Here is a 60,948-nt window from a genome sequence, read left to right on the forward strand (position 1 = left end):
ACTGCCACCGAGCCAACCGAAAGGAAGAGGTGTCCCGCAGTAGATAACCCGGAGATTACTCATGAACAAGTTAATGCTATCACCACTCGAGGTCGCAAGAAAAAGTTGATAACAAGATTGTCTATGAACCAGAAAAGATTCTCGTGGAGCCTAAGGTAACTTATGTCCCCACCATCCCACCCATTCTAACATTCCGGATATATCTAGTGTTGTACCCACCAATCGGGTAATCGCTGAGAGAGAAGTCGGAACTACTGTAAAAGTAAGTAAGAAGAAGCCATCACGAGTGACTCCACCTGTCACTCCACTATTTGTTACCAAGCCAACCGAAGCCGAAAGAAGAGAACCGATATTGAAGAATCCGCCAGCACCGTTTCCTTCGAAACTAGTGAATACCAGAAAGGATGACCAGTACAAGGAGATTTGCGATGTATTTCAGAATTTACAGATTAATATCCCATTTCTGACTGCCATCAAGCAAGTTCCCTCATATGCCAAGTTCCTGAAAGATCTAGTAAAGAAGAAGACCAACATTCCGAAAGAAGCTTTTATCGCTCAAAGATGTTCATCGCATCTCTGTAATCTATCGGTTGTGGAAACCGAAAGATCCCGAAGTCCAACCGCTACATGCGAATCGGAGATTCTTTGGAGGAACAAGCTTTATTAGATTTGGGTGCTAGTGTGAATCTTCTACCATATTTCGCCTCTACGAAGTTGGGCTTGAAGGATCTAAAACCGATCGATGTTACTTTTTACAAATTGGTGATAGATCAATGAAGATACCTAGAGGACTCATTGAAGACGCCATAGTCAAGATCGAAGACTTCTATTATCCGGTTGATTTCATAAGTACTAGACACGTAACCTACATCCGGTAGGCGGATACCAATCATTCTAGGCGCACCATTCTTGGCCACTGCAAATGCACTCATCAACTATCGAAACGGTAATATGACGTTATCCTTTGGTAATATGAGAGTCGAAACCAATATTTTCCATACTTTACAGCAACCACAGGAGGTGTGTGGTGTGAACGAGGTTTGTATGATTGAAGCGTTAGCACAGGATTATCAGACTCATTCATATCCTGCTGACGAAATGTTGAAAGCTCTGATAGACTCAGACTATAAGGAACTTAGTGTTGAGGCAATGCCTAATGGACCATATAAAGAGTTTAAGAAGGAGCCGCCTAAGCTAGAATTGAAGCCTTTGCCGTCTACACTCAAGTATGTTTTTGGGAGATTTGGGAACCTACCCAAGAGTCATTGCATCGATTTGACCGAGGAGCGAGGAATCCGTGTTAGTAGAACTCTTAAAGGAACACAAGTCACCTATAGGTTGACAATTGATGATATCAAGGGGATCAGCCCTATGATAGTTCAACATAGGATTCATTTGGAAGAGGATTCCAATACTTCTAAGAAACCACGAGGAGGCTTAATCCGAAGATGAAGGAAGTAGTTCGAGAAGAGGACGCCAAACTCCTTGATGCCGGCATTATCTACCCTATTTCTGATAGTCAATGGGTTAGTCCAATTCAAGATGTGCCGAAGAAGTCCGGAACCATAGTAATCGAGAATGAGAACAATGAGTTGATTCCAACCAGATTCAGACCGGATGGAGAGTTTGCATCGACATGTGAAGTTGAATAATGCGATCGAGGAAAGATCATTTTCCATTGCCTTTCATCGATCAGATATGATTAGCTGGACAAGCTTCCTACAGCTTTCTTGATGGTTACTTAGGATACTTTCAGATCCATATTCACCCTGAGGACCAAGAAAAGACATTCACATGTCCTTTTGAGGATTGTCTGCATCATCTCTCCTTAGTCCTTAAACGTTGTTGCGATACCAACTTAGTTCTGAACTGGGAAAAGTGTCACTTCATGGTAAAGGAAGGGATACTGCTGGAAGGAATTCTAGTAGATCGAGCGAAAATGTCTACAGGAAGTAAGCATGTTGTCGAAAGATCAGTTTTGAGATGGAAACCTAAGTATTCCCCACCTGTTAGTTTATGGGATTTACTCCCTGTTGACCTTCAAAGGAAGATTATTTGTATGGCTCGTGTAGGGTTCGGTAAAAGTCCATTTGCACATAAGAGGAGAGTGCGTAAGCTAGGTTGCTGTAAGAATTGCCATTCTGAAACTTGTCCTGGGTTACAGCCATTAAGAGAAAATTGTTGGTACAAGGTATACTTTTGTCAATCACATGCTGAGAGAGATCAGAAGAATTCCTACAAAGTGGAACCGAGTGGGTGGGAGTACTAGTCTTGAGGATCTGACTATAAAGGACTCAAAAGTCTTGAGGATCTGACTTTAAAAGACTCACATTATGTCTTGAGGATCTGACTTTAAAAGACTCACATTACGTCTTGGGGATCTGACGTAAAAAGACCTAAAAATTTGTTTCTTGAACTAATTCTGATATTCGGCATCAATGGTAATATCCTACCTTTTTCTCATCCATTTCATTTACTTTTTATACATTGAGGTCAATGCATGCATAAGTAGGGGAGGGTGTACTTGAGAAATGAATTTCGAAAATTAGTTTTCAAAACAAAAAATATTTTTGTTTCTATATCAAGAAGCATGAGAAAAATGAATTTTAATGATGAGTCTGGGATATAGATTCTATACTGCTTAGTGTTGAGTTTGATAGATAGTCGATATTATTGATTTCATTACCGCTTAGACTATTTATTATGCTCGGACATAGTTCTTATTGATAGAATTCTTTATCAAGGCACCACCATAGTACTTGGTCAGTTTTGTGTACTTTTGCTAGAAGAGAGATTTAAACCCCTAGTAAACTAGAAGTAGAATTTTTAGACTTAGCCGTGAGACTTGAGCTTTATACCAATTCTTTGGAGAGTTCTTACGAAAAATCCGAGTCTTAATGACTCAACATCTTTCAGTTCTTTATGTCGTTGTAATATAGTCTCATTATTCATTAATTTGGTTAATCAAGTGACATCAACTGGGGAGATAGCCATTAGGTCTTGTAGTCTATTCAAATAGAGTATCATAATCGATAAGTCAAGTAGTGAACCCATTCAACCTTTATCCCACCTAGTAGGACCATCATGTTAAACCCTTTTTGAGCCTTACAATAAGCCATTTTCTTTCATAAAACCCTTTACCCGTCACCCAACTCCGCACAAGGAGTATAGCCAAAATCTTTATCAGCCATACCCATATGTTTCTGAGAATACGAGGGACACAAAGAGGAAGAAAGAGCACAAAAGGAAGATTACAAGGAAATACCAGAGAGATACAATGAAGTCCATCATTATGTTCAAAGTGAAAGAAGCTAGTGGAAAACAAGCATATCCAGTACTAATCAAGGATATACCACTGAGTCTTAAAAAAAAAAAAAAAAAAAAAAAAAAAAAAAAAAAAAGTTGAACAGAATGGATGGAAAAGCTAAGACAAAGGAAGAATTTTCTCTGCAATATATAATTTAAAGAAATCTTCCAAAGAAATAAGCAAAACCCTTAGTGTTTTTCAGAAACAACCTTAGAATCCTTTTTACCTTTTCTTCATAAACCAATACCCAAGCCAAAGTTACAACCCATGACTTATCACTACAGTATGGTACGAAGTCTAGAATAGGTGAGAGGATGCTAAAGTGAAGGACCCGACACTTCATATGTGATTGACATTCTTTCCATGAGACTACTTTTATTCAGTAAGTCCGTTTTCAAGGTAGTATGTAGGATGTTCAGATGCATTATTCTTTTCCCTACATACATGAGGTAAAATAGTAGACCATCTTCCTCGAGATTCTTTTCTCGAGTATGACCGGGTGAGGATTGAAAGTCGAGATTATCTACCTATGGTAAACTAGGGATTCCGTTTCTTGGATAGGGAGAGTATAAGAGATTGACTAAGTACACACATAAGCCTTGATTAAGAATTTTGTCAATTTTACTATCTCCCATCATAATCTATGAGTCTTTGCAAAGAATGTAGTTAGCAATAGAGACCGCCCGTTTGTTGGAGTAAGCACTAAGTGGGTAAGGAATTTCTCTCTCAAAAAATACTATCATTCTTGAACATGCTATTGATTGATTTTGTGGGTATATCACCTGAAAACCCTCACGAGACTATAACTCGTCCTTTTTGGGGAACATAAAGGTTTAAAGCCTTGTTGCATATGGTAAATGCAATCGCGATGCCTGCGAAAATGAGTTAGGATTTTATTTTTGTTATTAGGATGTGATTTTGATCACTTATCTTTTTTTTATCTTATTTGCTAAGAGACTAGCAAAAGGCTAGTTGGGAGTTATGATAAGTGCTCAAAAAGTGCTATTTAACCCTCGATTATGCCTCTTGTTTAGCCATCTTAGTGGACTAATAGTGTTTATAAGTTGTGTTTTAAGATTCTACAGGTGAAAAAGAGAGTTTTGTAGAATATTAGAGAAAATGGGGTAAAACGGCTAATTCGAGCATTAAGGATCACATGGGAGGCCCGTGGACAATCATGGAGAAGGCCAAGGAATTGGAGCTATTAAAGATACGACTTGGACCTATTTTAAAGTCTATTTGGAAACCCAAGGCCAAAGGATTCGTTGTTTGGACCAAAGCCCGCAAAAGAGGATAGAAGGATAGAAGCGAAAGAGAGAAAAATCGGCTTATCGTGCCTCGATGCATGTATCAAGCGTCCAGATGCATTGAGTACGTCTGGGACGCATAAATCAAGCGTCCAGACGCATTGATTAAGTCTGGGATGCATGAATAATGCGTCCGTGACGCATGAATCGATTAATCGTAGCCAATTCCTTCTCGGTTTTGAAGACGAAGTCGGACTCGGAAGAAGTCTATTTGTATTAGGAAACAAATGACGGTTTGGAATGCTTCTAGAGCTCATTGTAACCCCTATAAATAGAGGACCTAAGTGCCTCATGTAATTTTGCCAATTCACTTATATTCTTGTCTCCTTAACTTGAGGCAGAGAGATTAATAATAAAAGATCGGTTTTAACTAGTGAGAGTCTTAATAAATTAGTCTTTCTAGTCTTATGTTCTTCAACTCTTCTTCTTCTTGTTCTTCCTTCTTTATGGAAGGCTAATCTTCTCCTTCAAGGGAGAAGATGAAGCCAGTGCTTAAGGTTTAATGATTCTTCTGGTTCATGGTGTTCTTCAATCAGGTTAGTTCTTTATATTTGTAGTTATTAGTTCCATTACCCACACTAGGGGATGGAAGTATAGAATAGGGTTTATGTTTTGCAATATTAATATCATGCTAGTGTTCTTTACTTTTCTTCTAGTAGTATAGTTCTTTAGAGTTAGGGAAGTATTCTTTGTGTTGCCTTAGAAAGGGTAGCTCGTGGAGTGGTGCCTAGGGGGAAGTATTCTTTGTGTTTGCCTTAAGTGGTGATTCATTGAATGGCACCCTATTAGGGAGTACTCCTTGATGTTGCTCTTGGTAATACATTGAATGGCTGCCCGAGCTTATATAAAAAGGAAAGAAGATATTAATAGCATAAACATAGGAACAACCTTAAGTAGAGTTAATTGTTAACGATGTTTTCATCGAAGAGGCATCGGCTCTCGCCGATTGCCTAATTGTAGTCTACTTGTAAGAACAACCATGAAGCGTAAGGTCATAGATCAAAAGTATTGGTGGATTCTAATCTCTTGAATTCCCTTTCTTATAAATTCTCAACAGTTTAAGTTAGTTTAGCTTAGTTTAGCATTAAAATCTACAATCTCTACAATATTAGTTTTTAATCCCTCAAACCCCCTTTTCCAGTCCTGTCCTTCACATAACATACACTTAAAAGTGGAACGATACCCTACTCATCCTTTACTTATTGAGGGATAATTAGGTTTTGATACGCTTCTATTTGTTCAATGATCATTATCTATCTACATCACCCATCATCTCATCTACACACACAAAAAGAGGAAGTGTCACCAGGGACTTCAAGACACCTTGCTATGTTGTTACCAACCCCAGATAAGTGTTGTTTAAGTCGACTGACCCCACCACTTTGAAATTCAAGTTGACAATAATTGCATCTAAACTTTTGCTTGGTGCTATCCAATGGCGTACCATGTGACCAACCAATATCTGGTTTCCTAACCATTTAGATCTTAGACAAATATATAACCTAGAATCTATAGGTAGACAAATATAACTAATTAATCAAAATGTAAGACATGCATTTAAAAAAATATGCATGACATAAAAGTATAACATGGTCAGTCTACAAGGTCTTGTAGGAAACTAATTAAATTTCCATCAAAATGATCCCTTATGAGGTCTAGTACTACCTTAACTGTCGAGTCAGTACCCATACCACGACAGTTTATTGCCAACAACATTGGAATATATACTCCTCAACTCAACACATAATACCAATACCAACAATCGATGAAAGAAATTGTTTGGATCTGCCGTAACTTTGGGCATATACTACCACCTTAGGCAGGCACCGCCATCAAACTGATAACAAAAAGGATTGGAAATAGAAAAGGTAGAGAAAGATTCTATATTTATCACTACTGAACCCAACCCACCCTCAGTCAGCAGATATTTATCTAAACAATCGCCTAGACCTCTTCACTGTTTCACCGCCAATGTCATCTTTACTGCCAGATTAACCCTTATAACCTCAATCGAATCTCAATCAAAACCACTACAAAACACTTGTCCAAAAGGTAGGAGGATAACCAAGACGAACAATACCCATAAAGAACACTGATCAAATCTATTCCAGTAAAAGCAATCAACACTAATCACTAGGTAGCTAGCTAAGCACAACAAAAGGAAAGAAGAAGCTCTAATCCGCCAACGACCCCTTGGACACTTAAGTCAAATCCTACTTGAACAAAACGGTCAATAATTCTACTCAAGATGTGTTCCTTCTATTCAATTGGCATGGTGTGAATAATTGGTCGATGTACATGTAAGTGTTTACCATTCAACATATTTCTTCATTAGTCTATGTTTTATTTGTACATTATTATAGGTGTTATATTTTAATGCAAGTGATATTATTGTTGAGCATAGTTCATAATTTCATATATAATAATCAATTTACATACATCGTTAATTATTCGAGATACGCACAAATTATGTTCTATCGGTTTTGTTGATAATAGTCTACTCCAAATAAATCAAATATTTAAGTTGTCATTAATTTATTATATGTATGAAGTGAATCAATAAATCAACTAGATTTCTTTTTAACAGAAAAGTTAAAAATTAATTAAAAAGAAACTTAGAAACAAAAATCAACTAGAATTTAATTATAAAATTTAACCTACAAGATGTCAATTAAGATCAAAACAAAGTGGTGAATAAAACTCACTACTATGCCGCGAGATTCAAAGAAAGAGATATATCGATTTGCGCCTGGACTTCACTTTGGACTTTGGACTATTCCCCAAGTTTTATTCCACTGTGCGCTAAGGAGTAAGGACTTCAATCTCAATTCTCAAACACCAAAACAGAGTTGGTTCACTTAGTTTAGTTGGTTGTAATGTTCTATCGGAAAAAAAAAATAGTCGGTTGTAAATTGTATGATTAATGTGTAAGTTCTCATCACATGCATCTCATTACATTGTGCACATAATTTTGTTAGCCACACCCTTGTCACCTCACATCACATCACATCACATCATCACATCATTTCTTTAGCAAACAGAGAAAGTTAAAGCTCTCACCTCGTCACATCACTCACATGCGTCTCATTTTTATTCACAGTTTGTTCATATCGGATATATATTGGTTAAATCGCCGATATATATCGGAATTTATCGTTTATATCAAGATTTTAATAGATAATATCGGCCAAAAAATCAAAAGATATATGTCGAATAAGTCAGAAATATCGATTATATCGTCAAAATAAAGATATATTTCGGTTTTGCTGATATATATCAGGCTAAAAAGGTTTAAATATTCAGCTGCAAAATATCGAATATTTCAATTTCGGATTGCTTAAAAAACGAAATATTTCGGTGACATATCGATTTGTCGTCCGAAATTTTCAGCCTTGGTTTTAAGTAGAAAAAATGAACCCTGTACTTACATACATTTGCTAAAATAAGAAATATAAATTGTCTGTAAATGAACTAGGCTAGGTAATACTGGAGAAATGCAGTGGAAACTACTACTGGAATTTGGTGTTGAAATAGTATAAGATTATGACCAAGTTATATTGTTACATTTTCCTTTGTATTGTTAATTTTTTCTAGTGATTGAGAGGTGTTTCAAGTGATTGAGAAGTGTTGATTCTATTGAATGATATATTTTTAAGAGGAAGAAATGATTCTATTATTGTGGTTATCGAATTCCATTTTTAGTCAGATTTCTGCGGTAATGAAAAACATGAGAAGTAATTGAAATTATGAGAAGTATTTTCGTTGTTTGCTTGCATTCTATTATTGTTTGGTTAATCTCTTTCCAACAATTTGGGGATTCTGTAGAATCTATTAATAATTGCATAATAAACTTATATCTTGGTTATTCTGAACTTGTATCTATTTACTACAATTATATTGTTTGTCACTTTGATGTTCTATTTATAAACTGCATGTTATAAGTTTTTGTTAATTTTTTAGTTGACAGTAGCATATTGTTTTATAGGGAATTGGTTCTTGGAGTGTGTTCAAGGGCTGCTCCTATTAAGGATCAACCTTAAAGCTTGACCCTTTTTTGCAATATTAATAGCCAAATTTTTTAGTACAACTTGAATTAAGAAAACAATTGTGAAGGGGGTATAGAGTTATTGCTTCTGGATATTATTGAGGGGAGTTAGTCATAACATCCAATCCAATGGTTGAACCATTGTTCAATGAGTAACTTTGTTGAATAACCATAGCATACGAGGGGCTCCGCTCACGCCCCCACTGCTATGCAGTATACTAGTTAGTTAGGGAAGAAAAAGTAATTTCGTGTGTCAAAGTAATTGAGAACTCGGATTAGCTGTTATTTGAGCCATTAGTTGGAGTTGTAAAATGTGGCTCGGTTTTTGAGTCACAAAAAGTTATGGGCTGGCTTGGCTTTTGGGACGGCTCCAGGGAGGTTCAACTTCGGTCAGTGTCACTTAGAGAAAGTCCAATGGGGGGCTATATGAGCTGCTAAAGGCAAATATAGCACCCCAAACACAAAAATGTTATTCCAATGGGGCTGCTAAAAGGGTCTTAAATTTGGAAGGAGTCAAAAACCCAGCCAAAGTTAAGACCTTTGCTTGCAGCTGCCATAATAAGTTCTGGGAGATGGACGACATAGTTTCTACCAACTGTTGGTTATTTATGTACATACAACAGAAAATATGCCGTCCATATCCCATTTTAATTAAATGGACGGACGGCAAAAATTATGCCATCTGTACCTGCCATACGTAAAAACTGACAAATCTCATTCTTCTTTTCATATACAAACTCACTCCACTTCATTCCATTAACTTCATTCCATTCCAATCTATTTCATTCATACAATAAAGACAACAATCCACACATATGATTCAACTAAAATTCATTCATTCATTAAACAAATATGATTCAATTCATTCAACTAAACAAAATCTATAGAAGTAAATCAAAACACACATAAAAACAAATTCTAAACTAATTTCCGCTCGAACCCTCGCCAGCTTATTGCCTCTTCTTTGATTTATTAGCTCGCCGTCATTCTCGCAATGTCAGTTCTAGCACCTGCACTTCTAACTCCGCGACTCTATCATGTGTCTTTTTCTTCTCTTCTCGCTCGGCCACCAAATAATGATAGTATTCGTCGGTTGTAGTCATAAACGAATCACGCATCCCATGCATCATTAGCTGCAACTCGGCATATCGCACTCTAAGTGTAGCCTATAAAAAAATCAATAACTTAAAGAAAAATCATCAATATAAACCAAATATAATTCAAGTTTCAAAATATAAACCAAATACTAACCTCATCTAGAGTGTCAAAATCTGGGACAAGGTTCGGAAGATAACTTTGATCAATATGAGGTATAGGTATGGCGACATGCATTCCCTGAGATGTAACTATGTCATAGCTCCATGGGTTATCTGGATCGAAAGGAACTGGAACAAAAGACTCATAAGGACCTTGAGATGAAGAGTAAGGCTCAGCAGGGTGTGGAATACGCAAATCACTTCTAATAGCCTTATGTCCTACAAAGTTCATGTTAGCAGCTCTGTACATGTTAACAGACAATATAGGACCCCTTGAGATGCAATCCCAGTAACTATCGTAGTCATCATTCACATCTAAATATAGAGAAGCTTGTGGCCACAAGTCTTCATGCATTCTAAGATAAGACCTCTACTAACTGGCTCTTCTCAATGGGCACATATTCTCCGAAGGAGGGTGTGGGATAAAAGGTGTCCCAACGATTTGGTAGCAAACACCTATCACCCGGGTACCACACGATGATACCTCCAAACTCAAAGACGATTTAGCGCATTGTAAGATTATACGAATGATGTACATGGTATCTCCCTCCACATCATCAATATTTAATTCCATATATCGAGTATGAAACCATGGTGTCCACTGTATCGCCAATGCCGACCTAGTCTCGAGTTGGTTCTGATCTATATGAATGTTGTGGCGTCCTTGACCAGTTCGGCGATCTTTAAAGTCATTCATCCATGCTCTAATCCGTGGGATGATATCACGGTCCATGTTTGGTGTCAAAAGAAGAGCCATAGTAGGTACGTACTCATGCTACCAATACTATCATAAAAACAAATATCAAAATCAAACTTGTACGTAATTTAAAAATTATAATACTATCATAAAGTTATAATACTAAAAATTTAAAACTTACTTGTAAAATAGGGGTGAAGCCACCACATTGACTATCCGCAACATTAGCTGTGACTCGGCACGCTTGATCCAACGCGTAAATCAAAGATCCAAACATAGCACCACCCCAATCATACTGATGCATGTAATCTAACCAAATCGGCCAAACAGTACTCTATCCAACCTAATCTCAGTGAACTATCATCCGTGGAGAAGAAACACTGCGTGATTAAGTAAAAATAGAATGCTTTCAAATATCTCTTCCGATCTGTACCCGTCGGGCACCAACCTTCGTCACTCTCTTTCGTCTTCTCTATGAACTCATTCACAAAAAAGGAAGGTTTGATACCCCTTTTAGCCCAATGCTCCGGCCTTATATTCGGCCATTTTTTATATGCATAATCAAAAGTCGCAAACCGACCTTCTCCAAACGTAACGACCTTTCCCCTTTCTACGCTCATTCCCATGAGCATAGTAACATCCATTGGAGTGATGCCTATCTCGCCTTGTGGAAAGTGTGAGTTGTGTCCCACCACCACTCGATCAAAGTATATATCAAACCACGGTCGGCGTTTTGATAACTACATCGAAACAATGACCCAAACTGAGATTGTAAAATTTCATTTCTTATACCTTCAAAACAATCTCCTTTGGCAACCATTATCTTCCACCAATTGTTCACGGATGCCCAACAACACCGCAATTTCATCTCCCCCCCCCCCTCCCTAAACATTTATTTATTAAAATTAAAGAAAAAACAAATTATGATGTTAAAGAAATCAAACTTAACGATCAAATGCTTACCATATTTACACAATGAAATATGTGAGTTTCAAGATTTCTAACCAATGTAGCATGTGTTAGTAGATCGACTAGGTCTGGAAATTCAATTACTGGAGGGTTTTGCAAATTATAAACTTCATCGACGTTTTCATCCTAATCGATATTTAGCGCTGACGTTGACTCTTGTGTCAATCTACTAACTGATTTTCGACTGAAAAATTATTTATCCTTGTTACTCATTTTGCGTGGCACCTGCAATCCAATCAACAATATCCTCTTTATAACTTCAATTTAAACAAAATACATAATTTCAAACTAACATTCATCAATTCCAACATTCTAATTCAATCATAATTCAATTCAATTCAATTCAATTTAATTCAATCACAATTCTAATTCAATTCAATTCAATTCTAAAATCAACATTCAATTCAATTCTAAAATCGAATTTGCAATTCTAATTCAATTCAATTCAATTCTAAAATCAATTCAATCACAATTCAATTCAATTCAATTCTAAAATCAACATTCAATTCAATTCTAAAATCGACAATTCAATCACAATTCAATTCAATTCTAAAATCAACATTCAATTCAATTCTAAAATCAACATTCAATCACAATTCAATTCAATTCAATCACAATTCAATCACAATTAACATTTCTAAAATCGATTTTCAATAGGAGAGAGTGAACCTTACGAGTATTGAGCACAAAAAGGAGTAAATTGAGGAATGAAGGAGTGAATTGTTATTGTTTCTGGTTTTTGGGAGTGAGGAGATTAGAGGAGTGAGGGATTGAGGAACTGAGAAGAGATTCGTGCGTTATAATGTCTGGAGTGTACAGACGACAAAGTTTATGCCGTCTGTTGCAATTTAATGTACAGACAGCAGAAATTCTGACGTTTGTATCTCGAACTTAACAGCTACTAAAAGTCCCCATTGGACTTGTTTTTTGAATTTGGGCTGCCAAATTTGGCTGGGGCTGCTAAAGGGCCTATGTGGCACCTTTTAGCAGCCCATTATAGCTGCTCCCTAGAGCAAGTCCAATGGAGAGCTGCTAAATTAGGCTGCTAAAAGGTGCCACATAGGTCTTTTAGCTTGCCCAGCCAAATTTGGCACCCCAAAATAAAAAAACCAATCCAATCGCGTTTTCTATTTTGAAGTGCTAAATGATACTTCTATTATGATTGTGTTGGAACAATAGATGGAACGCATATCCCTGCATTGATTGGTTCAAATGAGAGAGTTCCTTTTATAAATAGGAAAGGAATTGTTACGCAAAAATATTTTGGTGGCATGTTCGTTTGACTTGCAGTTTCAATATGTTCTTGCCGGTTGGGAAGGTTTGGCTACAGATTCACATGTTTTAAATTCAACACTAACAAGGGAAGACAAATTGCAAGTACCTGAAGGTACATAATGCTTATTATTATGTTAAATCTTGTGGATTATTTTGTCATGCTTAATATTCCAAAACCCTTTATACTGTTTGAACATGTGTTTATGATCATAATGCTTAATTTTATTTAATTTGAAATGTAGGTAAATATTATTTGGCTGATGCGGGCTATGCCAATATAATGCACCAAATTGTATTGCTCCATTTTGTGGCACTCGCTATATATCTAAAAGAATTTGGAGTGTTGCATCCGACAAATTACAAAGAGCTATTCAATCTTCGTCATTCATCTTTGTGGAATACTATTGAATGTATCATTGGAATCTTGAAAAAGCGGTTTGCTATTTTGGCACTTCCACCTCCATATCCATTTGAAACACAAGAAAAGATAGTAATAGCATATTGCATTCTACACAATCACATACAAAGAAAGAAACTTAATGATGAATTTTTTTATAAGGATCAGAGAGAGCAAGAAGAATTTGATCGAAGGAGACTCCGGAATGAGGAGACAAGATATAGAAAACCTTAATAGAAATAGAATATGAGAAATTGCATCAGATTATAGAAAGTCTATTGCCATTGCAATGTGGAATGACTATTGTGACTATCACAATGCAGATTGATGTAATACTTTTGATTTTTCTTTGGATTTGTTTCATGTTAAGAATGAAATGACTGGTGATACTTGTTTCTAATTAAATATTTTGTGGATTTTTTTTTGTGAGAATATAGACATTGTATTTAAGTTATTATTTCCTTTTTGATTTATAATGTTCTATCATTTTTTCAAATATGTAACAGGTTATCAATGTAATAGATACAGTGTGAACCAAACAGTGGGCACGCTGAACTTGTGATAGAACGAGTGGCAGTCAAACAACTTCTTGGTTAACCTACTTTAAGTTGCACATCTACAAAATTAGATCAGCTAATCCAGATTGGCCACTACAATTTTTTCTACAGCCAAACAGAGCCAAAGAGAGTGATGTGGATGACATCATGAAAAGGAATCACGTGGGTATTTGCGTACTATTTTTTCCACCTAAAGTACAATTTTGTCCCTGATAACTTTTGATGATTTTGTTTATTTAGTTAGGGCAGCAAATTAATTTCGTGTGTCAAAGTAACTAACCAGCTCGGGTTAGCTGTCATTTGAGCCATCGGTTGGAGTTGTAAAATGTGGCTCGGTTTTTGAGTCACAAAAAGTTATGGGCTGGCTTGGCTTTTGGGACGGCTCCTGGAAGGTTCAACTTCGGTCCTATGCAGTTTAATAGGTGATTAATAGTTGATTAATAGGGCACTATAAGCTACTTGACCGATACGATTAGCAGAAAAAATCCCGATCTAAGCAGAATCAATTAATTGCCCGATTTATGCCGATTAATAGGGCGATTTAGTACAAATAGGTGTTAAAAAAACGGCGATTAATAGGTCTAAGGGTTTGTTGTTTTATGTTTTTCTCAAAACATGGTTTGTATATATAAAGTTATAGAACAAAAGACCTAGGATATATAAAACCCAACTTAAACCAACTTTTTCATGATATAATTTTAGCGGAGTCATTGATGTCTTTGTGTTTTTCATATTTTATATGTTTTTTAGTTGACTTATGTTGACCAGTAAACTATGTAATGAGGTTATGATTGCATTTTCGTGATTGTTGGATATGTTTTTCATTTTCATTTTCATTTCACTTCAATATGCATTTAGCTAATAATTAATTGTGGCATGCGTTATAGGCTACCTATGGGAATGGAAAATCTTATTTAGAATTATCACCCGTTTAGTTTCCGATTAATCCCCAATATATTCCGATTACTAGGCCTAATCGTTATGCACTCTGTAAAGGAGTGTTTTGGTGCTTCCTTTACATACACAGGGAGGGAGAACGGTTTAGATTAAGGTTGAGATCGAGTTCGTCGAGGAGCGAACTGCCTACGTATCTTCTCTAGATTCTGGGGGGAGAGAAGAATCAGGTCTGGTGTAGTTCATAGGAGGGGTATTTATAGATGTTGAGAGTGAATCCTCTCCCACCATGTGTAAAGTGCATCACAAACGTGGGGTGTAGATTAGGGAGGCGTGCGAGAACTGTTTTTATAGGTCTGCTGTGATGATGGGGATTAGTAGTCTGAGCAAGTAGCTTGCGGCGATGGGTCGATGCGGCTGGTGGCGATGATTTGTGCATGTGCATCTCTCGCTCATGATTGCTTCTAGAAGGTAAGCCGAAATCACGTTATAGCCTAATTCGGCGTCTTTGGCGCTGGCCGTGGTTGAGCATTCTCTTAGCTTGTAGACGCGATCTGGTTCCACAGGTCGGTGTGGTATTTCCATCATGCTGAGTACGCACCTGATATTCTTGAAGGAGGATATCACTCCCTTACACAGCCCTCTCTCAGTATGGCGTGCCGGTCATGGAAGCGACTTGCTGAGAGAAAATAGTAGCGCGTGTGGAGCATGTTAGATGTGAAAATATCCAACGAGTTGGGGAGAACGATTTGTGTTATCCTGCGAGCTGGTGGGCGTAGATGTTTGACACGTGTTCGGCACGTGAGAGGATCTGAGCGGTTGCAGAGAAAACGTGCCGCCCCATTTTTTCAGGATTTGAAAAGACATGACAGTTTGTTGGAAGTCGTGTGCGGCTAGGGCTAGGGTGTAATCATGACGTCTTGGAAATTGGAGGGGCGGTTGTTCAAAGATTACGCTGGCTCTTTGAAACGTCGTTTTGCTGCTTCGCCTTGTAGAAAAGACTTCACTACAGCAACAACTTTCAGGTTAGTTTTCTGCCATTGTTGAACTCCTGCTTCTTGCTTCGTGCTTAGTCTTTGTTCTAGAGTTGTTAGGGCGTTCAGTTAGTTACTAGTGGCTAGAACTGTTAGAGCTACAGGAGACATGTCAGACTCAGATGATATGCAATCTCAAGAGGTTCGCGAAGTTTCTCTTGGTTGGGATGATGAAGAGGAAGAGAAAAATGAGTCGATGTGTGGGGTGAGTGAGGGTGGTGATAAAGATGAGGCAGTTGAGGAGGTTGGACGTGGGGAAGATGAGGCTCGATCTGCGTCTGTGGTTGGTGAAGCTAGCACTTCAGGTCGCTGTGAGAGGTCGTCTTCTAGCGGGCTGCCACCGAGGGCTGTGGACAGACACGCTTTGAGGGTGTTCCCCTATTTAAGGGAAAAATATGGGATAGCCGTAAGCGGTCTGGAAATCCATGAGCCTGACCAATACGCGCAGGTCTTTAGCAATCTGTATACCCCTCCGAACTGTGGAGTTATAATCTGTGAGGGGCAGCTAAGGGCGATTCTGACGATCCCGCTTTCTAAACTAGTTTGCCAGTTTTTGAACCGTTATGGCAAAGCGCCTGTCCAGTTTGTGGGTAACACCTGGCGTTTGTTTAAGGTGTTCGATCTGTTGAACGCGAGTGGTGAGTACCGTATAGAGGTCGCTGATGTTATTGAGCATTACTTGGTAAAGTGATCATGGTCGTGGAACTTCAGCTTGCAAATGCCAGCTACGCTGTCGAGTGTGATAGATGGTGTGAGCAACGAGTCTTGGGATAAAATACCGTTGTTGTTTGTTAGGAACTTCTGTGCTAGGGGGTTCAGTGTGGAGAATAGGGTATGCGACTTCACTGGTGGGTAGCATTACTGTATCTGAGTATTCTGATCTTGCCTTGAATGGCCTTTGCATTAACGTCTTTATCTTGTTATCTTTGCAGATCTTGCTCTAGAGAAGGAAACTGATCGGCAGGAGATTGAGAGGTTCGCGCGGTTGACTCAAGTTGAGAAGCAGGTGAAATTGCCAGAGGTCGCACATTTCTTTAAAGAACGGGGAGGGCCCGTAATTAGGGAGAAAAGGGTAGCGCAGAAGACGAGGGCGCGAGGTAAGGTGACAGGGGGAGCATCAAGGAAGCCTGTGATGGAGAAGCGCACGAGTGACCTAGTGACGAGGGAAGATAAGAACCGAGGTCGTTCTGGGCCGAAGCGACCTGCTGGGGGTGCTGGTTTGTCTGGGGCTGGGTTAGGGAGGGGTGAGGAGGACGCTCCTTACGACCTGGATGACAGCCTCTTTGAGATTCCTGAGCCATCTCGCTTGCCCAAGAGGAAGGGTAACGATGCTAAGACCCGTCCTGCTAAGGTCGCACGGGTAGTAGAGGCCATGTTTGGGGGCGGTTCTGGAACTGGTGGTGAAGGACGAACCGGGGGGAGGGCGGCTCGTAGCTCAAGGGTGAGGTCGATGCCTGACTTCAGCATACTGGGTGAGGAGAACCCAGAGGTCGCTCCATCCAAGGTCGCTGGAGATACTCCCAAGAAGATGAAAGGGAAGGCTATGATGAAAGAGACTGGCAAAGGTCACTCCAGTAGTGGGAAAGATGAGCTAGAACGCAACTTGATGTATGTAGACGAAGTGACTGGTAAAAAGCGCTATGTGAGGAGGTCGGATTGTAGCTACAAGTCCGCACTGATAGCTGCTTGTTTGCTCGAGGGGATGACGCTGGATGGAGATAGAAAAGACTTGGACTCCAAGGAGCTGGAATCGAACCTCAGAGGCATGGATAAGGCGCTGTGCTTGGTAAGTTCTCTCTGTATTAGGCTCTTTTGCTATATTGTGCATCTTGTTGTTGCTCGATGTTAATGCGGATCGTTGTGCGAACTGTCGTAGCTTATCGCTGGATACGAGAAAATTTGAAGACTGACCGCTTCGGTTCTTGAGCTAGAAAGACGGAGATCGAAGTTGAGGGGCGAAGCTCTCGACTTTTCGAAATGTCGCGGCAATCGAGAAAGAAAGAATCGGGCGCTTTAAAGCCACAACTCACTTCCTTGATGCTGGAGAAGACATCTGCCGTGAACTAGTTGATCAGGCTGAAGCATGAGGTGGAGGCGTTGAAGGGCCAGCTGGTCGCAGTGAACGCCTATGCTGAACGATGTAAGACTGCCACACTGCAGGTGAAAGAGGCCTATCTCGCCATCCGTGCTGAGGTAGAGGAACTGGAGAAGAAATGTGATGACCTGCAGGAGGAACGAGAGCGAGGAGCTTCGGGGGAACGCGGGGGCAGGCCACTCGAAGATGCTAGTACTGTTCCTGCAGTCGTGTTTCCCCCTATTACTGGTGTGGTGATTGATCAGCTTCAAGGTTCTGGCGAGCTGGATGTGACCGTTACAGAGGCAGTTGTGGCGTCTTCTGGTGATCTGAGCTCTTCCCAAGTGCTGAATGTCCTTCTTGCATAAAACTTTGATGATATTGTTTGATAAGGTTGTTGGTGTTTGTGTTTGTAATTGGCCTTTGGCCTTAAATAATAGAGCTGGTTTCCTGGGTTGACCTACGCAGCTCGTTTTTCTTCTTTGCCTGTGACTATTATGACTAGTGGCTAACTGAGTTGGATTTCCTGAGTATCCTCAGCAGCTCGGTTAGTCTGCGAACTAATGCTTCACGGAGGTCGGCAACTCGCTTATTTTTGTGAATGGAAAATTTGTGGCCTTGCTTTTGTTCAAGTAGGTTTGTGTATGATATGTGTGATTGCATTTTGTAAGTGTGTACGTTGTTACTACTTGTTGTAGGAAGGGTACGGTCTCGAGGACCTGTGACTTTGTTGACCTGTCGTGCTTGCTATGTGATCTAAGCGTTGTAGGTCGCTCACACCTTGAGGATAAGGGGGCGTTCTCCACCCTAGAGCTGCTTGAGCTACAGTGCGTGTGTGGCACGTGTAGGAATATGGGCGGTCGGGAGATATGAAATGATGGCTGCCAGGTGCCCCGCCGTTTGGCGACTCGATGCCATTATGACTTGCCTTGGGAAGAGACGTTTCTTGGGCATAAATAAAATTGTTTCGAGAATCTGAAGAGTATTTGCTCGTCTCTTGCCTCAAGTTGCTCTGTTCTCTTTGACGGTGTTGGCTTCCTTTCTTCAACTGATCATCTCAAGTACGTGTTTGTGTTGCTTGGTTTATTGTTTGTCCTAGTAAACTTTGTTTGCGTGGTGGCTTGCTGATGCTTGAATGTGTTTGTAGATTTGAAAATGGCTAGACGTGGTGCCAAAGGTACTGGTGGTAGTGAGGGGGCGAGGGAAACGTCTCCCCTCGTGATAGAGGAGATGGCCTTCCGACCTTACCCTCTTAAGAACCACGGTAAGCGTAAAGCTGATGATTCTGACTCTAGGAAAGGCAAGCGTGCGAAGGTGGTGGGAGGTGGGCGACCGGGGGGTTGTGTTTAGGTCTCCAAGTCGCGGAGGAGGCGACGATCGGGAACAAGATCGCCATGCTGCGTCTGGTAGCTCGTCCCTGCGTCGTGGTGATGTGGGGAGTGACTTATACTACGTTGGTCGTACTAGGAAGAAGCGCATGGTGAAGCGTTCTGATTGTAGCTTCCACTCGGCCTCTATAACGAGCTACCTCCTAGAAGGGATAGTTCTCGATGGTGATAAGGCCGAGCTGGAGAGTGAAAGTTTGGAGATGACCCTGAAGACCACCGACGCGGCTTGTTGTTTGGTAAGTGTTTTACTTGTATCGTTTATTGTAGCTTGAATGAGGACGGTTAAACATTAATGTCCTTCGTGCAGTTTTTGGTAGGGTATGATAGGTTGCAGCGTCCTGGTAGTGGTAATGGTGGTGTGGCCGAGCTAGCTAGGATGCATGCATGCTGCTTGGGAGGTTGATAAGAAGAAGCTGACATCCCTGAGGAACAAGCATCATGAGACGCTAAAGGAGAAGACTGTATTGGTGAACTCAATGATGGACCTGCAAAAACAGCTAACATCTGTGACTGAGTACGCCAAGCAGTGTCAAACGGTGGCTCGTAAGGCGCAAAAAGAGTATGATCGAACTTGTGAAGATCACTTTGTGTTGGCAGAGTTGTACGTGGAGCTACTGGAGAAGCATGACCAGGAAGCTGAAGAAGCCGCCGCCCTTGTTGTTGCCCATGATGCGAGTCATCTCCCCTCTACCAATGCCGCACCAAGGGATAAGCATGTTGTGACGGATGCAGGGCGCTGATTTTCTGAACATCTCTTTGTAAGCATTGAAAATGATTGTTTTGTTTGTTTGTGTTATAATCTTGCCTCTTTGTAAGAGAGTTAACAATAGAGCTGGTTTCTCAGGCTTGCCTGAGCAGTTCGCCCTTTGGTTTAGATACTTGATGAGTTGGTTTCCACGAAAGTGGCAGCTCGATGTTTTTTAACATTTGTAAGACCAACCGATCTGGATTTCTTGGATAAACCCAGCAGATCGGTGAATGCGCAAACTAGTTTCCGGGCTTTGGGCCAGGGGTACTTTTGACGAATATGTATGGAATTCATGGTTTTGCTTATGCTTGATTTCTTATAGCTAGTGTTCCGTTTATGATGCTTATTGTATATTGTGGATATAGAGCTTGAGATTTAGTTTAAGAAAGCATTATGCTTGTAAAGTATTGCTCAAGAGAGCGATCTCACTATGCTAAACCTATAAGTATAGGTTCTCGACTTAGCGAGATTCGGAGAGGCTAGGAGCCTGTAAGCTCCTGAGAGCGTTCCGCTCACGAAGAGCGTATTTAGCCTCTGAAGGCGTACTGCTCACTGAGAGCGTTCTCGCGGAGTTGATCCTAGAAGTATAGGTCCTCAACTTAGCGAGATTAGGAGAGGCTATGAGCCTGTAAGCTCCTGAGAGCATTCTGCTCACGGAGAGTGTATTTAGCCTCTGAAGACGTACTGCTCACTGAGAACGTTCTCGCGGAGTTGATCCTAGAAGTATAGGTCTTCAACTTAGTGATATTAAGAGAGGCTATGAGCCTATAAGCTCCTGAGAGTGTTATGCTCGCGAGAGCATATTTAGCCTCTGCAGGCGTCCTGCTCACTGAGAAAGTTCTCGCGGAGTTGATCCTGGTCCTCAACTTAGCGAGATTAGGAGAGGATATGAGCCTGTAAGCTCCTGAGAGCGTATTTAGCCTCTGAAGGCGTACTGCTCACTGAGAGCATTCTCGCGGAGTTGATCCTAGAAGTATAGGTCCTCAACTTAGCGAGATTAGGAGAGGCTATGAGCATGTAAGCTCCTGAGGGAATTCTGCTCGCGGAGAGCGTATTTAGCCTCTGAAGGCGTACTGCTCACTAAGAGCGTTCTCGTGGAGTTGATCCTAGAAGTATAGGTCCTCAACTTAGCGAGATTAGGAGAGGCTATGAGCCTGTAAGCTCCTCGAGGCGTTACGCTCCATGAGAGAGCATATTTAGCCTCTCTGCGTACTACTCAGCTCAATCGTTGGATCTTTGTGGGGAGGGCTAGAAGTCGCCCGCATCTTGGTGGTGCATTTGGTGCAAGTGTAGCTTTATCGTGAGTGTAATTGAACAGGGTGGTTGATAATACAAATATAATTAAACTACCTGAATTGACAAGGATTAAAAAACATGACTGTGTACAAGACTACATCTTTATTGATAAAATCTCTTTAACAAATAAGTGTTCCAGGGGCGTGGTAGCTGTTTCCCTTCTTGCGTCTTGATCCAGTAAGCCCCGTTGCCAACAACTCAGTCTACTATGTACGGTCCTTCCCATGTTGGTGCTAGTTTGGAGTCATCCTGAGTCTTTTTCAGAACTAGATCACCAGGTTGAAAGGATCGAGGATGTACTCATTTGTTGTAAGACCTCTTTAGGATCTGTTGATACGATGCCACTCTTATAGCTGCCAGGTCGCGGCGTTCCTCCAGCAAATTGACCTCACGAGCCAAGAGGGAGTCGTTACATCCTAATTCGATGAGTTTTGATCTAGTTGTGGTGATTGTCAGCTCGGTGGGAATAACGGCTTCGGTGCCATAGCATAGGGAGAATGGTGACTCGCCAATACTGGAGCAAGCTGTGGTGCGATGAGCCCACAGAATGTTCTCTAGTTAGTTTGGCCATTAGCCCTTGTTCTTTTCAATCTTTTTCTTCAAGTTTTCTAAGATTGCTTTGTTACTGGCCTCTGCCTGGCCATTGCTCTGAGCGTACTGGGGAGTGGAGAATGCGTGAACTATCTTCCACTTGGCTAGAAATTCTTTGATTGTTTTGCCCTTGAACTGGGAACCATTGTCCATCACCAGGGTGTGCGGCAAACCAAATCTAATGACAATGTGAGTCAAGATGAAGTTTCTAACATGTGACTCTTTGACATGCGCTAACGGAATTGCTTCGACCCACTTTGTGAAATAATCGGTTGCAGCTAAGACAGCGAAAACCGGTGCTTTTCTGTGGGATGAATGGTCCCATGATGTCCATGCCCCACATGTGAAATGGTCAAGGGCTCGCAATGCTAATCAGCTCGCGAGCTGGTTGGATGATGTTGTGGCAAAAAATTTGGCATTTGACGCACTTTAGGACATATGTTTTGGCGTCGATCTGCATGTGGGGCCAAAAGTATCCTTAGGAGATCACTTTGTGGGCCAAAGAGCGCCCTCCAGCGTGGTTGCCACACTCTCCTTCATGAATTTATGCATAAATTAACTGACCTTGTTCTGGGCTTATGCACCTCAAAAGAGGTCCGCCAGTGGATTTGTGGAATAACTTGTTATTAACTAAACAATAACGGCGAGCTATATATGGGACCTGTCTTGCTTTGGCACGCTCTTCTGGGAGTGTACCGTGCTGAAGGTACTCTATGATGGGCTGCATCCACGTCTGCCTCATCTGAGTCTTAGAGAGTGGGCATAGGTCGCTGATTTCTAAAATAGAGTCCTTTTGGTATGCAGGTCGGTCAACTACTTCAATCAATAGTTGTCTCGGGGCGCAGCTCAGTGTTTGAGTAGCCAAGTAAGCTAAACTGTCTGCGTGATGGTTCTCATCACGCAAAAAGTGGTGTATGGTGGCTCTCTTGAAAGAAGGAAGTAACTGATTAACAACTTGAAGGTATTTAGAAAGGTTACCTTCATGGGTAGTGTACTCTTTAGCAATATGGCGAACAACCAGTTACGAGTCACTAAAGACCTGCAAATCCTGTACACCGAGCTGTAGCGCTATTCTAAGCCCCATGATTAATGCCTCGTACTCCACCTCATTGTTGGAGGTCGCAAAGTCGATGTGAACGGATTTCTCCACTATTGCCCCATCTGGCGATACTAAGACAACTCCTATTCCACTCCCTCCGGGATTGCTAGAGCCATCTACAAAAAGAGACCAGACGGTCTTGTCGTTGTGCTTTGAGGTTGTCCGCTTCTGGTTCCCAATGTAGGTCGTCGGCAAGGAAGTCTGCCACGACCTGTCCTTTTTACGAGGTGCGTGGGACGAACTCGATGTGATGTTCCCCGAGTTCTTCAGTCCATACAGCCATGCGAGTTGTCTTGTTCTCCCTATGAAGGATCTTCTTCAACGGGAGGTCAGTGGGTACTTTGATTGGGTGCGCTTGGAAATAAGGCCGAAACTTTCTTGCAGAGTATAACAATGTGAGTACTGCTCTTTCAATGTAAGAGTAGTTCTTTTCGGTCGAGGTTAGCGTCTTGCTTGTGAAGTAGATAGGTTTCTCGGAGTTGTTATCCTCTTTGAAGAGAACCGAACTGATAGTAAAGTCTGAGATTGCAAGATAAATCCCCAGCGTGTTGCCATCTGTTGGTTTAGCTAGGACAGGAGGTGTTGTGAGATACTCTTTGAGGTGGAGAACGCTTGGTGACATTGATCGTTCCATGAGAACTGCTCACTTTTTTTGAGAAGTTGTAGAAATGGTCGGCACTTGTCTGATGCTCTGGATATGAACTGGTTGAGTGCAGCGACCATGCCTGACAACTTCTGTATCTGCTTTTTTTGTCTGCGGGTCGGGCATATCCAAGAACACCCTGATTTGGTCTGGGTTAGCTTCGATTCCACGTTGTGAGACTTGATAGCCCAGAAATTTCCTAAAGGACGCTCCGAACAGGCATTTCTCAGGATTGAGCTTCATTCGAGTGCAGCGTAACCTAGAGAACGCTTGTTCAAGGTGAGTGAGATGGTCACCTGCTTTCTTGCTCTTGACAACCATGTCATCAATATAGACTTCCATGGTATCCCCTAACATGTCCTGGAACATGTCGGTTACCAGTCGTTGATACGTCGCTCCAGCGTTCTTGAGGCCAAACGAGAGGACATTGTAGCAATAAATGCCCTGCTCTGTAATAAAGGACGTTTTCTCTTGATCTTCCTCCGCAAGTGGTATTTGGTTGTACCCACTGTATGCGTCCATGAAGGAGAGTAGCTCGTGGCCATAGGTCTGGTCCACCAGTCGATCGATTCTAGGTAAGGGAAAGTTATCTTTGGGTGTTTCTTGGTTGACATTGGTGAAGTCAACATAAAGGCGAACCGTGCCATTCTTTTTTGGAACTGCCACTATGTTAGCGATCCAATCGGGGTAGTCGACCTTCCGGATGAAACCGACTTGCTTGAGCTTGTTGACCTTGTCATTGATTTCTTTCTGAAACCGTAATGATAGTCTCCTAGTTCGCTGTCGAACTAGTCGAGCATTAGGATTAACATTTAATCTATGGCATGCAACGCTAGGATCTATACCCAGCACATCAATATACGACCAAGCGAAAACATCTTTATTCATGGATAAAAAGTTTACAAGCTAGGCTTTGAATGTGGGTCGAGGTTAGCCCCTACATAGACGAACTTAGGATCATCATCTGTTCCTAAGTTCACTTTCTGCCTTTCTTCAGTTGGGACCATGGCATGTGGTGGGTGAACGTCCTGTGGGGGACTGCTCACTGTAGTTGCTTTGTTGGTCTAATGAGTAATGGGAGTTGCTGCAAGAACCGGAACGTCTTCTGTGGGTACGACAACAGGGTCAGAGATGACTTCTGTGGTCATAACAACAGAGGCTGGAGTACTTGTTTGAAGCTGTATCGGTTGTATGTGATCCGGATCCGGGGGGCTTAAGGGCTGGGGAAGTGGGGTAATACGAATCGCGGGAGCGACCTCAGGGTCCTGATGATTGGATCTATAACTGCTTTAGCGACCTTCGGGGTCTGGATAGAAGGATAGACCTTCTTGCTGGAGCCCCCAACACTCTGAGTTGGTGTGTTGCCTCTGACTTCAGCGACTAAGTCTCTGGCCATGGTGTAGCTGGTGGGCTCGTGTCTTATGTTGACAAGGGGTTCGGCTATTGTATTTGCTGAGAGGATTTGGTTACAATGATAGGCCTCAAGCTGGTTGCTGCTAAGCTCTATCATGCCCCTGGGGCCTGGAAAGCGAAAGACTTGATGCAGTGTAGACGGTACAGCCTACATTTGATGAATCCAATGCCGTCCTAGGATGGCGTTGTAGGACGACTTGATGTCTAAGATGCTGAAACGCGTATTGAAGCTGACTTTATCCTCTCTTGATCCCACTGAAACTGGGAGTATAATATCACTGATTGAGTCGGCTCTAGAGCCATTGAACCCATAAAGAGGAGCAATTGGATCTATGAAGACTGACTTGGGGAAGTTCATCTCCTGTACCGTGTGGTAGAATAAAATGTCACATAAGCTACCAGGGTCGATCAGAACACGCTTAACTGTCCAGTCGCTGATCTTGACGTGGACTACTAGCGCGTCATTGTGGGGGAGACAAACTTTGTTGAGGTTGGTTGCTGTGAAAGTGATGTCTCCAGTGCTGCGAGTTGAACTTCGGGGGGCCGATGCTGCTTGTGAAGAGAAATGGTAAACTTCTTGAAGGGCACCCACACGCCTTCTTTTTTCTCTGGACGAACTAACTGAGTCGTCAGGGAAAGTGATCATATGAATAGTTCTTTCATTGTCTCGATTTGATGAGTGCAGGCGGCGCTCGTGACGAGAAAGGTCTCTGGGACGTCCTCTGCTGCGAGATAGAGTTTGATCGTTGTGGTGATCAAGGCAGGGTGGAGTTCGGCTGCGCAGCCTGCGAGCCATCAGTTTATGGCGCAGATCGCCGTCAAGTATGTTGGTGTACTGCTTGATGTGTCCAGCTTCAATGAGATCTTGAAGGTAATGTTTTAGCCCCCAGCATGCATCGGTCTCATGACATTTTGCTGGGTGAAAGGCACAGTATGGCTTGTCATGTCGATCTACTGGCTGCCGCACATCAGGTCGATAGTATACAGCTCGCTTGATCTTTTCCAGTATGTAACTAGGAGATCGTGTGAGGACAACAAACTCACGATCATTGTTCATCCGGTTTCCTGGCTTCCACTCGTGCTGTTGTGGCTGCTATCGAGGTCATTTTTTTGAACCTAAGGGGTCATCGGAGATTGCTACGACCTCTTCTTCTTCTGGTAGGCCTTGGTGCCTCAGCCCCTCTTGTAGCTTAATGTACTTGTCCACACGAGCGTATAGCTCGGACAGCGTTTCGGGGCGTTCCTTCATCAACGATCTGGCAAGTGTCGTGTTGCGCACGCGACAGGCGTTGGAGAATGCCAAGGTAGCAAATGATTCTTTCAGGCCGGCTTCCATGCATAGTAGCTCTGCTTTTAATCGGCCCAGAAACTCCTGAATGGTTTCGTCTTCGCCGAGTGAGAGCTGAAACAACGAATTGAGATTGGCTTTTTTACGTCGGTTGTGGACGTACTGACTAGCGAACAAGTTGGTGAGTTGCTTGAAAGTTTTTATTGAGTCAGACTCAAGTGAAAAGAACCAATCGAGTGCGCCATCTTTGAGACTGGCAGGAAACAGACGACATTGAAGGTGGTCATACTCAGGTGCGCTGTAAAGTGCCAGACTTTGAATGTAGCGGGCTACGTGCTGGCTAGGACATGCGCTGCCATCATACATTGGGAAACGTGGTTGGATGAAATTTGGAGGAGAAGCTCTGCTTAGTACTTCGGCAGTAAACGGAGACGTGCAGTATGTTTTGAGCATTTTTTGGACGATTTTGGTGGCATCTTTCTAGACAGCACTCTGGTCGATCCGTTGTGACAACTCGTTAATCTGTTGATTAACTTCGTTGATGCCGTCTTCTGCTAGGAGAGGAGGTGGAGTTTGAGTGTCGACTTGCGTGCGCAGCTGAACGTTCTCCTGCATGAGCAGGGTGATTTGTTCGTTCATCGTTCCTAGCTGACCAGCTAAACTCTGGATTTGAGCTTCGAGGCTTGCCATGCTTCGTGGGCTTGAGACTTTTGGTTTTTGGAGTTTGGATTTGTTAGGTGGTTTCTCAATAAATCGAGACCACAGACGGCGCCAATGTAAAGGAGTGTTTTGGTGCTTCCTTTACATACACAGGGAGGGAGAACGGTTTAGATTAAGGTTGAGACCGAGTTCGTCGAGGAACGAACTGCCTACGTATCTTCTCTAGATTCTGGGGGAGAGAGAAGAATCAGGTCTGGCGTAGTTTATAGGAGGGGTATTTATAGATGTTGAGAGTGAATCCTCTCCCACCACGTGTAAAGTGCATCACAAACGTGAGGTGTAGATTAGGGAGGCGTGCGAGAACTGTTTTTTAGGTCTGCTGTGATGATGGGGATTAGTAGTTTGAGCAAGTAGCTTGCGGCAGTGGTCAGTAGCTGGTGGCAGTGATTTGTGCATGTGCATCTCTGTTCATGATTGCTTCTAGAAGGTAAGCTGAGTCACATTATAGCCTGATTCGCGTGATGGCGCGAACTGTGTTGGAGCGTTCTCTTAGCTTGTAGATGCAATCTGGTTCCACAGGTCGGTGTGGTATTTCCATCATGCTGAGTACGCGCCTGATATTCCTGAAGGAGGATATCACTCCCTTACACTCCTTAACCGATTAACTACCGCTTATCGCTTAAACTACAAGTGTTCGGTGAGTGTCACTTAGGGCATCTTCAATGGAGAGTGTAAATTTACATCTCCACATAGGCTCCACATAAGTGCCATTAGGATTTTACACTCCTAAATCCACATAATTATATTGTTTGGAAATTTACACACTTGGGTGTCTCCAATGGAGAAAAAATTACAAATTTGCTATATTCAAGGACAAAGACGTCATTTTCCATATAATCCCCACATTAAAGTTTGATTGAATTCACATTCACATGAACTTGGTGAGAAAGAGGACGAGGAGTAACTTGGTCCATTCGAGAGGGCTGATTTTTAATTTTTCGATGACGAAACCAATCATGACACTGTTATTCTGCTATTTTAGAGAATGAGGAAGAGAAAGAGTAGTAACAGTTGTTCGAGACTCATGTTATAGAATAACATTCGCGTCGAAACTCAGCACCAATCCAGAAGTTCAATAAACCCAAAAACAGCATCTGCAAGAATTATTGTGAATAAATGAAATAAAGAAGGATTAGAAATACCAACAAGAAGAGTTGGAAACAATATGCAAAAATTATAGGTGAAAGAAATTGATTGTATTTAATCAGATTGTGTGGAAATCCAAATCCATTTTGAAGGGAAATCATCTGTTTTTGGTGAACAATCGATCCAAGCCTCATGAATAGTGAGACGTCATTCTTAATGCAATCTGTCTCTTAGGCTAAGTCCAATGGTTTGGTGCGCCATCCCGCCAAACCACAATAGCATAGTGTATATAGTTAGCGGCTTAGCGTTTCCCAACCCAATGGTTATTTTTTTTTGGGACTCTTCAACCGCCATTCCCACAGGCGTGTAGAAAAAAAATAATAAAAAAATTTTTTTTTTTTTTAGGACTCTCAACCGCCAGTGCCTATGGCGGGTAGGATTTTTTTTTTTTTTTTTTTGACTCTCCAACCGCCATTCCAACATGCGTGTGGAAAAAAATAATAATAATAATAATAATAATAATAATTAGGACTCTCAACCGCCAAAGCCTATGGCGGGGATAGGATTTTTTTTTTTTTTTTTTTTTTCGACTCTCCAACCGCCATTCCCACAAGGCAGTGGGAAAAAAAATTAAAAAAAATTTTTTTTTTTTTTTTTTTTTTTTCTCTAGCCGCTATTCCCAAAGGCGTGTGGTTTAGATTTTTTTACCGCCACTTTGAGTGGCGGTAGACTTGACGCTATCCTCGTTAAAAGCCGACGCTATATATAAGTAAACTTATACCGATAGCGTTGGCGGGTTAGCGTTTTGACGCACCATTGGATCAAAATGTCCGTGATATTTGGTGTTTTGCCGCACCATTGGACTTAGCGTTATTAAAACCGAGACGTTAGTCGAACTGACGTCCGTGTCTTTTAATAGAGTGAAAAAGAGGTGTATATATTCCACCCGGGCTATCAGCTATTAGCTATTTTATACGGTTCACACACTGCATTGGAATAGTGTTTTTTAAGCACGGGAGTAAATTTTACGTGTTTATATACGGTTTACACCTCCACGATTGGAGATGCTCTTAAAGCACTTCATTTCTACTACAGCCGCGTATTCTCTTTAACATCGGATCAAATGGCCCAAAACACCCAAAACACTATTGGCCGTCCAGGTTTTCAAGAGACCCGACCCCACCCGACTATATGTTACCTGTTTTCGGAAGCAGTATATAAGGAGAACTGAGAAGCGAGAGGAGAAGAAGAGATGGCAGAAAAGATTATAACTCTTCCAATAATTGACTTGTCCACGTCAGATCCAACGGCCACAGCCAAATCAATCCATCAGGTCTCTTTAAATTAAACTTAATTACCTTTTTTTCCCCATATTCATCACTACTAATCTGTTTCTTTTTATGCAATAATAATTACAGGCATGCGTGGAATGTGGATTTTTTTACCTAGTAAACCATGGTATTGAGGATGAATTATTTACCAAAGTATTTGAGGAGAGTAAAAAATTCTTTTCACTTCCACTGCATGAAAAGTTGAAACTGACACGTAAAGAACATAGAGGTTACACTCCTTTGTATGCTGAGAAACTTGACCCGTCGTTGACTGGAACAGTAGGTGATTCAAAGGAGGGTTTCTATATTGGTCCAATGCATGACTTGGAAGAAAGTAGTTTGAATCAATGGCCTTCACAAGGTAGTAATCTGACTCCATGGTTTTTAACATTTTCTATACATGTTTTTCCAATGTAATAATATGATGATGTTTTTTGGCGAGTAATCTTTAGAAGTTCTGCCATCTTGGAGACCGACGATGATTTCTTATCATGAAAAAGCCGTGTAAGTTGTCTTCTGTTTCTCACCATTCATCACATTCACACTTCATTTCTTCTTCCTTCCTTTGGAGATATTACCAACTAGTTTTTAGAAATGGGAAGCGGATAAAAAAAATTAAACCGCCTATGTAAACAACCCCAAAGCTAAAACATATCTTTTTGTACATATAGAGTATACTTTCAAGTTTCAACATGTATGTAATAAAATATAAAATCATAAGTAAGTGAACTTACTTTTGAAATGTATTTTATCAAATAATCTCCTTGCTAAGCCTTTTGATTAATCCGTCCAAAGCTCCTTGACAATGTTTCTCCAAGCCAACAATATCTTCTAGTAATAAAGAACTCAAGAGTGTCTCTCTCTAATACATTCTTGCTCTCTCTTTTTTTTTTTGTATTTCAATGTCCAAATTCATCCCTTGTTCACCGAATCGTTTCTCTATTTGTAGACTTGTCGTACAAGAACAAAAACCCCCACATTTCTCTTCCCATTTCTTTCTCATCCACCACCCACGTAGGTACATGGAGAAGTTATATAACCTCCCACTTCTTTCAAGAGAAAATAAGAACAAAACTTCTATTCTTTTGTTTCCTACGTACGTGATGGATACAAAATAATAGGGATAGATAGTGTGGGTACATACTTTTTATATTAAATAACATCATATGCCATTTTATTCGGTGAGCAACAACCTATAATAAAAGATAACATCATATGCCATCTAAGAGAATATACTAGAATTGTAACTAGTAGAGCACTTCGTCATATTGCTTAGGGATATTTAATTACGGGCTAATCTTAGGCTAACCAATTGACCAATTAATCAGTAAGCTTAGAGCTACGAGTGATGGGAAATAGCCATATCACAACTGAACTCCCAAATTAAGTATTATCTATAGAATAGTCCCTTTTACAAAATATTTCTTTTATGAGAATAAATTCCTACCAACCTCAATATCTCTTATAGACCTTTCGGAATTCAAATTACTGTCGAACTCATAGTCTATAGAATGTCATTCGGATTCTCAAAATAATGTTATCAAATGAGAAACCCTTTCTCATAAAAGATTTACCTTATAAGCAAAAACATTTTGATACTTGTAATATTACGTATAATAGTTTTAAAAAAACTATGGAAAACATTTAACCTGCATGACTATTTGATAATAGATAACATCTATTAATTTCCGAATCGTAGATATTCTCCCATTTAGTAATTTAGTATGGGCATGGATCCCTTGTTGGAGTTTCATTGTTACTCAAATAACTCATCTACTATCCAATATAAACCATTTAATGAATCCCATTTTTGGATTTAATATGATTTAATCAAGACAATAGACTATTATTTAATGACTAATAAAATCCTCAAGTCTAAGGACTTATTGACTAATATTTTGTGTGTGAAAGATATCTCTCATTGACAGTAAGTTTCACAAAGACATCTTTCACTTGCAATCGGTCAGTGTACATTTAAGCACCCACGTGTTGATGAGTAATACTCTTACTACATAGATTGAGATATAACTATTTTTCAATAATGAGAATCATCTAACACCCTGACAGCCATATAAATAGAGTGCCCAACTCTATCCAAAGCTGTGACACTTTTAGGCATAAGAATCCGGTAGGCTAAATCTCCCGTGTTAGCTTAATACTAGCTACTTAGCCATCCTTTAATATACCTAGGGACCTTAATGATATCATATACTTCATTGATCATCTCATGTTCAATGGAAATGGTCATTACCCTTTTAAGAATGATCTAATCAAACAATAACTAAATAAGATGTCACACTATTTTATTTATTATAAAACAATTACAAACTAAAATGACTTTTCAGGGCATAAACTCTAACACTAGTGGGTTAACATATTTGATTGTATTCATCATTATCTTATCATGTTGGACCTATCTTAGTGGGGAGGGCTAGTTTTTCTACCAAGATCCCTAGGCTTGACCAGTCGTCCATTGTACACCATTTTCAGCTGGCAGTTTGGAACCATTGCCTCTAATAAACAATTTTCTGATTTTATGCTATATCTACTCCCATCATATGACTTTCTTTTTGTTTAACATTGCTGTGGAGGCCTTTTGTTTTCCCTCTCTGTCTCTCTCTCTCCCCTTTGTGAAAAGTTAATGGTGTGAAAAAGTATAATTTGCTTTTGTGTTAGTTTAGTATCACTTTTATCTTGGTCACTGTTAAATTATTATTTATACCCGGAGTTCTTGTTCTGTACCACTTCGACAAAAGGCAATACATATGAGTTTTTTCTGTATTTGAAAACAGTAATCTTTTTTGCATTCCATTGGTAAGAAGTAAGTCAGTATCGGTTTTTTCTTCCTTAGATCTGCTGGGAGAAGGTTAATCTCTTTGATAGCTTTGGCTTTGAACTTGGATGAAAGCTTCTTTGAGAAAATAGGGGCGTTGCGCTCACCAAGTGCATTCATGCGTTTGTTACGCTATCCAGGTTGCTACTGAAATCTTTATTCTTTGTTTGTTCATCTATCAGAGTTTATTCCCCAAAGTTTTACCTTTTACGACTCAGTTTCCACTGACTTAATAATATTTTTTAATGATACTGCTTTGAATTATATAAAAGATTAGCTGTGTAGTTCCGTGAATAAACTTAATACAAGAAAATAAAAAGTTCTAATGTATCTAGGACTAGGTCCTCATTTGTATAGTCTATGAAGTCAGAGTAATTTGTATGCCATAGTTTTACTTAATATGAAGCCTCTGCTTCACTTGAATTTGATAATTAAATCTGCATCCTCTTGGGACAGGTAGAGCCATAGAGGTGTCCATAAAGTGTTTCTAATGGAAGATTTTCATTTGGTTTCCCAATGGATACTCAGTTCTTGGGCATTCACAACTATCTCTCCCCCCCCCCCGCCCCCCCCCCCGAATAGTTTATTTTCTAGGGGACTTAGCAGGAAGTTTGGTATTCGAGAGAGAGTTATATTCAGGTTTGCATCATTGTTCTGTCCATCATTTTCCAATCGGATGTCTGAACCTTGATTCTGATTTCAGGTGAGCCAGCTGCTCTGCATGAAGAAGCATATGGCGCTTCTGCCCATTCAGACTATGGAATGATTACTCTTCTAGCAACTGACGGCGTCCGTGGACTTCAGGCATGTTTGGAGTAGTTGTTAAATTTTAGTATGATCCTTCATGTGGTGATAGCTGATGCTAATTTCGATTTTCTTCCATAACAGATCTGCAGAGAAAAGGAAAAGGAGCCACGGATTTGGGAGGATGTGCATCATGTCAATGGGTGAGTCCTTCTGCGGAGGCTTGTTGTTCACCAGTGAAGTATTGCATTTACACATTTAGAGCTTTGTTGTAGTGGTACTGGACATCTATAAGCAACAGATCTGCAGAAAGGGTGAGGCCCATCTTTATATAGGTGCCTCCGAAGAGACTTTTAACGTACACTTGATCCTATTTGATAATTGTGATCATCTATCCTTTGATCTCCAAAGTTTTTGGTGCAAGTGTGTCTGGTTGATGAGTTGGGCAGTTGCATTTATTTAACTGAGCTTATCATCCTTCCGGAACAGCGCAACACTGATCATTAGATAGTTTATTATGCCACTGCATGTGCAGGATTATACGATTTGACTTTTAATTTGAAATCTGAATACAGCAGCAATCAAGCTACCTTTCTTTTTCTGCTCTTTGAATCTATATCTTTAAAATCCTCTTAAATCCAAACGGTGGTTCGTTTTTAATTTTCTGATCGACGGGTGGGGTTCTATCCTTGTAGAACATAACTTGTTCTATGGCATAGCGGAACACAGACCCACTATAGGTGGTGCACAATGCCTGCAGGTGAATTATATCAAAACTGGATCAAGTTGGATATTATTTCGGTATGGATCCATATCTAAGATGAATTAGAAACATTTTTATGAATTTTCTTCTTTGATTACAGTAAAATTTCATGTAATGTGGTCCTGGAGAACGCCACCAAATGGGTCCCACCTACGACAAGAATTCTAAAATGGGCCCAACTTCGATGACTGCAATATTTTAATTTTTGTTTGTTTGACTAATGAGAAGAAAGACAATGATCGATAATAGAAGTAGGGATGGGGTGTTTGTCTTTGTTAGTTACGGTAGGAGATCTCCAAGTGGGTGATGCAACTTAAGTAATGTAATTTTATGCACCTAACTATTGCAAATGGAGATTTCTCTTTCTCGTTAGGTAGCAAACTTCCTACAGCACGCTTTTTTTCTTTTGTTTGTCCATTCATATTTTATTTTATTTTATTTTATTTATATAACATTTGAAATACTAAAATGTGAACACTGTTCGGGAATATATGAACCTGCAGGGCCTTTGTTGTTAACATTGGGGACATGATGGAGAGGTGGACTAATTGTTTGTTCCGGTAATTTAGCATTCTTGATCTATAACTTTCCATCATAGTTCATTTTGTTTCAGATTTTATATTTTGCCATTCTCTGTTTGAGGTCTCAAGTTTATGCTTTCTGATGTATCTTAAACTGATAGATGATATGAACATCATATTCTTGTAGGCATTGTTTCCAAATGCTAAAATGATTATTTATCCGTTTATTTATTTTGTGTCTTTGATTTCTATTTGCAGGTCAACATTGCACAGAGTCATGTCAACAGAACAAGAACGTTATTCGGTATTTACTAATTTGCTCCCACCTTTTTTTCGTTAAATTGTATATGGTTATAATAGTAGAATATGATTGGAGTAAAATGTATTCTGGCCCAGAACTCTATAATGTAGCACTGATGAGGATTGGCTGAGTGTTTGGTTTTAGCCCTTCTGCTAATGTTATTATAGAGCACGTATTGCAGTAGTATCAAATTCTCATCAAATAGTGCCTACATCTTTCTGCCCATTGTAATTTGTGAAGTGTAGTTTACATCTTACATCGATGCTTCACATACAATGCAAATAGAAATTGATCTGATGATCTGCGGAAACATGAAAGAAATGAGAAGTGGTGAAAGGAAGGGAGAGGTAGAACTCGTATTTTCCAGATCTTGAAGACTCAAGTGTTTTGATTCATTGGTTTCACATCCTATGACATTCACATAACTGTTGTTAGTCGTAACTCGATTATTTGTATAGTAATTGAAGCACATGATGACACATCCTCAAAAAATGTTTCAAGTCTCGTTACTATTCTTGTAGTCCTAGCCTTTTCTAATAAAGGTTATACCCAATAATATCTCAGGTTGTGTTCTTTATGGATCCAAATATTGATTGTGTGGTCGAGTGTCTGAAGAGTTGCTGCAGTGATGAATCCCCACCAAGGTATGGGTGTATTTGTCGGCTTGACTGAGCTGTAGCTGTCTAATTATTCTTCTGAATGTGGCTGCAGGTTTCCTCCAATTCGTAGCAGGGACTATCTAGAAGAACGTTTTAGGATTACGTACTCTTTTTGAAATCTGAAAGTTGTTAATATCAGTTAAACCTATACCTCTGTTGAAGTATTAAATACAGTGAAGCGAGCAAATTCTCTTTATCTAGATGATGAGCTTATTGTACAGGTAAAAACAAGAACAGAAAATCTAGTTCTAAAGATTATTTAAACCTATGTACTTAAATCACCTGCTGTATTCGTCCGTCTTTTCATTTGAAGCTACGTGGTACTGATTTAGTGCAGGAGAATTTTCAACTTGACAATTTTCTACGGATACTTTTTCTTTATCTGACGTCATGTTTACCTTAATAAAGATTCTTCACTAATATATTCAGCTCATAGCTCGACTGTATTATTGATTACAATTTACAACAATGGCGAAGTGACAGACAAGAACACTTTTAAAATGATACTCTCTTCCTCTCTTCCCTAGTTCCCTTGTTGGCACGGTCAAATTTGTTGGACGATAGCACTGACTTAGAAGAAGCTTGTCCAGAGATCCTACTATCCAAGTTGCCATGGTAAGTAGGCAACAAAGACTCGATAATTCTAGTGGCAACCACATAAGCAATGAGCATACAATTTTCTTCATTTTTCTCCTTATTGCACCATCTACAGGACAAGAGAAATGGCTCTGGTACTCTAGTTTTAAATGGCCTAACTACATATTTAAGTCAAACTATACAAAGTCTAATGAGTCCATGTGCATTTTACTTGCATTAATTTGCAACATCCATGCTCACAAATCATCATTCTTAGATATATACTAGATTTTGGATTCGGGTGTATATATTAAATATTTTGTGTGCTGAAAAGGCTTTACAAAATATCTCACACAAATTTTTGAATTAGAATATATTTTTATTGAAAATAAACCGAAATACGTTAATGAGCAGCGATTATGGTACATAAATATTTGGAAACTAAAGAATCAAATTGAGATAGCATATTCACTTTGTGGTTTAGGATATTAATCCGTAATTCAAATAGAATTATCTTAAACTCGATCTAGCTTGTATAATAGTTTTCTTATATTTATGGTGATTTAGTGGCAAATTTTCGAATCAGAATATATTTTTATTGAAAATAAATTGAAATACGTTAATGAGCAGCGATTATGGTGCATAAGTACTTGGAAACTAAGGGATTAAATTGAGATAGCCTCTTCACTTTGTGGTTTAGGATCGGATATTAATCCGTAATTTTCAAATGAAATTATCTTAAACTCGATCTAGTTTGTATAATAGTTTTATTAGATTTATAGTGATTTAACAGTAAATCATCACTGTTCGACTTACGTACAAATGTGTACAAATCACTAAAACAGATTGATTGTTTCCATATCCTCAAAGAATACACTATTCCCACTTGAAAAGATTTATCACATGAACGTGTCCTACGAACGGGTGCCGTTATATTAAATTATTCTAAAAAATATTAGTAACTATGCATAGCTATGAGATATGAAAACTATATTAATTACTCATTTAAATTTATTGCGCCACTCTCTATAAAAAGAAAACATCAAACCTTGATAAAACTCATCGACTTCTTTTTATTGTTAGGTTTAACAATTGAAGTTTGATTGAAGTTTTGTGAGAATGTCTAATGTGGCGAAGATAATATTGAATAGCAAGACATTTCCAATCACAATAAATGAATTCTGACTAACACTACTTAAAATACAAAACTATATTTGTCGAGACATTTATTCCCCTTACATATAATACAAATATGTTTTAGGGTTAATAGTTCAATGCATTTGCATCAAGTTTCTGATTTCCCATTAATTATTCTTTGAGATTAGTTTAATGTAGTACGTTGCATCCAGTTTCCAATTTCTCATTAATTATTCTTTGATGTTAGTTCAATGCAATTGCATCAAGTTTTCGATTTCCCGTTAATTATTATTTGAGGTTAGTTCAGTGCAATTGCATCCACTTTATAATTTTCCGTTAGTTATTCATTAAAGTTAATTCAGTACAGTTGCATCCGGCCAGTTTTGGTTGTTTCGTTAATTAGTATTTGAGATTAGTTCATTGCATTTGCATCCAAGTTCCAATCTCCCGTTAATTACTCTTTGAGGTTAGTTCAATACATCTGCATCAACTTTCTGATTTCCCGTTAATTGTTTTTCTAAGTTAGTACGATAATTTATAATTTCTATACAGTTTGCATACATGTAAGAGTCTGTTTTTATAAACTCACTTTCATTTTGGGTTCCTAATTACTCGTAATTGCTCATGTGAGAAGGCTAAAAAAGTGGACATTTATGCTTTGAGGTCAGTGCGATGCAGTTACATCCGACTTCCGATTTCCAGCTAACTATTTTTTGAGGTTATTTGAATGCATTTGCATCCAATTTATGATTTCCCATTAGTTAATCTCTGATTTTAGTTTAATGCAATTGCATCCAGTTTTTGGTTTTCCGTTAATTATTCTTTGAGGTTAGTTCAATACAATTACATCCAATTTCCAATTTTATGTTAATTGTTCTTTGAGGTTAGTTCAATACATTTGCATCAAATTTTCGATTCCCGTTAATTATTTTTTTAGGTTAGTTCAATGCAGTTACATCAAATTTATAATTTCCCGTTAATTATTCATTTAGGTTAGTTCAGTGCAGTTTCATCTATTTTTCAATGTTTCGTTAATTAGTCTTTGAGATTAGTTCATTGTATTTGGATCCAGTTTCTGATTTCCCGTTAATAACTCTTTAAGGTTAGTTCAATACATATGCATCTAGTTTCTGATTATTTATGTTTTGAGGTTAGTTCGATGCAATTATATCCGGTTCTGATTTCCCGTTAATTATTCTTTGAGATTATTTCAATGCATTTGCATTTAGTTTCCAATTTCCCTCCAATTATTCTATGAGGTTAGTTCAATGCAGTTACATTCGATTTTTTATTTTATGTTAATTATTTTTTGAGTTTAGTTCAATGTATTTACATTCAGTTTCCGGTTTCCTATTAATTATGATCTGAGATTTGTTTGATGTATTTGCATACCGTTTCCGATTTCCCGTTAGATATTTTTTAAGGATTTGCATCCAATTTCTAATTTCCCGTTAGTTATTATCTGGCATTAGTTTAATGCAATCACACTTAGTTTCCAATTTTTAGTTAATTACTTTTTTAGTTTAGTTTATTGCATTTGCATAAAGTTTCCGATTTTCCAATCATACAGAAAGAGATAAGATAAAGACCATTTTAAATACAAAACTATGTTTTTAGACATTCCCACAACATATAACCCAACTATGTTTTAAGGTTAGTTCAATGCATTTGCATCCAGTTTCTGATTTTCCGTTATTTATAATTTGAGGTTAGTTCAATACAGTTGTATCAAATTTCCAATTTACGTTATTTATTTGTTGAGATCAGTTCAATGCAGTTGCATCCAATTTCTGATTTATCGTTAATTATTCTTTTCGGTTAGTTCAATACATTTGCATCCAATTTCCAATTTCCTATTAATTGTTCTTTGAGGCCAGTTCAATGTATTTACATCCAGTTTCTGATTTCCCGTTAATTATTCCGTGAGATTAGTTTAATGCATTTACATCAAGTTTTCGATTTCTTGTTTATTATTTGATAAAGTTACATTTGCATCTAGTTTCCGAATTTCCGTTAATTATTGTTTGAGGTTAGTTCAATGAATTTGCATCCAGTTTCCGATTTCCCGTTGATTATTTCTTGAGGTTAGTTCAATACATTTGCATCAAGTTTATTTTTTGAGATTAGTTCAGTGCAGTTGCATCCGGTTTTCGATTTCCCGTTAATTATTTTTTAAGAATAATTTCATGCATTTGCATAATGTTTCCAATTTATAATTAATTTTTCTTTGAGGTTAGTTCAATGCAGTTGTATCCAGTTTTCGATTTCCCGTTAATTTAATCTTTGAGGGTTAGCTCAATGCATTTGCATCCAGTTTTCGATTTTCCGACAATTATTTTTTTATGTTAGTTTGATGTATTTGAATCCAAGTTTTGATTTTCTGTTAATTATTCTTTGAGATTAGTTTAATGCAGTTGTATCCATATTCCAATTTTCTATTAATTACTTTTTAAGATTAGTTTAATGCATGCATTTGCATCCAGTTTCCGATTTTCCGTTAAATATTATTTGAGGTTAGTTCGTGCATTTGCATTAGGGGTGGGAATTTGGCCCTAACGACCCTAACCCGGCCCTGACCGACCCGACCCTAAGCCCTATAAAGCCCTCACAACTAAAGCCCTCACAGAGTTTAGGGCCGCCGGCCTAACCTCTAATGCCTTCTAGGGGCTAGGGCTAAGATTCTAAAATATAGGCCTGACCCTAACCAAGCCCTAACCGCCCCTCGTTTTTCATACTTTCACTATAAATACACATACCATAATTGTCCAACTCTTTTGTTAAATATTTTCAATTAAAATAACATTGTCCTTTGTAATTTATCACTTACACCCAAGGGTACTTCCAATAACTTGTTTTATATAACAAAAACTTGTCAACTTAGCGACCATGAAGAACAATGAGCACTAGCCTAATAAAAATAAGACTTTATTCCTTTGATCATCAAGTCAAAGTCCATAACTTATTATTCTCAATTTCTTTTCTCACTTATTTCTTATAAATTATATTTTTATTCACATCCAAGCCAAGTCTAAAACTAAAGGTTTCCTTCCACACCATTAAAGCAAAATACGTAGCGGACATTTATAACATAGAAACCAAAAACACCCTTTGTCGGAAAAAATGACATTTGTAATCTCAAACCTTTCTCCATCACTTGTTCAAAAGCCAATATTTTCATTTCCATATACAAAGCTTGAATCACTTTTAAATTAGAAGAAAGGTAATATTATATTTGTTTGAATCTATTATAGAAATAATTTATGATATTACAAATAGTTTAACAACTTCCATGACCCTTTAACCAAAACTATTATGTTTCTTCTTTATATCTATTACTTCTTCCTTTAAAATGATAATATAATTATTTGTCTATGTATTTCAATGTTAAATGTAATTTTAGTGAGGTTTGAGTCTGAGGAAGAACAAATTCAACTCTCGATGTACTTGAGTTCATTAGATTGTGGATGTGCATTTTAAATTTTTGGACTTATACGATTATTACTAGATTGGTTGGACTTTGAGTTTGTAGATTATTGTACATTTTTGCAATATAAATGAGTTTTAAAACTGATGTAGTAAAAATATATATATATATATATAGGCCCGGCCCTAAAGCCCGACCCTAAAGCCCTTAAAGAGAGCTAGGGTCAGGGTCGTGGCTTTGAGATTTAGACTTGTGGCCCTGGCCCTAATCCTAAATAATATCCTGAAGGGCTTTAAATGTTTAGGGCCGGGCTAGCCCGACCCGGCCCATTGCCCACCCCTAATTTGCATCCAGTTTTCGGTTCCCTATTAATTGTTTTTTGACGTTAATTTCATTCAGTATTATATATATATATATATATATATATATATATATATATATTTGTCATTATTGCTTTGCTGTTATTATTTATTTTATTTTTTTCATTTTCTATTATATATTTTGTGATGTAATTTTTTGTATAATTGTTTTTAACTATGTTTTGAGGCCGTGTTAAGGATATATTCAAAATAAGTCGGTGTTTTATCATAGACACTAAAATTGTATAATTTGTAATAGGGAATTAGTTTCTACAAATCACCTATTTTTTAGCAATTTTTTTATTTGATCAAATATATAATAATTGGAACACTAAAAGTGTCTGATTCGTAATAGGAAATTACCTTTTACAAATCACCTATTTTTTAGCAATTATTTTTATTTAATTAAATATATAAGAATTGGAAATTCACTCAAACTCTCCAAATATAAGAATTAAAAATGCACTCAAACTCTCCAAAGAGATTCCATGTACGTGAGATTGTAGGCTATTAGAAAATACTATCTTTTATATTAGAGTGCCGCATAGGAGAGAGAAAATCCTCCATTAGAGGTCTCTGCTTTAGTATATAGATAGTAGATTATAGTTATACCCTCACCAATCTATTTTTTGGAGCACTCATAAAGACTCTAGTTTTTTCTAAACTCTATTACTAATTACTAAAAGTAGAATATAAATAAATAAAAAATCCCATATAGAGTTTCACAGAGTCTCCAACTTTTTCTAAACACTATAGCTAATTACGGGGACACACACCAGACAAAAACTAAATTGCTAAAAACAATAGTTTCAGCCAAAACCAATTTTCCTAAAACCTTACGCCACAAAGAATAGTTTACACACTAATCTCAGGTGAAGTTTAACATAACAAAGTTTCTTTCTAGAAAAAGACAAGGAAACTATGAAAAAACAAAGGAAAAAATGAATTGAGTTGCTTGAACATTTACTTTATGTATTTGTTAGCCACACATGTGATTGGGAAAAATAAAAAAAATCAACTAATCATAAAATAAGTAACATTGTACACCCAAAACAAATAAAATTGTATTGTATGCATTATATGGGCCTAAACAAATAAAGTTGGATCGATTTGATGTGTCATCCACTGTGGGATTTAGACATTTAGTCATAATTAAGGATTTCAAAAACCACAATTCCTACCACAATAATTACAACATATTCCAATTAAATTTCTAAATTTATAATTTTTCAACACTAATATATATATATATATATATATATATATATATATAGTGAAATAACGAGATTCAGTTAAAGCGGACGTTGGCTTAAATAAATCATATAACTATGGATTTAGTTAAAGTGGATGTTGGGCTTGAATAAATTATATACCAAACTAAAAAAAAAATTACATGTGAAAAATTAAATTACACAAAAAATAACATCACAAAATATATAATAGAAAATAAAAAATAAATAAAAATAACGGCAAACCAATAATGACAAATATTTTAAAAAATATATAATATTGTATGAAACTTATAATGTCAAAGAACAATTAACGAGAAACCAAAAATTATATGCAAATGCATCCAACTAACCTCAAATAATATTTAATTGAAAATATGATGCACATGCAAGTATTAAACTAGTCTTAAAAAGTAATTAATGGAAAATCAAAATATGGATACAACTACATTAAACTAACTTCAAAGAATAATTAACAGGAAATCAAAATTTGGATGCAAATGTATCGAACTAATATAAAAAAATAATTGTCGGGAAATCGGAAACTGGATGCAAATGCATTGAACTAACCCTTAGAGATTAAATTAACAGGAAATCGGAAAGTGGATGCAACTGTATTGAACTAACCTAAAAGAAAATTAACTATAAATTGGAAACAGGATGCAAATGCGTGGAACTAATCGTAAATAATAATTAATGAAAAATCAGAAACTGGATGCAACTGCATTGAACTAATCTAAAAAAATAAACTGGATGTAAATGCATTAAACTAACCTCAAGAAATAATTAACGGAAAATTGGAAACTGGATACAAATTCATTAAACTAACCTTAAACAATAATTAACGGAAAATCATAAACTAGATGCAAATGCAACCTTATCGAATAATAAATGAGAAATCGAAAATTGGATGTAAATACATTAAACTAATCTCAAAGAATAATTAACTGGAAATCAGAAACTTGATGCAAATGCATTGAACTGACATCGAAGAACAATTAACAAGAAATTGGAAATTGGATGCAAATGCATTGAACTAACCGTAAAAAATAATTAACAAAAAATCGGAAACTAGATGCAACTGCATTGAACTAACCAAGGCCCAAAATATCGATATCGATGAATATATCGGTGTACCCAAAAACCGATATATATCAGATATATCCATTTTTTGGTGACCAGTCCAAACTATTTAAAATATCAAAAATATCAAATATATCATAAATATAATATCGGAAATATATTGGAAATATCAAATTTATATTAAAAAAATGGTCAAAAAGTCAACCGATATATATCGTAAATATCATATATATCGATTATATCGATGATATAAAATTTTATATCGGAAATTCTGATATATATCGGAAAAAAGGGTTCTATATTCGGTGAATATATGTCAAAAATATCGATGTCGGTATACCAAAATACCGGCGATATATCGGATATATCGGCGATATTTTGGTCCTTGAAACTAACATCAAAAAATAAATAACAGAAAATAAAAAATTGGATGCAAACGCATTGAACTAACCTTAAAACATAGGTGTTTATATATTGTGGGAATGTCTCGATAAATATAGTTTTGCATTTAAAATGGTTATTTTATCTCTTTTCGTATGATTGGGAACGCCTTGCTATTCAAATAGCTTCAATATGAACTTCTCCTTATTAGATGCACAATCTCACAAAATTTCAATCAAACTTCTATTATTAAACAACAAAATGAAATTGAAGGGTTTTATCAAGGACGAGTTTTTTTTTTTTTTTTTAATGGAGAGTGGGGTTTTCACGTTATAAGAAATTTGGATGAGTGATTAATATTCGTATATAATAGTTCTGTATATATAGTTGCGTATATTTTTCAGAATAATTAATATGACAGCACCTGTTCGTAGATAATCTTTGAAGATCCCACATAATGAGTCAGGTATAATTTAAAGAATAATTAACAGGAAATCGAGAACTGGATAATCTTTGATGATCCCATATCGTAAATCAAGCATAATTTATTTTTATGTCGTGTTTGCAAGGACACTACAGATGGATCAGTAGAAGTTGGTATTACACACCACATTAGATAATTAAAAGGAAATCGAAAACTGGATTCAAATACATTGAACTGAGTTCAAAGAGTAATTAACGGGAAATCGAAAACTTTATGCAAATACAATAAACTAAACTAAAAAAGTAATTAACTAGAAATCGGAAACTAGATGCAACTGCATTAAACTAACGTCAGAGAATAATTAACGGGAAATTAGAAATTGGATGCAAATCCTTGAAAAAATATTTAACAGAAAATTGGAAACGGTACAGTATCCAAATGTATCAAACAAATCTCAAATAATAATTAACGGGAAATCGGAAACTGGATGCAAAATTGCAAATGTATTGAACTAACCTCAAATAGTAATTAAAATAAAATAAAAAACCGAATGCAACTGCATTGAGCTAACCTCATCGAATAATTGGCGGGAAATCAGAAACTAGATGCAAATGCATTGAAATAACATCAAAGAATAGTTAATGGGAAATAAAAAATCGGATGAAATTGCATCGAACTAACCTCAAAATATAAATAATCATAAATCATAAACTAGAAGCAGATGAATTGAATTGACCTCAAAGAGTTATTAATTAATGAGAAATCGAAAACTGGATGCAAATGCAATGAACTAATTAATCTCAAAGAGTAATTAACAAAACATCGAAAAATGGATGCAACTACACTAAACTAACCTCAATGAATAGTTAACGGAAAATCATAAATTTGATGCAACTGCATTGAACTAACCTTAAAAAAATAATTAACTAGAAATTAAAAACTTGATGCAAATATATTGAACTAACCTCAAAGAACAATTAACGGGAAATCAGAAATTGGATGCAACTGTATTTAACTAACTTCAAAGAATAATTAACAGAAAATCGGAAACTGGATGCAACTGCATTAAACTAAAATCAGATATTAACTAACGAGAAATAAAAAATTGGATGCAATATCCTTGAAGAATATTTAACGAAAAATCGGAAACTGGATGCAAATACATTGAAATAACCTCAAAGAATAGTTAACTGGAAATCGAAAACCGGATGTAACTACATCGAACGGTTCAAAGCATAAATAACCGGAAATTGAAAGTTAGATCCAAAAGCATCAAACTAACCTTGAAAAATAATTAACGAAAAATCAGAAACTGGATGCAGATGTATTGAACTAACCTCAAAGAGTAATTAATGGGAAATTGGAACATGGATGCAAATGCAATGAACTAATCTCAAAGAGTAATTAACGAAACATCGAAAACTGGATGCAACTGCACTGAATTAACCTTATTAAATAACTAACGGAAAATCATAAACTTGGTGCAACTATACTGAACTAACCTCAAAAAATAATTAACGAGAAATTAGGAAACTTGATACAACTACATTGAATTAACCTCAAAGAATAATTAATGAGAAATCGAAAACTAGATGCAACTACATTGAACTAGTCTCAAAGAATAATTAATGAAAAATCGGAAACTAGATACAACTACATTGAACTAGCTTCAAAGAATAATTAACGTAAAATTGGAAACTTGATGCAAATGCATTGAACTAACCCAGAAACATAATTGTATTATATGTATAGAGAATATAATGTCTCGATAAGTATAGTTTTGCATTTTAAGTAGTGTTTATCATAATTCTTTTATTATGATTGGGAATGTCTTGTTATTCAAGTCATAATACAAAATATCTCGATATATCACGATATTTGGGGATATCTATCCATATTTCAGAAAAAGATATTTAAATATCACGATATATTTAGAGATATATACGACTGTAAATATCAGTTATATTTCGATAATATTTGCGATATTTGTGATATTTATGGGTATTTGGCGATATTTTGTATATATAACAATTTTATTTAATATTTACCATTATATTTCAAATAAATATAAATAATGTATCATTATATATCAATAAATATCCACAATATCCACGATATTTGTCGATATTTTGGATATATCAACGATATTTGCATGTGAAACAATGTCAAATATCCCCAAAGAGGGGGATATATCCACGATACATATCCAGAAATTGAATATCGATAAATACCCATATCCTGATATTTTGTAATATGATTCAAGTAGCTTCAATATCATCTTGACCACATTGAGTATTCTCACAAAACTTTAATCAAACTTCAATTATTAAACCTAACAACAACAAAAAGTCGGTGAGTTTTATTAAAGTTTAGTGTTTTCTTTTTATAAATAGTGGTGCAAGAAATTTAAATGAGTGATTAATATAATTTTTATATCTTATAATTCTACGTAGTTGTTAATAATTTAATATAACGACACCCGTTTGCAACACGGGTTCGTAAGCTAGTATTAAATAGATAGCCAACCATTATAATCTTTTGTCGGAGTAATACCTAAAAAAGGGTATCGAGGCAGTGCACATGGGTTTAAAGTAATGAAGGGGAGTTTTCAAATCAGAATATCACACACAAGGCAATTCTTTACGGCCAAATCAGTAACGGTCTCTAAAATTTTCGGATCAACTCAATCGGGGACTCGGGGTTTGGGTCTGTCCCAGTTCATTGAGTCATTGACAGCCCTAACCAAATTTCATTCTCCATTTATTTATTTTCTCTTTTATGATTATTCTCACTTAAATTGTATGACTTCAACATCTGCTTTCATGGTACACATCGTTCTGGTTCTAGGAACATATTTTATAAAAACAACTAAACAAACTCAAATTCGTTAGGCCATTTATAAGTTTTAAATTAGACTATTTTTTTTGTAAATATGTTCTCCTAACTATTCTAAACATTGTCACAACTAATAAAAAATTTCTAAAATTTCTAAATTTGTCAAATGTACTTAACAAATTACAAGTTTTGGCTAATTATGGACCGCTCATTTTCACCATTTTTTATATTATATTTGGCAAGTTTAGAAATTTCTATTTTTTTATTATTATTTATGACAATGTTTAGAAAAATTAGGAGATCACATCTACAAAAAAATTAGCCTAATCTAAAATTTATAAATGTCTTAACAAATTTGAATTTGTTTGTGTTTTTATAAGATATGTCCCTAAAACCCCTCCCAATATACAATTCACTCTTAGGCCTCTCCTCTTTACAATGGCTGCAGTACTAGGAAATTTTTCCCTTCATGAAAATAAAGCATAGAAGCTGAAAACACAGGGGGAATTGTTCACCACCTTCAAAAGCTTTCACCAAGAGCTCATCCATAAAGTTCCCTATGTAACTTCTCTCACTAAAACTATCCTTGAAGGTTGTCTAAAGTCTAAACTCTAAAAGAAACCCCAGCCATCCCCATTCGAAACATTTCCCATTAAAGTTATCTGGAGAAAATATTCTTGTATGGTCCCTCTCATGAAATCTTTTACTTCAACCAACTGAACTCGTGTGACAAAAAAATAACAGATTAGAACAACGCACTGACCATCCCTCAAAAATTCATGAATCAATTACCATGATCTCCGATCTAACATCCAGGGAAAAGGAACACACCCGTATAGTCACTAACAGGTTGCCTTTACGTATCCACTCTAAAAAGGCTTCCAGTATCTCGCTGTCCTGGACCCAGGACCTCCAAGTTGGGGTCGCACTCCAACCATCTGGCCACTACATCCGGAAAAAATAGATAAAATCAATAAACAATTATACAAGGATAGCATATTGGAAGAAACATCAAAAGACATTGAATATTAAACGATGCACCAACAAGGTCACCACTATCATCAAACAATTGTTCAATCGATGCAACCCAACCCCATACAGTGAGAATTCAACACCAAACGGAAAAGATGAAGATCCATACAGCTATAAACCAGCCTCAAGATGACCTAGAATCTTCACACATAATTTGAGCTCAATGTAACCCATGCAGCATAGCATTTCCTATTTGATTAATTATTATTCATCAGAAATTCTACTACTTTCAAGCACCAAATGTTTCAATAGGAATTAATTCCAAAACTTGCCTGGACCAGCCCAAAACAAAGAGAGCAAAATAAAAAATAAAAGCCTCCCTAAGCATTTCAAATCACTAAAATTTGAGGCTGGAACCACCAACATTTCTAAGTTGGTTCCAAGATCGTCAGCCCACAACTGCGTATCAGCAAGTTACTTTAGCATCAAAGATGAAGAAAGCAAAGCTACTGTGATAATTCACCTATTATTTGTTCAATCAGCAGCCATAAATGGATCCAGCTCCCCGAGGTCGGCAACTATAGGTTCTAATTCAGCAGTTTCCTCATCCGGTGTGCTTACATAGGTTGGAAAAGGACTGAATGATCAGGTTTTTCGTAAACAGTGTCTTTTATGAACACACAATTTCCCTCAGCTCCTGGAACCTGCAAAGTTTATGAACATTCAACAAAGAATATAATGATCTGATATGACATTGAGTGCAAGTATCTACCCTGCCCTAAAGTGCACAAAAGCATGTACACTAGGGTAGAACCGTTCAGTACTTGGTAGTTTTATCCAAAGACCTACCAGAAGAGGACTCATCTAGAAGAGAAAATGAAAATACTAATAGTCCTGACCATGGGATGCTTTTAGCAAACTCTAACTGGTCTTAGGTAGTGTCGTTTCAAGTGATGAATGCTGAATAAGAAGTGGGGTCCACTCAAAATATTGCTGAATGCTGATTGAGTTTTCTACTTTCAACCAGAAATAAGCAATCATCAAAAATAGTATGCCATATGGTGCTGAATAGAATTTAGATTAGTGGTTTCCCCGATTCTAGTGTTAGCATCCTCCCTGGCATTCAGACAAACTTAACAGTGATTTAACAAAACATATTGAGATGGTCATACCTGGCCACTGACCCACATCAGGTTCCTCCCAGGATCTATTTTATAATCCCACACATTTTTCACTGTAATTTGCTTCCCACCCTTGCGCCTAGGCATTTTTTTTCCATTTAAATACCTGCATAAAAAAAAACAATATGTCATGACTACACAGACAGAGCAACTGTTTCTTATCATACATCAAAATACAAACTTAGGTGTCATAATCAATGAATGAAGTCATGGAATGCACAATAAATATTTCCTACTTCTAGGCCCATACTCACATTTTCTGAACAAACTACATATGTACATCATCACTTTAGCTCCCAAAATCCAAAATAACCAGGAATCTTTATATGAACTAGAATGTACTTTTTATTTTCCTACTCTTGAATCTTCCAATTTGTAAGGTAAGTAGCCAATCTATTGATAAAGAATATAAAAATGTAAAGAAAAGAAAAAGGAAAACAGGTCGAGTATGACCTGGGTACAAACACCTACAGATGTTTAAATCTAAATCTGAAGTAGAGATTGGCCAAAAAATAGCTCCAAGTTGCCAACACCTAGTTGCACACCATAGTTAGCCATCATACTGCTGAAAAGTTAGCTTCTCCCCATGTTGAGATCATTATAACATGATTTAGAGAAGAGAGTATTTGATTTTACCTACTTCTCAGCCTCCATGGTATATCATTATTTCCAAAGCTCTGCACAGCCGTCGTTGAGGCCGCCTCGATCCAAAGATTGTCCATCCTTGCCTAGCCACCCACTGAGCCCCTTCAACGGTTGCCCAGCACTCAACCATATATGCATTTTGTATCCATTAGTCCCATGCTTAAAGCTCCTGATACTTGTCAATTATAATGCCCAAAGTCAACTCGTATCCCTTACAGGCCCTATCACTAGATATACGGTGCTCTTGGGAGTATCCATTTGTACCCTGATATGCAGTTAGATGTTGGTGGTCTCATCTTCATGTTTAACTTTGCAAGCACCACACCATCCTCTGACTGTTGTATGTGTCGCCCTTAGCTAGGTATTCCCCATACCAGTGGCGGAGCCAGAGCGGGGGGGGGGGAGGGAGGGAGGGTACGCCCTGGGTCACCCTGAAATTTGGTAAAAAAAAGTGCTTTGAGTTTGTAGGTAAAACTAATGATATTTTTGCCCCTATTATTCCCTGAAATTTCTCTGTGCAATTGAATAAGAGCTTTAATTAGTAGTAAAAATGAGAACTATGAAGGGTTATTTGGTAAAGATAATGTTTCTTTTGTTGAACCTGATGGATTAATCGGGACCACTTAGACTGAAAAGTTAGAAACACTGTACACAGTAGTACAATACATGCAGAGAAGGTAAATGCCCCCTGTATTATATGCTTGCATCCTTCTTGAATTGTTAGAACTTAGAAATTATGTGACATTATCCATTTATGACAGGTGACTTGGGGAAATTGGAAATATGGTAAATAGCTTGTTGACACTTCGTGTAAAAGAAGAAAACTGCATCAATTAATAAGTCTAATAACATAGTGAACACTGAACAAACCTGTGCAACTAAGTGAACTAACAATCTTATTTTATTTATTTATTTTCGATGAATACTAATGATCTTATTTAGTCCAATTTACTTATAAGATTTAAGGCTAAACTAGATTAACTAGTTGCTATGAGTTGTGACTTGTGACCCAACTCAGCACTTATGAATTAGGAAATCTCCATTACCTAAAAATATTAACATAATTTTTTATTTTCAAATATTGAGAAAATAGATTAAGAAATGCTTGTTTACATAAAATATTTATATATATTGTTGAACAACGTTTAACTAAAAGAAAACAAACTAAGCTCATGTAGTTGTGTACACACAAGTTGAGTTGAGTTGAAAACTTGTAGTGCTCAGCAGATCACCCTGGAACAAATTCCTGGCTCCACCGGCCCATACTATAACCATCTTCTAAAGCTAGCATGCATTTAGCCGTAGAAAATTTAGATGGGTTTTTTACGCGACATTTTTGGGAAACTTCCACACTTAACATATTTGAAACTTTTTAACAATATTCTCACAGATCGTTTACCAATGAGTTTTGCTTCAGTTGGGGTTCACCATTTATTGCTCAATAATCAGGTATATCAGGTGGACTTGACGTGTTTGGTACAACGACACAATTATCTCAAGTATGCTTCATGTAAACACATTTATTGTTGGGGGTTCTAGGTTCGGTCATTATCTAAACAGCTTTACTGCTCGGTTAGGGTACCGATGTGACTACTGGATAGTAATATCAACATAACTGCATTTTACGTATTAGAAATTTGATACATAAACAACTCATGATCATTCATGCACTTATAGATATTTAAATTTGGTATATTTTATCATGTAGATACAATCTGCACACTAGTGCACTACCAAGCGTTAATCTAATGGTACAAAAGAAGGGTCCACCCAGAATCAGATTACCTCAAAATTCAAAATATACCAAGCGTAATCTAATGGTAAAGAAGAATGGTCCATGATTCTTCAAATTGTTAATAGCTTTTGGAAATGTAAGTTTCGGATACAGCTTGATTTTGAGGAGATCTTTACACAAAAAAATAGCCAAATTTGAAATGTCTAAGTTCATAAATGCTCATGAATTTGTTTGGGTCAAATTTCCATGAGTTTCCAAAACCCTTCCCAAAAAACTAAACAACAAATTGAAACGTTCTACCAACATGACATAAATCTCTAAGAACCTCAAGGTACTAAAAGTATACAACATACCTTTTTTCAATAAAAATGGAGAATAAAGATAAAATTAGGACCATACCGAATTTGGAAATGACTAGCCGGTTCATTCAGGATTGGCTAGTGATCCAATGACTTCTTAAAGTTTGAAGTAGAAGAACACAAGGGATCTATCATCAATGTCCACAAAACCTATAAAAATAATTGTACATCAACTTAGCGAGAGATGCTCCAAGAAAGTACATCAACCTGATCTTAATCAAACAGATGTCAGGTACATGCCTTACCACACACATGGGGTTACACGCTCTTCCAAAAACACTCCCCCTTAGCGGGATTCTGCATCACACGCAAGGTAGGCACTTACCTACCAACACATGGGGGGGAGGGGGCGCACACACCTGACAAAAGAAAGAGCAAAAAGCACTTGATATTAGTTTTAAGATGAAACAGACGTGCCTGATTCAATATCTTTTAGAGAGAAAGAACGGATTGAAGGTATAACCATGCAGACATGCTCTAATGTGACCACCGTTACAAATTGCAACCACGTACTTGACCATGTAGACCACCTCCACAAGCACAAAGGAGAAGACCAACAACAGTAGATCCTTGGTAGATCGGATGAAGATGCTGTGTCAACTCTAGGGGTGTGCACGGGTCGGTTCGGGTCGGATTTGGGCTAAAACCGACCACCGACCCAGCTCTATAGACTCAACCGACCCGACCAGATTCTGTCCTAACCGATACCAGACCAAAACCGACTGTTGGTCGGTTTACCCGATTATAACCGACCCGACCCCAGATTCTTATAACCTCTCTGTGATCAAATTCCGATTATAACAGAAGTTATTGAACTTAAAAAAGGGAGATATTTCCTAGGCCCCGCGACAACCTCTCTGTGACAGTCCAGTCCAAGGAGCCCGACCAAAAAGTGGTCATGCCCAAACCTCTCTGACAGTCCAGTCCTAGAATAGATATAAGCATCTGAGTCTCAAATATTAACCATTTCACAGCACAACATTTTTTTCCAATAATAACAGCACACAACACATGATAATATGGTAAGAGCCTAAGAGGATTCTAACGGCAGAAATATATACAGTAAACAAGCCACAGAGATTGAGAGCAAAACAGATAGTATACCAACACCATAATACTGAAGAAGTTTAAATAGCTACAACAACTTCAAATTGGCTTGCAACTCTCTCTAACTCTCTAAACAACATAAGGATCGCTGCTTCGGACATCACGACAACAAGATTAATGCCTCGATGGACACGAATTTTGAGAAGACCCAAAAGATGCTCCATCACAGATAAACCAAAATCTGTGAAGAAATTAATTTTTTCAGAGAGACAATTAGGTAAAAAATCAGAACCCCACCTTAGTGAAAACCTGAAAACATATCCAAGCCAACACATTTAGGTAGTAACAAAAAAAGGGAAAAAAATGCATAGAGATTTAATAATGTTAGCAATAGGTATAGTGTAATTCAAAGTATACCTAGCTTCTAAGAGCGTATATGTTGAAGACTCTCCAATATGACAAAAGTTATTTGTACGTATCACCCACCTGTGGTGCAAAGAAATAGATGTAGTGCATTAGGACCACAAATAGAGTCATGGTAAAGATAACAGTTAATAAACTTATGGTCATAACTCATTCTTGAAAAACAGGCATAGTACCCAGGTAGTGTGGGATTGACTATTAACACCTACTTTCATCTCCATGGCCAAGGCACTCTGCCCCACCCTCTCCATGCGGGCTAAATGTAGACATTCTTCTTCCTATACTTACACTAATGTAGTCTCCTGTAGGCTAGAAATTGGATTAAATTCAAGCCCATGCTCATTTGGCTTCTACCGACTAGTCATCACATACATATTCAAATACCATACAACAAATCTAAAACAGAAAAATGAAAAGAAAAAATGGATCATAAACCAAAACAAAAAATAACTTACTATATAACCAAAAACCAATAGCATCCACAAAGGCCAAAACTATCCACACAAGCCACAGCTATCAAAACAAAAGCTATCCACATGATCCACATCATTTTGCCTATCCACACCATCAAACTCTAAGCACAACTGCATTTCATAACAAAAAAAAATAATCCAACTTATTCAAGTTCACAAATAGACATAGTGAATGAACTTCACATAAAATTAAACTTAAAAACCTGATTACCAATCAATTCTCCGCAGCATTAGGCTCAAAAGAAGTCGATCCAAATAATTCTGCAAAACAAAAAAGAACACAAGTATATACATACGTAAGTCGAACTACACAAGTACATATTTTATCATAAGAAAATAACATTAGACTAAACATTGCAATGCAAATTATTACCTCCATCTAGTTTATCATATTGCTCGATATTATCCATTGACTGTCGAAGTTTAATTGGAATTGATGGAGAATGAAGTCAATCTTGTGCACAAATAAGGGCTTCCACCGTGTTAGGAGCTAACGAACTATGGAAAGGGTCAAGTATACCCCCCCCCCGGTGCTAAATGCAAACTCAGAAGCTACGGAAGATATCGGAATTGCCAAAACATCACATGCAACAAGAGAAAGAATTCGGTACCTAGAAGCATTGATCTTCCACCAACCCAAAATGTCAAACTTATCCCCACCAACTTCATTAGTTTCAGCCAAAAACCTCTCAACCTCATACTTATTTTGTAAGTTATCTTCCTCTAGCAAGTGTTGCTGGAATTTGGCAACTAGTATAATAGGATTTTGCTCATCATCATCAACATCCATTCGGCTTGCTGTTTGGCTCACGTTCGCATCAAGAGGTGGCTGATTTGAAGAAGGATAGTGCCCAACATACCACTCATACAACGCAACCAAAGCATCTTTCACTTTGTTTATTTCATCAGTAGCTTTAGTTTCTTCATACAACTGTTTGATGGAATACGACACATACTTCATCTTGAAGCGGGGATCAAGCACAACACCAACATATAACAAAATGTTAATTTTATCCATATCCTAATACTTATCAAATTTAGCTTGCATACGCAGCGCCATTGATCTCAAACGTGCATCCTCACTTCCATTAAACTGAATCAATTTCTTCTGAACAAGTAGAATTTCACTAAAGAAATTATTCGAGGTAACATAACGAGAACCTGAAAATCACAATGTTGCCTTATAGAAAACTCTTAGAAATTTCACAAATAATCTAGCACTATTCCAATCAGTTAAGGTTGGAGGCCCCTTGATCTTGTCATCATCAAAGTAAAGGGTGTACTGTGGGTCTTCAAGCTCCAATATCTCAAAGGCACTTTGGAACTTCTCAGCAACTTCTAACATCATGAATGTCGCATTCCATCTAGTTGCCACATCTAAGCATAAAAATTTGGTGCACTTTATTTGTTCTTCCTTCACACACTCCTTGAACCTGGCCAACCTAGATAGAGATGAACTCACATACCTCACTGCAATACATACTCGAAAAATAGCATCATTAATATCTTTCAGACCATCACAAACAATAAGATTCAGGATGTGAGCACAACATCTCATATGTAAATACTTATGTTCCATCACGGTGTCTTTCCCAATTTTTTTGTTTTTCTTCAAGTAATCAATGGCAACAGAATTAGAACTTGCATTATCAACAGTTATAGTAAAAAGACTATGGACACTATCGATGAAATGAGCAGTCAAAACCATATAATTTAAGTTTTGAATAGATGTCCAAGTGTCAGTTTTTATACATATTCTATTACCATGCAGAAAACTCTCACTTTCTTCTCTCCTCCATATAAAGTTCGATGCAATCCCTACAAACTTGAGTCCGATAGGGCAAATTTGTGAACTTGGACTGTATAACTTTCACAAAATGTCGAAACCCTTCACCCTCCACAAAACTAAACGGCAACTCATCAATAATAATCATTCTAGACAGAGCATCTCTACAAGCTTTTAAGCTAAAACTAACAGCAACAAACTCTTTATCTTTGAAAGACAATGTTTGTTGCGATTTATCAGCCACCACCTTATTGTTAGGATTCTTCTTACATACTTTCATATGACTCAACATATTAGAAGTTCCACTACCTTTCGAAGCACAAGCATAACTAACAGGGTGATAATTACATTTGGCTCTTGGATTTTCGGGATCACAACCCTCTATCTTATGAAAATGATCCCAAACAGGAGAAGATGAGGATTTTATTTTATTACTTGCCATAGTAGGATTGATTGTATCCGTAGGATTTTCGACAGTTGACTGTAGAGATGGACCATCACTAGGAACCTCAGTAAAAGCCATCTAATAAAAATGACACATTAGCAATCAAGATAAAACAAAAAACTTGTGACAAATAAAGTGTGAAAGACTGAAAGTGCACTCATTTATATTTAATTGTGGAAAGTAGGGAACCATGTGACAAATAAATTGAATTGAGATATGTAGTCAATGAGAAAGGGGTCACCATTTCATAAAGAAAGGAAAGAGAATAATAACTTTTTAAAAATTTAAAGTGACAATAGGACCATCTACTTTTGTAAACTAGCTCAAATCAAAACAAAAAGCTCTGTCTGGACTTTGATATTAATAAACCAACTTAGAATTCAATGAGATATCAATGAAAAAGGGGCCAACACTTGATTTCATTAAAAAAAAAAAGAAAAAAAAAAGAAAGAGAATTAAGTATGGAAAGACTAACTGGCAAGACCAAAAACTCACAGGAACACAAAGCAGTCGAAAAGTCTGCTTCATGCACATAAAAAAAAAGAATTATAATAAGCATTTCACGGTAGGCACACCTTTCTGATTTCTCAAACTTGACACTGAACTTTAACTTAAACTGAGACAAAAATTGGCTGTCAATATCTATAGGAAAATGGTGGTATTTGCATTTCATAGGTGGAAAACTAAACAGTGTTAAACAGGAAAAAAGGTACAGCAAAAGAAAACCTCCTCTGTATTTGAAAGATTTTTCATTTCAAACAAAAACGAAATGTTCTTTCTATAATTATCTAATTCCCTTGTATATATATTGGACAAGCTCACAAGCATAACTCGTTAATATGCAAAAGCAGTGAAAGCGCAAACAACAAGCAAAAATGAAACAATAATAACTTGGCCGGACTTCAGATGTGGGAATACTGTTGTAGAAACACGCCATCAATGCTTTTGGCTCATTTAGATCTTGTTGTTAATTGGATTGGTCTACTGTTTTTGAAAAAAAAAAAAAAAAAACACCAAATGATTAGTTATTACCTTTGTTGATGGTGATGACTGATGGAAGAGTGGTGGAGGAATGGTGGTGGGAAATGGGAGAGAAAGCAATTTATAAATGAAGAACTGGTTAGAGGGGTGGCGACTAGAGTGGTGGGGGGATGTGGCGCCTCAGTCCTAGTTAATGGTTTTTGACTAATTGGTACGATACATTTCTACTAATTCTAGTATATTGAGATATTGTGGATCGGGTCGGTTATTTTCGGTTATACCAAATCTAAACCGTGCACCAAACCGACCCTGTCGGTTTTGCAATTTCACAAACCGATCCGAACTGTCTTAAATGGATAACCGACCCGTATGGCTCGGTTTGGGTCGGGTCGGTCGGTTTAGTCGGGTACATCGGTTTTATGCACACCCCTAGTCAACTCTCCTGAGTCCTGATTAAGAAGTAACATATATCCGGCAGAGGTTGGATATGACATCAGTTGTCCCAGACAAATGCTTCACAATCAAACACCACCTAAACTGGAAGGGAGCATAGGAAATAGTCATTATGAGAAACAGGTTGTCTTGTCAGATTTCAACAAGCAAATTAGTAAGATTACCAAAATCGAAGAGACCAAAAACAAAACTGAAAAAATAATTAATTTACGAAAATTCCTAAACTTCCGAATACTGTGTGTGTGTGTGTGGGGAGAGAGAGAGAGAGATGAGAAACAAAGTTTACGGTTGCGTTTAGAACGGGGTATTGAGATGAAAAATTGCTTTCTGCAACCTGATTTAAGCCTTTTGGGAAATGGAGACCAGTTTGAGGACAGAGATGGCTTGAATGGGTAAACTTCAGCCAACTCATTACAGTTAAACACATACGTTTACCTTAAGTCTATTACAGAAAAGTAATCATTAAAGATTAACAATATACTAAATCTATTGTCAGAAATTGCTTTTTTTGAAAAAAATATTTGTAAATATAACGACAGGGAAATGGGTGTTGCAGTGAATATACCTGATAAAAGATCATCTAATATAACTAACTGAACTGAACCACTTCATAGTGCGAATGCCTATCTCACATACACCTCGACTAAATGAAGAAGCATGTCAGTTTTGATCATCTAGCCAAGCAGTTCAAGCACTGATATGAGATCACGTCCATGGTAAAAAGTGTTGGTTTATCACCTCATACAATTTTTTATCAGGAGAGATACCATCAACCAGCATTTGAGAAAGAAGAATCTTTACCTCATCAATACAACACCTTTTGCACAATCTATTGATCACTGCACTATAATCCCTGATTGATATTTCAAACCCAATATCTCTCATTTGATTAAAGAGCATCACTGCCTTGCATGCACTGCCCTTAACACAATGCGCTTTGATTATTATGGTATAAGCAGTTTTCGTTGATCTAATATCCTGATTGCAAAGAGTGGCCAGAAGTGTCTCTGCACCCTTTAGGTCGCCATACATGCAAAGGCCATTAATTAGTATATTAAAAGTTACAGGAGTAGGCTGAGGATTATGAATTAGCATCCTGTTTAGCAGCCAAAAGGCCATTCTCATGTCTCTAACATCACAAAAACCCTTGATGAGGGTGTTGAATGCAATCTGATCTGGAATAAGATCGTATGTGTGCATATCCTCGAAGACTTGGAGAGCTTGTTTTAATTTACATTGCTTACAATATCCTTTTATGATGACCGTGTAAGTCACCAGTGTTGGAGCCACATTGTTCACTTTCATCTCGTTTAGCAACTCAAGAACAGCATCCATGTTTCTCTCCCTTGAATACGAGTCCATTAGAGTAGTGTAGGTCAAAGCAGTGGGAACCCAGCCTTGGACCATGAGAGTTTGCAGCAATTCTTTAGCTTCATCTACTTTTCCATCCTTGCAAAAACCATAAATAAGGGAGTTATAAGTGGCAACACTTGGACTTAGCCCCCTGTTAAACATTTGCCAACAAAGTTGCACAGCCTCACCAACCTGACCAATTTTTGCATAACCATCGATCATTATGTTGTACAAAATAACGTTTGACACAGTTGTTAAAGACTCGAAGTGTTTCCTTGCTTCCTCTACATTTCCCTTCTTGCACTGACCTAAGAGAATAGCACCATGTGCGTAAGAGTTGGGAACGATTCTATTAGATATCATTTTCTTATATATTTGTATTGCCTTTTCTACATCTCCCTCCTTGCAGAAGCCATGCATGAGGATAGAATACATTATAAGATCTGCATCCAAACCAGTAGCTTTCATTTCGTCAAACAACCTCAGGGCCTCATTAACATTTCCAGTTCTACAAAGACAACTCAGAAGAACACTGTAGCTTACAAAACTCAACTGGAAACCCTTGGCAAGCATCTCCTCCTTCAACCTTAATCCTTCTTCAATATTACCCATCTGGCAATGCCCACATATCATCATTGTATAAGTAACTTGATTAGGATTCAAGCCTTCAAGCAACATCTTCTGAACAACCTTAGAAGCCACATTCATCAATCCAAGCAATCGAAACCCATTCACAAGAATGTTATAAGTCACTATATCAGGCTCAACTCCATGGCCTTGCATATCCTCCGAAAACCTCAAAGCTTCCTCAATAGAACCCGCAGCACACAACCCATGAATAAGTGTATTATAACTATACTTATCTGGAAGTACACCATACTTAAACATCACACAAAACAACGACTTGGCAACATCCACAAAACCCATATTACAAAACCCAGAAATAAGTGTATTAAACTCCACAACACACGGTCTAAACTTCTTCCCTTGTCTCTCCCAAAAAAACTCCACTGCCTCCTTCAATCTCGACTGCTTACAAAGCCCATCAATAAAAATACTATTACTATACTCACTCTTGACTACCCCATTCACTCTCATTTCATTATATATCCCCCACATCATCTCCGTATGCCTAAAATTATACAACAAACTATTATAAGTGGGATTCGACACTTGGTATTTCAAATCCTTCATTTTACCTATCACAAAAAGCGCGTCGTGAACCATTTCTAATTTCAAATACTCCTTAGCCAACAGATTCCAAACCATTCCACTATACTCGCAATCTTTAAATTCCCTCCACAATAACTCACACAATAATGGTGCCGAACCCGGACCTAAACATTCATCAATGAAACAAATAAGGGGTGTCGTAAATATTAAACAATTAAATTGATAAAAAAAAAAAAAAAGAAAAAGAAAGGGTACCTTCATTATCAAGCAAAGAATGTAAAATGGCATGTAAGTCTTTTAACTTATATTTTCCCGCCAAAATGTGGGAAATGTAGAAATGAGAAAGCCTGGAAAGACGAAAGGAGGAGTTATTATTTTTTAACAATTGGAATAAAAGTAATGCGGAGTTTTCTTGTTTTGTGTTTTTGAAATGATGAATAATGGAATCAACTTGTGTAGGGGTTAAGGAAGAGATTAGGGTTTTAGAAAAAGTGTGGGGTCCATTTTTAGTTAAGGTTTTTATTGGGTCGTCGGTTTGAGGTGCTGCTGCTGCTGACGTGGAAAATAAGGAAGTGAAGTGAGATTTTGGGAGTGGAGATGATGAGAGGATTTTTTGAGCATTGAATTGAGGAGGTGGCGGTTTCATGTGAGAGAGGGAGGGCAATACTAGTAATAATAACGTCTCAACTCTTCTTTTTTTTATAATAACCGTTTTTGTTAGAACAAGTTTAGGCGGCATGTCACACAATCCGCGGGATGGAAATTGAGATCAAAATGGATTCAAAAATTGGTGTGATCTCATAAATTAAACATAAACAAAGTCCAAAGGCAAAGAGAACAAGGAGAGTGGTTTTGAATCCCATATTTGCTTCTCAATGTAAGTGGAAGAAGAGGACGTTATATTAAATTATTCTAAAAAATATTAACAACTATACAGCAGCGCTATGAGATGTGAAAATTATATTAATCACTCATTCAAATTTCTTACACCACTCTCTATAAAAACAAAACACCAAACCTTGATAAAGCCCATCGATTTCTTTTTGTTATTAGGTTTAATAATAGAAGTTTGATTAAAGTTTTGTAATAATGCCCAATGTGGCGAAGATAATATTGAAACTACTTGAATAGTAATACATTCTCAATCATAATAAAAGAATTATGATAAACATGACTTAAAATGCAAAACTATATTTGTCGAAACATTCTATTCCCCTACATATAATACAAATATGTTT

The 60,948-nt window shown here is 37.5% G+C and overlaps 3 protein-coding genes across 31 annotated transcripts; 1 reads left to right on the forward strand and 2 right to left on the reverse strand.

Annotated features, from left to right (window-relative positions):
* Positions 1 to 26,092: 26,092 nt before the first annotated feature.
* Positions 26,093 to 26,731, reverse strand: LOC147494350 (uncharacterized). Its single transcript, XM_086568113.1, has one exon. It carries the CDS (start codon positions 26,729 to 26,731, stop codon positions 26,093 to 26,095), a length of 639 nt encoding a protein of 212 aa, XP_086424239.1.
* Positions 26,732 to 28,991: 2,260 nt separating this feature from the next.
* LOC147494351 (kihadalactone A synthase LFS-like) lies at positions 28,992 to 35,517 on the forward strand. 4 transcript variants are annotated; one of them, XM_086568583.1, is made up of 10 exons: positions 28,992 to 29,417; positions 29,503 to 29,776; positions 29,868 to 29,919; positions 32,267 to 32,388; positions 32,952 to 33,052; positions 33,137 to 33,195; positions 34,259 to 34,315; positions 34,535 to 34,580; positions 35,142 to 35,221; positions 35,289 to 35,517. In XM_086568583.1, the coding sequence occupies exons 1-10, from the start codon at positions 29,337 to 29,339 to the stop codon at positions 35,350 to 35,352; spliced, it is 936 nt and encodes a 311-aa protein (XP_086424709.1). In that variant the 5' UTR covers positions 28,992 to 29,336; the 3' UTR covers positions 35,353 to 35,517. The 4 variants fall into 4 exon arrangements, with proteins under 4 accessions (XP_086424709.1, XP_086424710.1, XP_086424711.1 ...); XM_086568585.1 differs by lacking the exon at positions 29,868 to 29,919 and having other exon boundaries at positions 29,097 to 29,417; XM_086568586.1 differs by lacking the exon at positions 32,267 to 32,388 and having other exon boundaries at positions 29,122 to 29,417.
* An 11,485-nt stretch (positions 35,518 to 47,002) lies between these two features.
* On the reverse strand, positions 47,003 to 60,567 carry LOC147494352 (Tetratricopeptide repeat (TPR)-like superfamily protein). Of its 26 annotated transcripts, none has more exons than XM_086568612.1 (14): positions 59,966 to 60,567; positions 58,730 to 59,874; positions 57,750 to 58,633; positions 53,893 to 55,828; positions 53,731 to 53,780; positions 53,502 to 53,630; positions 53,041 to 53,109; positions 51,817 to 52,864; positions 51,617 to 51,726; positions 49,474 to 49,913; positions 49,291 to 49,370; positions 48,829 to 48,943; positions 48,180 to 48,360; positions 47,003 to 47,629 (listed from the first exon to the last, which is right to left on the reverse strand). In XM_086568612.1, exons 1-3 carry the CDS (start codon positions 60,447 to 60,449, stop codon positions 57,890 to 57,892), a joined length of 2,373 nt encoding a protein of 790 aa, XP_086424738.1. In that variant the 5' UTR covers positions 60,450 to 60,567; the 3' UTR covers positions 47,003 to 47,629; positions 48,180 to 48,360; positions 48,829 to 48,943; positions 49,291 to 49,370; positions 49,474 to 49,913; positions 51,617 to 51,726; positions 51,817 to 52,864; positions 53,041 to 53,109; positions 53,502 to 53,630; positions 53,731 to 53,780; positions 53,893 to 55,828; positions 57,750 to 57,889. The 26 variants fall into 26 exon arrangements, with proteins under 26 accessions (XP_086424738.1, XP_086424718.1, XP_086424715.1 ...); XM_086568592.1 differs by having other exon boundaries at positions 51,822 to 51,935; positions 52,681 to 52,864; positions 57,750 to 59,874; positions 59,966 to 60,565; XM_086568589.1 differs by having other exon boundaries at positions 51,817 to 51,935; positions 52,681 to 52,864; positions 57,750 to 59,874; positions 59,966 to 60,565.
* Between the last annotated feature and the right edge of the window lie 381 nt (positions 60,568 to 60,948).

Source organism: Coptis chinensis, chromosome 6 (genome assembly GCF_015680905.1).
Source record: "Coptis chinensis isolate HL-2020 chromosome 6, ASM1568090v1, whole genome shotgun sequence".
NCBI classification, from domain to species: Eukaryota; Viridiplantae; Streptophyta; class Magnoliopsida; order Ranunculales; family Ranunculaceae; genus Coptis; species Coptis chinensis.

Bases quoted from the DNA above. Each gene is read 5' to 3' on its own strand.
- LOC147494350 (XM_086568113.1), bottom strand. From the start codon at position 26,731: ATGCTCAAAACATACTGCACGTCTCCGTTTACTGCCGAAGTACTAAGC.
- LOC147494352 (XM_086568596.1), bottom strand. From the start codon at position 60,449: ATGCCGCCTAAACTTGTTCTAACAAAAACGGTTATTATAAAAAAAAGA. The intron at 59,875-59,965 runs GTACCCTTTCTT...ATGAATGTTTAG, and splicing joins TTCTTTGCTTGATAATGAAG to GTCCGGGTTCGGCACCATTA.
- LOC147494351 (XM_086568583.1), top strand. From the start codon at position 29,337: ATGGCAGAAAAGATTATAACTCTTCCAATAATTGACTTGTCCACGTCA. The intron at 34,316-34,534 runs GTAATTTAGCAT...TTCTATTTGCAG, and splicing joins TGGACTAATTGTTTGTTCCG to GTCAACATTGCACAGAGTCA. The intron at 35,222-35,288 runs GTATGGGTGTAT...ATGTGGCTGCAG, and splicing joins AGTGATGAATCCCCACCAAG to GTTTCCTCCAATTCGTAGCA.